The sequence below is a fragment of the Lytechinus pictus genome, chromosome 17 (genome assembly GCF_037042905.1).
Source record: "Lytechinus pictus isolate F3 Inbred chromosome 17, Lp3.0, whole genome shotgun sequence".
Classification (NCBI taxonomy): domain Eukaryota; kingdom Metazoa; phylum Echinodermata; class Echinoidea; order Temnopleuroida; family Toxopneustidae; genus Lytechinus; species Lytechinus pictus.
The window spans coordinates 26,230,148-26,302,236 of NC_087261.1; the positions used below are offsets into that span (position 1 = coordinate 26,230,148).

Sequence of the window (72,089 nt, forward strand, 5' to 3'; positions counted from 1 at the left end):
TTTTCTTTTTTAGATGCTGCGTCTCCAACATAATTATCAGGGATCACAATAAAATTAATCGATACATTTTATTTCATGTTAACCATTGCTTCATTGTAATTTCAGAGAGACATCTCGAAGAATTCCTTGAAAAAATTATTGAAAATATATAATTTCTCATACAACATTGTTTTTTTTTAATAATGCAGTCAGTATTTTGATTAATTTTATTTGACGTTGGATAAAGGAACGATGTATATCAGATGAAATTCAAGGGCAGAAACGCAGTACCGTGTATATATCGAACCCCATGCATGCAGACTTCCTGTTCTCTTGCGCAGTCAGGCGCCTCATACCACACGACCGCGGTACCTCCGTAAGTGCAAATTATACCTTAATCGATTTGATTAAAACAATTTCACTCCTCAGATTTACCCATAGGGGAGGAGGCATGGATTCTACCAAATCAGGCATACCCCCCGGGGGAGGGGGGGGGTCAGTCAAATATATTGCTGTACACACGCGTGACCAAGAAAAAAAAAACGCGTTTAAAGGGGCGGGTTTTTTTTCAGTTTTGGACGCGGGCCGCGCGTGCACTCGTTAAGGGTATCAAAAACGATTTTCAAAAAAGGGGTAGTTTTGAAAGACTGGTTAATGGCCAATCGCAGGGTCAAACGTATTTAGGGTATGGTTTTTTTCCAAAGCTTTTTTTAAGACTAGCCAAACGTGTTTAGGGTATGTTCCCCCCCCCCCCCCCCAGCATTTTCCCCGGGGTCATCTTCTGGCGACAACTTGTTAAGAGGCCAAAATGTGTAAATAAAGCCCGCGAAAAACTTGTTTAGGGGGTTATTTTGCACACAGAGAAAAACTCGTTTAGGGGGTGTTTGGAAATAATTTGGCCACGCGTGTGTACAGCAATACATTTGAATGCCCCCCCCCCCCCCCGGGGCATTCCCCTCCCATCACGCCTTACACTCTTGCTCTTTCATTACACATTGAATGTGTACATTATTCTAGCAAAGTGCGTTCCTTTGTTACTAAGGCATTTTCATGTTCAAGGGATCACATGAATGTCGTTGCGTAGCACCAAGGAGCTTCTGAGGCGTATGTAGAAATGCGAAACATTTCCTTTTGTGGCAATTCAATGGTGGAAATATTCACCGTATGTCAATGTTGGTAGTTTGAACACAATAAATGAAAGGATTTAAATGGGTGAGGCGGGGGATGCAATAAAAGACAAAAATTAAGAATTACCATGGCAAATAAATCCATATTGTAGAAAACAAGAGGTGGGGGGCATGAGAAGTTCTACAAAAAATAATGTAAAATGTTAGTCGATCTGATTTGGAGAATTCTGCACATGCAAATGAACAAAAAATGCAAAAAGTAATATTAATGGGGATTCGCCTCCCATTCCCAAACACATATACTCTACCACCGAAAAAGGAGAAAGAAATGGGGGGGGGGGCTTTCGAAATGGGAGAAGAAAAAGATAGAAAGCCTTATAATTGTGCAAAGGAAAATGTCTGTTACTACCATGGAAAATAACATAACTTGACATCATCGACAACGCTTCCTTCCTCTTCGTTCAAAATGTAAACAATAAGAAGCTCAGACTACAGTACAGATAACATGATATCAAAAGGCTTACATACGTTGTCGTGGTTACATGTATATAAACGATACAAAAGAAACATTTGGATAAAAAGAAACGTTTTGATAAATGGCATAAGAAAGCGGAGACGCTGAAATCCATTTTGCAATACGTCGCTGTCATGGAAAACCAAGGCCTTTTGCGCTTGGCGTGATATCATTACCCAACATAAAATTTTAAAGCGATACAAATTGAAGCCGTGTAAAAATGTCTTATTCATGAAGCTATCCATTATTATCCTTTTCAAAGAACCATTCACCAAACATGAATAATAACAGTGTTCCAATGAAATATGGATAGTGCCTTTAAGAAACGCGTGGGGGTATTACATACGCTTCCATAGCCACGATGGCCAATTTATATTGCCAAAACAAAGATGTTTTGTAATTCATTACCAGTGACGCAACAATAGCTCGTTAGTAATTAATTAGAGAAGGATGCGCGCGCTGTTACGCTACAGCCCGCACCCAGCAAAAGAGACCCAGTCCGAAAGCAACGATTACGTTGTTTTCAATGGTATACGATCGGTCGGTTTGGAGTCAGTCTCGTAGGTGTGACTGACCATTATACCGATACAGATACATATCGAACGTGGTCCTGTTGCAACAACGATCGATACAGTATCGTGGCCTCTGACCTACTTCTTGATAAGATGTAGCCTTATAAGACATTATGATATCTGTGTACATGCAAATGCCATTAGGAAGAAGGGCGTTGTATGTTTATATCGAAACCAAAATGGATCTATATGTTTTACATTTTATAAACAAAATACATAACGTCTACTGTGACAGCTAATAGTAACTAAAATACACCATTATACATTGAGTCTTAAGGAAGCATTGTTCGAGTATTAATAGGAGTCATGATGGCAGTAGTTGTAGCGGTAGTATTTCAGGTTTTAGTAGTAGTAGAAGTAGTAGTAGTAGTAGTAGTAGTAGAGTAGAAGTAGTAGTAGTAGTAATAGTAGTAGTAGTAGTAGTAATAGTAGTAGTAGTAGTAGTAGTAGTAGTAGTAGTAGTAGTGGTGGTAGTAGTAGTGGTAGTGGTAGTACCGTAGTACCGTAGTAGCAGTAGCAGCAGCAGTAGTAGTAGTAGTAGTAGTAGTAGTAGTAGTAGTAGTAGTAGTAGTAGTAGTAGTAGTAGTAGTAGTAGTGGTAGTAGCAGCAGCAGTATAGTAGTAGCAGCAGCAGCAGCAGCAGCAGCAGTAGTAGTAGTAGTAGTAGTAGTAGTAGTAGTAGTAGTGGTAGTAGTAGTAGTAGTAGTAGTGGTGGTAGTAGTAGTGGTAGTAGTAGTGGTGGTAGTAGTAGTAGTGGTAGTAGTGGTGGTAGTAGTAGTAGTAATAGTAGTAGTAGTAGTAGTAGTGGTAGCAGTGGTAGCAGTGGTGGTAGTGGAGGTTGTAGTAGTAGTAGTAGTAGTAGTAGTAGTGGTGGTAGTAGTAGTAATAGTAGTAGTAGTAGTAGTAGTAGTAGTAGTAGTAGTAGTAGTAGTAGTAGTAGTATTAGTAGGAGTAGTGATAGCAGTAGTGATAGTAGTAGTAGTAGTAGTAGTGGTGGTAGTAGTAGTGGTGGTAGTGGTGGTAGCAGTAGTAGTAGTAATAGGAGTAGTAGTAGTAGTAGTGGTAGCAGTGGTAGCAGTGGTGGTAGTGGTGGTTGTAGTAGTAGTAGTAGTAGTAGTAGTAGTAGTAGTAGTAGTAGTAGTAGTAGTATTAGTAGGAGTAGTGATAGCAGTAGTGATAGTAGTAGTAGTAGTAGTAGTAGTAGTAGTGGTGGTAGAAGTAGTGGTAGAAGTGGTGGTAGTAGTAGTAATAGTAGTAGTAGTAGTAGTAGTGGTAGCAGTGGTAGCAGTGGTGGTAGTGGTGGTTGTAGTAGTAGTAGTAGTAGTAGTAGTAGTAGTGGTGGTAGTAGTAGTAATAGTAGTAGTAGTAGTAGTAGTAGTAGTAGTAGTAGTAGTAGTAGTAGTAGTAGTAGTAGTAGTAGTAGTAGTAGTGGTAGTAGTAGTGGTAGTATTAGTAGTAGTAGTATTATTAGTAGGAGTAGTGATAGCAGTAGTGATAGTAGTAGTGGTAGTAGTAGTAGTAGTAGTAGTAGTAGTAGTAGTAGTAGTAGTAGTAGTAGTAGTAGTAGTAGTAGTAGTAGTAGTGGTAGTAGTAGTAGTAGTGGTGGTGGTGGTGGTGGTGGTGGTGGTGGTGATGGTAATGGTGATGATGGTGGTGAGAGTGGCGTAGTGAGTCAGAAATTTTGAAGGGCACAACGTGGCGTGTTTGGGGTAGAAATCATCTTGTTAGGGGTGGCGGTGGTAATTGTAATGGTTTAGTAGTAGTAATGGCGGTTGGCCATAAAGGAAGAAGTAGAAGAAGTTTATTTCTTCGGTCGTCATCTACCTGTTCTAACTACCAATTTTTCTTAACCTGTTTTCATTGTTATCCGTCACAGGCTAATAATAATTTCACCATTATTAAAAATATACTAAATAATGGTAACGTTCAGCACTAGAAGATTAATGGCAGAAAAGAGGCGATTTAGACGAATCTGTGACGTAGTATCACTTTCGCCACAACGTAACGATATATCGTAGTAATGATTAATACATTGATTACAACTACATGATTAATGATTTATATATTTCATTAAATTTACACAAATCGAAACCAATTTCATACTACAAAGGCGAGGCATAGAAATTAAATAAAAATGAAACTCATCAGGCATGATGCTACTTTCATTTTGGCATATTACCGAGATTCAGTTTTGTACTGTAAGCGTCAGTAATATACTAGACGTGAAAATAGTACTTACACCTAATACATATTTTGATGGGATTGCCGTGTTTATATATTACTTATGAAGTAGGCCTATGCATTATAGTGATGAGGTTTTGGTTTTCTACAGAGTGTACATTATTAATTAATCTTATTCGTGCGATCTTTAAAAGGTTCAATCTTTGTGATCTCTTTTATGCAGTCATATTTTTTAAACCGATTCCAAACCGAAGGTAGGCAATCCATAGAAATAACGTAATACTAATCAGGAGCAGCGGAAGCGGGGGGGGGGGGGGGCGTGTATTAAAACGTAACAATGGCCATAATTATGATTGTGATTTTTTGCATGGTCGGCCCCCCACTTTGAAACCGTTCCGCGGCCCCTGCTAATAGCTTTGATCGGTCCTGCATTCGTTTTTGACTGCGTGACTGTCGCGTTGGAAGTACACCTATAACATAATATCATACGTGTGTGTGTATTTGAGTTTTGTCAGACGTGTATCAATCAGATATGATTATTTACGTCTGGACCGACCTTGAACGTCACCATCCGAAAGACGTGACCAGGGCTCGAACCTCGAACCTTTGCATCAATTTGTAACTTCCCCCACACACCTTGGATTACAGGCGCACGCCACAACGCCCATACAACCCGAGCCATACGTTATACTTGGAATTATACATTGATTAAACTGAGAAATTTCATATAATGTATGAAAGTGATGAAAAGTCGTGGTTTACGTCATGAAAATATCATCCGTCAGTTTTATTTATATTTTATGACAATCATGCTAAGATGTTTCCTTTTCAGCGTCAGATTTCGAAAGCGCATCTTGCTTTACTTCAATAAAATAAATGTTCTCCATTGCAGCAAATGAAATCACCCTTCGAATCGGCGCTGTGACGAAATCGATAGATTTGCCACAGAAGCCAGACGGATTAGACGCTGATTTTTCAATAAAGTCTCGGTACTCAAGGGTTTCTTGTATACAAGAGGGAGGGAGGAAAAAAAAAATCACCTCTCTAATGTTATGTTGTGATGGTGTAGAAGGTTGTAGAATTTGGGGGGGGGGGGTTGTCTTTCCGCAGAACTCATTTGCATACAGGTGATGGATGTCCCCAGTACGCGTGGCCGGAACTATTTTCGCGTGTCGGTCGCGTGGGTGACTTACGGTGTGACGTCACGTCGACGATGCCTGGAGGGGGGAGGAGTCCTGTTTCAAAAGGGGCGGGGATGATGCATTATAATTTTGATATGAGATGGATGATGCCATTGGATATGAATGGATGTATTTGCCGACGAACTCTAGGACACGCGCCGAGCCGAGATTAAGTGCGAGATTACGGGTGTGAATTTATGAATGAAATCAACGCCGATATCAGATACTCTGTTTCCATGGAAACGTAGATTGGATTTTTTTTTTTTTTTGGGGGGGTGAAAAGATTGCTACTATGGTCATTTTATAGATGTAATCTATGAAAAATTCATACTATAGAGGGATTAGCTTTAGAATAAGTAAACATGCCCCTGAATTTATCTACTAGTGTTTTTTTTTTTATAATGTTGACTTCTTTTCTTACATTGATGTTACCCCCCCCCCCTTGTTAATTCACAAAATATGAATAGGGGGGGGTGGGTAGGGGAAGGAAGAGTATAAAACAGGTAGAACTCTAGATACTATTCTGACGTCACCTATACAATTAATAGTTAATGCCATGCTGGTGCCTTTCCCTTTGGAATAAGTCTTCTCCAATCTTAATGAGATTATACCGTGTTTGTTTATTTTTTTTGTTAATGGATGAAATTCGTTAAAATTATAGGGGCCTTTATGATAATAATTTATTATATTTGTCTAATTATTGTGGTAGGTCAAGAGTACTGACCCAAACAATTTCCATAATCATCTGACATAGCAACAGATACCGGCACAATCTATATGATTTACAGTTTGTCATAATACTGTAGAAATTATTATTCTATAAAATTTCTATTTCATCAAGAGAAATGCGATGTAGAATAGGACTGGTCAATAATAATAATAATAATAATAATAGCCAATTTTTATATAGCGCTTTTCCCAGAATGGCTCAAAGCGCGTTACAGCTTATTATTACCCCGGTCATTGGATTCATTTCAATCCCGCACGAAAAGTGCACAATTTCCACTCCCTGGGGAGCATTCCTTGCATTCATCGCAGCCTCAATGCGATTTTCAAGTATTAACCTTGGTTTGTAGTCGCGTTTGGAAATCGGAAAATCATATTGTGATCGCTGTATTTATTTTACGATATCTTCCTTTATCCACGTGTACATTTACCACCCCCCCCCCCGCCCATGGCCCTGGTAAGCGGGGTGCTCCCTTGGGGGTGCTGCGTGTATTATTTTCCATAGACAGCACCCCCAGGTGAAAAGGGTAACCAATGACTTTTGTTTTGTTGTGAAACCCCCCCCCCCCTTTTTTTGGTTTGCTTTTCAATTTTTTTCTGAATCAATTTGACCTCCATTATGTAGTGAAACCCCCCTTTTTGGATTTTCAAATTTAGTCCAAAAATCGTTCCCAGGGCCCTGCCCCCCCCCCCCCCAACAAAAAGGCCTAAAAATAATTGTGGCTTCGAAACATCTATTCATGGCAATGGCCGCTTTCCGACCAACCGCTTTTGCCTTGTCGATTTCTGAAACGAAACTGAACCACCGCGGTATGATTCTATCTCTGCAAACATTCATGGAATTCATGTTGAACCATCGAAGCATTGTTCTATTGTCAAACATTGTGTTCGTTTCACACAGTTATCGATTTAAATATACAAGCATTGACACTTTGGGAATTTGCTTTTGTGAAAGCTGAGACACGATGCGTATCCTTCGCGCCAAAATAAAAACTGGTATAATTGTTTTGTTTTCTATAAAGATTTATTGAAAATATTATAATAACATAATCTGCAAGATAATTGCAAATAAATCAAGAGAAGTACGACCCTATAATTTAAAGTGCATAAATTTTAATATTATAGACGGAAAATAATTAAGTTTTTTATAAAATCAAAACTTAATTTACGAAAAATATGCAAATGGTATTAATGTTTTATTGGCTTTGAATGGGTTTATTTTCATTTTTGTCCAATGTCAATTCGTCTAATAACCAGTTGATCCAATAGCCATTTAGTCTATATACAATTTGGTCTAATTAGACTAAAGTGTTAATTGTGCAAAATTAATGAAAATAAAATGAATATTACACCGACTGGTTATATGAGACGAAATGGTCATAGACAAACTGGTGATTAGACGAAGTGATGATTGGACCAAATGGGTATTGGACCAAATGGTTGTTAGACGAAATGTTGATGGACGGAATGGTATTAGACTAAATGAAAGTAGACTATGTGGTGAGTGGACGGGATGGCAGTAGACGAATCGGCAATTTATCAACAGTAGCCTCTTGTTCTCTCCATCATTCAGGGGCCCATTTTTTTATAAAGAGTTGCAACTGTTGTAACTTTGCCATTATGGCAACTTCCATGGAAACCTTGATTCTGATTGGCTGCTGAGCCCTGTTGCCATGGTAGTTGCCATTATGGCAAAGTTACAACAGTTATAAATCCTTTAAGAAACGGGCCCATGAATGATACTTTCTTATCATGCCACTCTGAGAATATTATGTAGCATGTGTATAATATGTTTTAGTTTAGTGGAGAATAAATTCAGTTGTGATTGTGACTCCAAATCAAGCAGTCATGCTCGGTTATTCACCGAGTCCAAGCATAATAGCTCTATATATGGTCCAAGTGTGTATCGGAGCCAGACTACACAAAATACATGAGAACCCCGTGGCTCAAACTTAAGAGATTATTGTCCATTATCTTCAGCAGCTATCATTCATTATCAACATAATCCCTAAAATCAACCAAACGTAGGTTTTTAAGCGTATTTTTTTCCAAGAGGGGTTAACTTGATAAATTATACTATACTTTGTTATAATGTACTCCATGACTTTTATGAATTAACTCTTTCATCATGTGCTGCTGGTCATTTTTGTATGTGTATTATATACCGATATGAAAAAGAAAATCATAATAATCTAAAAGATGAGATATAAAGGGCGAGTCGACAAAAGCGGGCCCAAGGTCAGGCGAATTTTCCAACCCGCAGAACTTATAAGGGAGAGGCGCGGGGGCCTATAGCCCACCAGCAAAACTAACAAGTGCGCTACACTTGCCCCCGCTTCAAGCTAAAATGAAATTCACGCTTACATGGAATCGGGCCTTTGTTCTCTTCATATTTTCGATGATAAATTTTAAATAGCCCACCATACGCCATTATTGTGATTGTGAGGGTATATGTCTATATGATATACTTTTACCTTGGGAGTGATTTGTTGCAGGAGCACGTAACAGCTTGAAGGAGAAAAGATGCAGTATTTTTGTGCGCTATGATTATGGTTTTGCACTTTTTCGATGATATTCACACTTTTATAAATATCTCTCTCTCTCCCCCTCTCTCTCCTTCTTTCTCTCTAAGTCACCCTTTCCTCTTTCTCTCAATATGTAGGCCTCATATACAAAATAATGATAATTATTATCGAGCACTTCACACATCGGGACGACGTCTATAGTAAAAGCGCTTCATAGCTTTACAGCCCTCACCTCCACCTCTCTTTATATTTGGGGGTCATTTTCTTCTAAATAACATCACGAACTTAAATTTTCTTTCATTTTCGCGATATTGCTTGGAAATAAACGTAGGGCCTTATGAGTAAGGAAGCTTCATTCAGCAAAACTGAAACAATTTTGGAAATTCTGGTTGAACAACTATAGCTGGCGCTCAGTCAGTTCTAACTACGGTTTTCAACATAGATATTATACTGCATCTGGTTTTAATGTGACATTAAAACCAGATGAAGGATGAATGAGCATAATATCCCTCATTCCTATCCTTTCTTTCTGTTTAATGAGGTCAATACTATATTAATGTTTACAATTATTATCTCAATTACAAATTCTGGTTATTTTTTTTTCGTCAAGTTGTCGATTTTCTGCGCATGTCTGATTCAAAGTGACCGTTATAAGATTCACCAGTAGATGGCGCTCTTGTACTAATCGATTCAGTCTCTGCTCTCAGACCTCCTAATCGTATCCTTCATTATCCCTAACTACATTGTCATTATTTTTTCCTTGAAACTTAGCCTACTTTTCTTCCTTATAGTTTTGTCATAGTTTACATGTCATTATCGCTCCCTTTGTATCTTAACCTTTCATTATTCTTCGTTTTTATAGTCGTGCATGTGTCTTAATTTACTCGTCATGTCTTTCTTAATACTTATCATCGTTTCTTCTGCATCATAGTTTCTCTTTTCATAGTTAAGTTTTAAATACTTATCATAAATACTCTTTCTTAATACTTTAGGCTTAAATCAGTTATCATTTTACTATTCCTTTACACCTAAGTCTTAATTAAGGAGGAACCGTGGTATAGTGGTTCTGACTCTCGCCTTGTAAACAGATCGAGGGTCCGGTGTGTTCGAATCCCACCGCGGTCTGGCGTCCTTTGGCAAGGCGTTAATCCACACTTTGCCACTCTCGGCCCAGGTGCTAAATGGGTACCCGGTAGGATATGAAAGTCATTGTAGCTTGTCCAGTACTGTGTGCGCCTCACCGGCGACTGACTGGAATACTCCCAAGGGAGTGGAGGATGTGCACACATTGTGTGTAGGAATGACTGATTGAATCCGATGACCGGGGTAATAATATATCTGTAAAGCGCTTAGACACGTTGTTCCGATGTATTAAGTGCTATATAAAAGCTAATTATTATTATTCACATTTTTTAAAAAATCATCGTTCATTTCTGCATACTTCAGTCTTAACTAACTTATTAGTGTCACACTATTTTTTCACTTAAAACTTAACTTATTTATCATCGTTTCTTTCTATAAGCGTTTTTTTATCCATACTTCAGTCTAACTTATTTATCCTTGTCCATTTCTTCCGATACTTAGGTCGAAACTTATTGGGGTTGTACTTTAAGTCTTAAGTTATTTATAAGTGTTTCTACCTCTAATCGAGGGGGATAAAATTTAAAAAAACATGCTCATATGCAACAAACTCTATCTAGCAGTTTCCAATGTTTATTTTGTCCAAATTTAAAACGTTCAGTTTTATTACAATCATTGTTCTAGGAGAAATTTTTAACACTAATTGTTAAATATAAGCATGAGCAAAAAAAATGAAAATGAAGAAATTGCAAGAAATTCGAAAAGTAATTTGATATACTTGTCTTTATCAGCATAGGCCCTACACAATGGAATACCTGGGAATCTGTGTGCCCCTGCCTCCTCTCGTGATGTTCTTCTTCTTCTACTTCTTCTTCTTCTATCTCTCTTTCATTCTTTATAAAGAAATTCTTTTTAACGAAGTGTTCTGGGTTCAATGGCCAAATGGCTGAACTAAGTAAAATGAAAAGAATAAAACTGCTCCTTTAAAACTTACTTTCTTCCGCAAAACAAACAATTCAAAAACTTGCATGAGAGTCAATTAGTCCGCATGCCCACACCAAAGGCAAATAGTTCCAATAACTATTTAACAAAAACTAAGTTGTCCCTTAAAGCAAACTACATTCTGTAAAATGGTTAAGAAATTGTTGTTGACCGTAATTACATTCTTTTATCGTTCATAATTGTCGCTGTGCCCCCTATGTTCTCCTCTTTTTAAAGGCGTAAAAGTTGATCCTAACTTATGCGACTATTGTGTCCAAGTTAATAAGGATCCCCTATTGTGTAACACTGGCAACCGTCATTCAAAATGCGTTATAGAAGCTTAACAAAACCATTATACATCGACCACTCTCTTCAAAAGCATAAAGAGCTTCTTAAATCCACTTAAATGGCCGTAAAGGTTAGTCTTTTCTTAGCGAAATTATGCATCTAAATGGAAAAAATATATAACATCTCACCTAATTGAATAACACGATGCATTAATCATTATTAGGACACGAACACATAATAAAGTGATTATCGTGTCGTTGTTCTGCAACTTGTTTTTTCTGATTGTGCTATTGAATTTTCAAAATTAGTTTCATTTTTCAATTTGGCAAGTCTTTTGTCCATACTGCTTCGAGATGTTGTGTTCTTTCCCTTTTATCTGTTTATGTAGAAGGGTCAGATTGGGTGTTGATGAAAGAACAGTGTTACATAGCGTGTTAACAGTGTATCCAATTGAGTGGACTATACTGCTATTTTATTTCATATCATTTCATTTCATTTTTGATTTATTTGGTGATGGTGATTTTTTTTTAACTGATTGCTAAGAAAGCATGAATGCTTGTTAGCAAGCAACCAGAGGACCGACGGCTTAAGGTCCTTACCGAGGGACCTGGTAATGAGGATTAATGCCTTACCAAAGGGCACTAGCGCAACAAGTGGGAATCGAACCCGGGTCACCGGAATCCGAAACCCCCGCTCTACCAACTGAGCTATCGCGCCTCCATTTCATTTTCATTTTATTTTATTATATTTTAATCAAACAGTGTGCAGACACTTTCACCGACTGTGAAAATTTCTTCGGAGGGCAGATTGTGTATGGTCAAAGCTCAAATTTAACAGTGCGGAAATAATTTCACACAATTGACATTTTTTCGGAGGGCTAAAGTGCATGATCAAAGCTATTTTTTCTTTCAGAATTGACATATTTGTTGATTTGGGATTTTTTTGTATGATGCCAAAAGAATGTGGGTCAATTGTCCTCCAATTTGTAAAATATGGACATTTAAAAAGTAAGTAAATATTTCCTGTCTAAACTGAACAGTGTGAAGATTATTTTGCACTGTGTTCTCTATACACACTGAGAACACACTATGAACACATTGAGAACACACTATGTACACATTGAGAACACACTATGTACACATTGAGAACACACTATGTACACATTGAGAACACACTGAGAACACATTGAGAACACACTGAGAACATACTGTGAACATACTGAGAACACACTGTCAACACACTGTGAACATACTGAGAACACACTGTCAACACACTGTGAACATACTGAGAACACACTGTCAACACACCGTGAACACACTGAGAACACACTATGAACACAATGAGAACACACTATGAACACATTGAGAACATACTGAACACACTATGAACACATTGAGAACACACTATGAACACATTGAGAACACACTATGAACACATTGAGAACACGCAGAGAACAAACTGTGAACATACTGAGAACACACTGTCAACACACCGTGAACACACTGAGAACACACTATGAACACAATGAGAACACACTATGAACACATTGAGAACATACTGAACACACTATGAACACATTGAGAACACACTATGAACACATTGAGAACACGCAGAGAACATACTGTGAACACATTATGAACACACTGTGAACACACTAAAATACACTGTGAACATACTGAGAACACACTGTCAACACACTGTGAACATACTGAGAACACACTGTCAACACACTGTGAACATACTGAGAACACACTGTCAACACACCGTGAACACACTGAGAACACACTGTCAACACACCGTGAACACACTGATAACACACTGTCAACACACTGTAAACACACTGTGAACATACTGAGAACACACTGTGACCAAAATGGGAACACACTGTGAGAACACTGTGAATACACGTTTGGGGTGTTGTGTTCTTTGTAATAGAGTTCTTACACAATTCTGGTCACATAGACCATCTTACCCCCCCACCCCCCGGGGGGGGGGGGAGCTTGAAATGTAGTAATATAAGTATAATGACCCGAGAATGAACTCTGAAAACCCAGACGCTGGGATACTCTCAGTCTGTGGGCAACTTAAAAGATTTTCCTACCATCCAATTAATTCAAGAATGAAGGGTGTACAAAAGAAGAAACGCGCGAGATTTTCGATTTTTATTTGTCCTACGCAAGCCTTCAAACTCACTGCTACCAGTTTTAAAAGAGCAATTCCTCATTGATTGCGGTCGATCGATCGATCATTGCCTTTGATAGCCGATACTTTTCTCTGATTCTGAAACCGCCGAAGATAAATATAAGTAGTTATAAAACACGAGAAAAATAGTCTATTAACTAACCGTAATGAATCGGATTAACTTAGCCAACAAAATAAAACAAGAATTTCAGTCCATGAAGCAGGGAAGAATATACGAAGGAATGTTTCCTTGATAAAAATGAATTCATGAATAGAGATATATGGAAAATCTATTTTTGTAACAAATATATTACATTACAACGAGCTCTAAATATATAATCTTCACTTCATGTCCATTCAGTTATGGTTCAAATTCATTCATGTTTTCAGTCATTCATATTTTCTCTCGAATTATAATATCATTAAAGGCCCTTTCATAAATGACCCATTCATTTTTATTTCTTTATTCTCTTGCTTGATTTATCAATTGCTTGATTTATCTGTCTCCAACCTCCCCCCTCCCCCCAAAAATAGTATGCAAGTTACAAGCACATTTTTAGTGATATTCAAATCAAAGAATTTGGGGCCCTGTATATTTGAATTAAATAAGGTCTAACAAAAAATGCATGCCCATTTTCAAACAGTATAGCAGAACGATCCTGCAACAGGCCAAAGACAGATATAATAGTATGATAATCCATGTCAACCCCCCCCTTAGTTTCATTTGCTACGTACGCATACTATATAGCTTAACTAAGGCTGTATCATGGTCGGATCTAGCTTTCCCAAATAGGGGGGGGGTGTATTCTAATCCAAATATTTCCCGTTAGGTCACTCAAAGAGATTTTTTTTTTAAACCTGGGATTTCTTTAGGAGGGGGGATAACCCTATAAAATTTTAAAGTATATTTTAGGTTTATTCTGACAAAAAATTAGGTATTTCATAAAGTTTAATGTACTAATGATCGCGCAAAGCGCAAGCTAAAAAGGACTGTGTGCGGGGATTCATAAAGGGGATACATAATTCACTGTTTAAGAACTGAAATTAGAACTGAAATTTGGCGTTATTTCGTCATGAAAAAAAATTAAGTACTTCTTTTTTAATAAATAAAAGGATAGCCCCCATTCCACAAAAGGGAGACCTTCGAAAGACCAAAAGTTGGCAAGGTCTTACAGCAGTCTCCAAGATCACGGGAATTTGTCCAAAAGACTCCCTCAAAGAACTCTGAAAGACTGATTGATACTTCTTGTCTTACTGGGCTTAGACTATAGAGATCTTTCCGTCGTCTTTCAGAGATCTTTTTTTGTAACAAGTGATTTTTCAAAATTCTTTCCATGGACTTTTCCTGGTCTGTCATTAATCTTTCAATGATCGTTTAATGAACTCTCATGAGTCTTTCAACGATCTCCGCAAAAGTCTTGAGAGACTGTCAAAAGATCATGGAAAGACTAATAAGAACTTTGAAAGTTCATTGAAAGACCACTGAAAGACCGCTGAAAGACCATCAAAAGACCATTTTCCTGTAAGACCGCTGAAAGACTGTTTTGAACCGTTCCAAAAAGTTTTGGAGATCATGGAGTCCACGTAGACCACTGAAAGATCAATCAGGAATCGTAAAAGACCTCAGAGATCTGTGAAAGTTGATTGAAAGACCTTTAAAAGATCAAGCAAGTTTCATGGTCTTGCAGCGGTCTTTCAGAGATATTGCTCTCTGTGGAATGGAGGTTTAATCAATTGATGCGAGCGCGAAGCGCGAACTGATTCTCTAAAATACTGAACTGAAAAGGGAACATTTCAAAGGCCGTTTGGACGCACTCATGACGAAGTTACATATCTCATTAATTAAATAATGCGAGCGGGAGCTGAGAAAATGTTGATATTCCGACCTCAAACGGGACGTTTTAATAAAGGGCTGTTTCGGGGACTCATGAAGACGATAGAGATATCACAAATAATGCGAGCGCAAAGCTCGAGCTTAAACGTGTTTTTTTTAGACTTCAACTGGAAAAAGTGAAAGCAATTATGTAACCTGGTGTGTACAATGTGTAGAATTTTCTCTGTCGTTTCGCTCGCTCGCGTTCAATGGAAACATTCTTTTCTTTGGTAACGTCACAGCCCGCGTCACAGATATCTCATAAAGACCTCGATGTTGTTTTCGCTGTTTATCCCATTTTCTTTAACCTTAAATCTGTCTTAATAGACTATAAACCCAATCTATCCCCTTCTAATCTGACCCCTTGACCGTCTCCACCCCTCCCAACCTCAATTCACGCCGATCGTTAGGACAAATCCGAACCAAGGCGAAAACCTCCAAATCAATTTCGACCATTATAACCCTGAAACAGTGGTACACCTTTGGCCAGACATTCACTGCCCTTAGATAACCCCTGCATGTGATCTCGGCTATCGATAACCCCAATAAACCCAGCTATCGATCATCTCGCCGTGCGAACCACAATCTCCTCGGGCCGGTCAATAATTGAACTAATATTAATTCTTATCATAATCAATTATAACTATATAACTATTAAAAAATCACCAAGGTTATTGAATGATTATAATATTGAGCTCGTTAGCAGATAATTATGTTACGTGATATAGACTTAAATTTCATTAAAAACGACGGGGAGATTTTGGCAACTAACCTTTAGCTCTAAAAGGACAAGTGGAGGGATGGAGCCGCAGAACGGAGATTAAAGGTGCGGACCATGCAAGAAACCACAATAAAATGGACTTAAAAAATAATTTTTTGTACACAATTACTCTAAAAATCTTGGGGGGGGGGGGGGCGTTGAAGCGCCCTCATGTCTCGTGGTTCCGCGACCCCTGCATCAAAGTTGGGAGACTTATCATTTTTATATCTTTTCTTATCTTATTTCAGAACAGATTATTATGTATCAATTTCCCATAAAATGACAAAATAATTGATGAACCACAAAATATCAAGGAAAAAAAAGGAATCGCCAGGCTAATTATTCTAAATGAGAAGAATATTATACTCTGTGGCTTAAGCATTATTGGGGGCCTTAAGGGGCAGATGCACAGGGGGGCAACAGGGGGCCTGGGAACAATTTTTGAAGAGGGGGTGCTGGTTTGGGCCGGGGAAAATTGGCATGCAATAAAAAAATGATAAAATAGAATTAAAAAATAAATAAATAAAGTGCTTTCGCTACAAAATGAAGGTGATTTAGTCGAATTTCTACATTTCAGCATACCCACATTATTTCTAAGGGGTGTTGCCTATGGTGTACAACAGACCCCGCTTCCCAGGGCCATGTGGTGCAATGTCAGTTTCTGTTTATGGTAACTCCCGCAGGAACTCGGCAGGACAGCGTTTGGCTGGTAAACGCCAAGCTGGTATATAACCATTTAGCTCGGAAACATTTTACGTCTAGATTGATCAGTCATAGTGGCTGACCTTATTGGGCCTTTTATCAAAGTGGAGAAAATGGCAGAGTGGGGAGTTGGACTCACAACCTTGCGATTGTGAGACCAATGCTCTAACCACTGGACCACGCGACCCGTGTGGAAGATACTTGGGGTGCATCTGTCAACGGTTTTCAATACTGTGCCTAACTCTACCAATTCACTCAGTCCGGATCAGTGTCATAAGCGGTGGTAACAAAGGAACGCCCCCTTAATTTCTTAACATTACAAAATAAGACGAAAAAAAAACGAAAGAAAAATGGGGTTGAATGAAGCAGGGAGGTTAAAAACAACATGAACCCTATTTCTCAACAATTTCTCCAAACATTCCAATACATCCTGTTTATTAACAAGATAGAAAACACAAATCTGAAACTTAAATTTTGCAACAACTCTTAAGATATAACGTAATTGAAGTACGACGAATAAATACAGACGATGTATGGATTTATGAAGTGGATTATTAACCAATAAGCTGACGTAAATAATATGAAAAATCATATATCTCACAAGCAACTGTATAGGTTATAGGAACTTTATGTAAATATCTTTTTTTTTACTGTTCTTTTTTTATTATTAGACTTTGTGTTTTTAATGTTTCTCTGGTTATTAATGAATGCTCTTAAAAGTTAGGTCTTACTCTTCCGAAAACAAAATCGAGGGGGTGTCCTTCTTCTAGGGGGCGGGGTGAATAAAATTCAATTGGATCGGGATTTTAGATTAATCCTGGGAGATTAATAATGACTTTCACTTGTCTGTGAGTGAATTTCACTTTTAAAAGTGACTTGCAATGTGAAAATTCTTATGTTTACTCTAAGTTCACTCTAAATTGAGTCTTACTGTCGTCACTACCAAAGTGACTTTTTGTGAATAGCTTTGCATTTGTTCTATAATTAAGTTTACATCAGTATGATTTCGACCTTTTTTTGTTTCTTCTCTTTTTTCTTTCCTGTATATATACGCATATATGAATAAGTCGATTATAGTTTCTTCATTTCCAAGGAGGATCCACACTTTACAAGCTTTGCTTTCCATTAATGCTCAATATTTTGTTTTACGAAGAAGGCTCATCTGTATAATTGTACTTGATTTGCATTACTTTATATTAATTTGTATACTGTTTTGAATGGAAATGGAATAAAGAATTGAATTGAAAAAAAAAGGTAAAAAAAGAGCGAGTTAAACTATCGGTAAAAAAAATAGTTTTGTTTAAAGAGGGGTGGGGGGGGGGGTAAGAATACGACCTTGATCTGCTTTAAAGAAATAGGGAAGGGGCACGTCGTTAATAATGTTTGATCTCAGATGAGACAGAAACAATCCTAGACAGATTAAACTAGAAAAAAAAAACAGACTAACGGAGGATTAAACAAATTAGATTTGTGACGCACAATGAGAGCGACAGAATCAGTTTCAACCGATCGATTCCACGCTTTTTAAAACTTCCCAAAACTTTTCCAAAGCTCGAGTAGAGATCGATTGTTCCAAGGCTAAGGTGTCATAAAATTTGTTAAGTGTTGTTCTTCCCCTTTTTACCTGTCAATGACAGGGGTTCTATGCGTGTAATGGGATCAAGAGAAAGGTGGATGGATCGATGTCAATTTATTCCTTCGTTGAGTTGCCTAATATTTGTGACAACGGGCAATAGAAGTTTAGCATTGTTCCGTTTCTAACAAGAGATGGCGCTCGACCAAAATTATCACGAAGCCCCCGTATACCACGGCAATGTAATGCCGCGCAGCTACCAAGTTGGTGTTCAGACTGTTGATCATCCAAAATATTCCTGTTGAAATTTCGACCGGAGGCTTATGGTGGTTGAGGGTGGACTTGGGGATTTTGAATTTAGATACATTACATTCAATACACTTATTTTGAATATCTCAACGAAGGAATATTTTCCCTCCAGTGCAGACCTGCCAATAATATTCCCCTTTCAGGGAGAATTCACGAAGGGGGCCGGGGGATCTTTCTCTTTTACAAATAATCCAATGAAATAAATCAATGTATGAATCAGGGAGATGTTGAAAATGATAATCGGTCAATTTTCAGAAGCAGCCCTATATAGTGCTCTCATTTAAGCATCAACCAGCATTTTGCTCTGGATTTTTTGTGTTTTCTAACAACTCTTTATCATGGCCATATCTCGCAGCAGATGAAAGACAGCACTTTCATACAATTTGAAATGCAGAATATCTTTTAATTCCATTCATCTTCCATAAAATTCTCAAGAAAAAATGACAAGTTTAGAAAGCTGCATCTGATGCAATAAACCCATACAGCTGCGCAATGAACCAAAGTTGCTGCTAGAGCTGTAGAATATCGAAACAAATCAGCACGCTCATTCACCTCACAAAACAACAAATATTAAATAAGTCGGAATTGTCCTTTGTATTTATTGGAAGAACTATTTCTTTATTTCATGATTCAACAATTTTTCGACTGTAAACTCATACATGCAGGACAGTTTTATTGACAAGAAGATTCATTATTTCTAAACCCATTTTGGTGCTTCTACAGAGATTTTAGGGTTACTGATATTTTTTTAATGTTTAGCATTCTTTCAGAAAAAAAATTCATTGGTTGTTTTTGAAGATTAATAAATTTCTGAAGGTATTTCTAAAAAAAGAATTCTAAGGACTCATTTGTCCATAAACTCATAATCTGGAAAATGAAAATAGAAACCGCTATTTCCAGATTATGGAATAAAGCACTCTAGAAAGATCATTTTCACAATTTTTTATGAACAAATTTTTTCCATCTTTAAAAAGGAACATGAAATATCAAACTTTGCACATTTCATAAAAAAAACCAAACAAACAAATCTTTCAAACGACGATGTAAAAATGTTCACCATTGTTCCATTCTTTTAATACAAAAGCTCAAATAATTTGGGTTTGAATCCTAATCATAAAGAAAATAAAAGCACCCTCTTATTTTGATAATTTACTCATATCAAATAAAACAATGTACAGTGATTAAGCAGGAAATAAATTTAGGCATATTCATGTGATTAGGGGGACCCGGTCTCACAATGACATGCAACTGATCCAATCAAGCTCATCTTTGGAATGTCACTGATGCCATATTTAACATGTTCTCTGAAAGTCCCTCCACAGAATCGATTGGTCTGCAACTTGATTTTGGAATAAACCATAACATTCTATGTCAACAATGAGACATGAAACGTCTTGCAAAGTTCTAAATCCTCATCTTCAAATTGACAATTAATACTGTTGTTACCCTCAATAAAAGAATCCAAGCAAATCAGTGCCAACACCTTTGCCACACTTGGGTTGATTGGATCAATCGCAACTATTTGTGAGACCTGGAACTATGGATATCACAATCTATGGCAAGGTATAATGGGTGTTAGTTTCAAATAGGATAGATTAGTTATCAAAAATTGCATCACCAATTAGATATTGCAGTATTTCTTTAATGTATTAAACAACCACCATTACATGTATTTCAAATGTTGTATCAATCATACATTCCCCCCTCCCCCCTTTTTTTTCACCAATTAGATATTGCAGTATTTCTTTAATGTATTAAACAACCACCAATACATGTATTTCAAATGTTGTATCAATGATACATTCCCCCCTCCCCCTTTTTTTTAGGGGGGGGGGGAGGGTGGGGGGTTTCATAAGAATTTACAATCATAGCAACTTTACCATGATTATGGTAACTACTATACCATGGATATCTTGTTTTTATATCACTGCTGGGTCTTGCTTCCATGCTAGTTACCATAATTGTAAATCTTTTATGAAATAAGTCCGTTTTCTCTTTTACATTGTTGATATTGATATCAAACATGTTCATATAACCTTGGATATAGAGACTATCAAAAATCTGATATGAAAAAGGGTTATCACATGCAAATGAATAAGTACTTTCCTATCATTTCAAATCTGGGTAAAGAACGGCAAATATGGAGCGATGCCTAAACTAAACTAAGCATTATAGAATTGATAGAAGTGGTTATATTGTAGGGTGTAATATTTAAAGATTGAACTTGACTTGGAAACCACGAAAAATTATTTTTCTTTACCAAACAAGTCATGAAAAGGTGAAAATGTGTTTAACATAAATTTTGCAGTTTAAATTCAGCCTTACGTGCATAGAAAACATAATCTTTGGGATTGGTTCTTCTTAAAGACTATCTATGCTACTTGTGAAAATCATACTTTAACCAAGGTAACCTAATTATTACATATTTATCAAAAATTGCATTTCTAAAAGGCTGATATTAATGGTGATTGCTTAAAAGTAAACATATATCATGTAGGTCATAATATTCAAAATGTATAATATGATAATAGCAAAGAAAATTTCAATAATTTGGACTTGCTAAGAAACAAATAGAAACCTATATTAATGACTTGTTTTTCATTTTTAGTATTTTCCAATGAAAGCTGACTGTGAAACTTAATTCTGGGCCGAGGTCATTTTAATTCAAACCTTCCGAAAGGGCACTGCCTAACTGGGCTTTGATTAAATACGAGTATCTCAATGACTTTAATATCTGCAGAGACTATAAATCAAAGTAAACATTCTTAAAAGTTTATTCACACAGAAGCATCATCAATAGCAGTTTTTTTCTTAAGATTACCACTTGAAAATTTTGTTGGAAGTTTTTTTAAAGCGACATAAAAAAAAAAATTATTGGAAATTCTACAAGAAAGTTTGATTATTTATCAATGATATTTTGAAACGATTTGTTGAAATTTCTTAAAATGATTAACAGCAGTTGGTGATTTGCACTTTTGCTAAAAACATGATAGTACATCAAAGAATGTTGGACAATTTTGTTGAATTTTCATGAAAAAATGAATAAATAATCGACAAAGGTTTGTGATTTTGCATGTATGCTGAGCACATGGAAATAAACAAAACAATGTAGGATTTTTTTTTTTTATAAAAAACTTATTTTTGTTGATGTTTTTGTTTTTGTATAAACTCTTTGATCCACTTTAATGAACAGTCAATAAATAATCAACAGAAATTGATGAATCCGCATATATGCCGAGGACATCAACGATCACCAAACACTGATCAAAATAGTGCTGATTTTATATAAACATGACCATTCTGACAATGATTATATCATACACATCTGCAGAACATCATATGGTGCGTCTCATTTTGACATGATAATGATATTTTTTTTTCCAAAATGGACATTTCATATTTACCACACATCATGGTTACACTTCGTAATTCCGAAGGTTCATAATTCCGACGGTTCTTTATTCCGAAGGTTCGTAATTCCGAAACACGCAAATTGCCTATACCTCGATGTTCGTTAATCCGAAAACGTAAAAGGTTTCGTTAATCCGAACATTTGTGGCGTTATTCCGAAGGTTCGATAATCCGAAAACGAAATAAGCTTCGATGTTCCGAAGGTTCGTTTGTCCGAAAACGAAATAAGGTTCATTGTTCCGAAGGTTCGTTCATCCGAAAACGAAATAAGGTTCATTGTTCCGAAGGTTCGTTAGTCCGAAAACGAAATAAGGTTAGTTAACCATTTAGTTTTCGGACAAACGAACCTCGTTTCTTTTTCGGATTAACGAACCTTCGGAATTACGAACCTCACTTTGTTTTCGGACTAACGAACCTTCGAAATTACGAACCTCATTTCGTTTTCGGACTAACGAACCTTCGGAATTACGAACCTTCGGAAATACGATCCTTCGGAATAACGAACCTTCGGAATATTCGAACCTTCGGAATAACGAAGCTTTGGAATTACGAATGTATGCGCACATCATAGGCATTCTGAAGAAGTATTATTTGAAATGCACTCACAATCACCACATAAATACATACAATAAGAAGTAAAAAGATAAAACATCTTTATGGTAGTTCAATAGATCATGCAATCGGTTCAGAAAAATACATCAAATAAAGTTCATCTATAAACTAGAAAATAGAAAAATTATCTTTAACCTGCAGGTAAAGTGTATCAAGTACAAATCCACTATGGGAAAAAATGAGGCAATTTCATATTAAATAGATGATTTTTTCTCTTTCAGCTTCAAATAAAGTTCTCCTTTCTTCCTAAACAAATCTTATAATATACATATTTTATGTAGACTGAGTAACAAATATTTCCCACAATTTTTTTTTCCAGTAAAATATATTTTTATATCTATTTGCAAATACTGTACATGATATCAAATAGTAACATCGTACATCTACATAAGTGTGGTTCTATAAAGAGCTTTGCACAATATATTGCATGTGCACCTTTCCCTAGTCCTATTTGTCTTTTATTTCAATCCATTCCTATATCTTTCATCGATATTTACACATTATCCTTATAATCAGCAAGCGTGAACCTTCAGGCAGGAGCCGGTGCAATTAACTCATACCCCGTTTAGATCTACCACCAAATGCGAGGTATCCTAGGAGGTTACCGCAGGTCTGAGGTAATCGCAAGGTAAATATTACCCTAGATAGTCAAGCATGATCGCGAGGTCACACGGCGTGATCCTCCGTTAGACTGTAGATCTAAACGGTCTCGGCGTAAACTCGACATAGTAAACGGAACTCCTACATCCGAGCGATCGATGCGCAGCGCGCGCTTTCCTCCTTAATTGACATTTTACCATGACAACGCAACTCGCGAGTCCAAAGGGACGTGATGTACCTCGCGATCACCGCAGATGAATTCAACGGCCCCAATGTGCACCTCGTGTTTTGATAGGGAATTTCATACCGTGTTTGCTCCAGACGATCGTCTAGTGTGACACCAGAGAGAGATAGATCTAAACGGGGTATCAGTTATCATCTGCCCAGAGAAGAGTGAAATTTGTGACCAGCAGAGGTTATGTAATGGCTAAAGCCACTGGAAACAGCCGTATGGTAAACTCATTATCTCACTTTCCATGGTTGCCCGAAGGCTAGTTGCCGGACAGTTGCCCGAAGCTACACAGGCCTTGCCGAAGAATGTCTCACTGGGACATCGTCTCAGCTTACCCCACATGATGTCTCTGTTACAGATACAAGTATTTCTGGCAACTGCAAAGATCCACGCTGCTCTAGCTTCAAACCCGAGGCATCCCCCTTTTACGAAGACACAGAAACATCTTAAATCATCAACTATTACTTTCTTAAACGGAAACATGACATCCTTAGCCTACCACTGCATATCTGACAGCTCTATCTACGAACCATCCATCCGTACTATAATTTACTTCAACTGTACACATCAAAAAAAAAAAGAGGAGATCGAGAGAGAGAATAGAGGTATCTACAAATGTCCGTCCACAATATCAGTACGAGTCGGATCAGTATCTTACACAAAATGACATCTTAAGAGCAGTATATTCACACCAAAAAATGATGCCTTCCACTTTCAGAAAGGTAAGAATAAATAGTATTTCACAAATAATGTCAGGAATTGTATTTAAAATAGATACATCCAAATCAAGCCCACCACACTACATCATCTACCTGCAAGCTACTTAAAGGGATGGTCCAGTCTGGAGATATATATATCTTAATAAATAGAGTAAAATTCACAGAGCAAAATGCTGAAAATTTGATAAAAATTGGATAACAAATAACGAAGTTATTTAATTCTAAAGATTTGCATTATTCAGATGAAACAGTTCTAGGCATGTCTTCATGAATATTCATTAGGTGGACTGATGATGTCATATCCCCACATGTTCTTTTGTATTTTATTATTCGAAATTAGGTTTATTCAAAACATTTTTACCAAAAATTAAAACAATTACATTGACAACTGATTAAGTGTATTAGTTATTTATTGCCGCAACTTATTTCATCATAATGGAACACATCACTTACACATGTATGAAAAAATGAAACATTTATGATTTCATGTAGTAACATGAGAAAAGGGAGTGTGGGGATGTGACATCATCAGCCCACCTAATGAATATTCACGACGATGGGCATAAAACTGTTTTCACAAAATAATGCCAAACTTTACAATTCAATAACTTTGTTATTTGTTATCCGATTTTGATGAAATTTTCAGCATTATGCTCTGTGAATTTTACTCTGTTTATTTAGATGTAAATATTTTCAGCCCAAACCATCCCTTTAAGTAATTCTAGCATACTGATGCAGGTGGATTGTGTAGTGGGGTGCGGGCCTAATAACAGTAATGAAGGACAAATTTGGAAAGGAGTAACAGAAATCCGAAGAAACAAAATTTCATCACGACCCATTTAAATTCACAGGGCCAATCTGTCAAGTTTGTATCACACCACTGCAACGGCACGGTAAAAAAGAAGAACCTACGTCACACTGCATTTCCAATTTGTGCAGTAATTAAATATCTTGTAAGAAGACCTTGCATTAAGTGAGAGAGAAAAAAAAAACCTTTCCTTATCCTGCTTTGTCTTCCATTAACTAAGGCCTGTCGCAGGAAGAGTTGCATTCAAACGCAACTCCCCAAAAATCAAACGCAACTTGCTTTTCATCCAATCCCACAGGCATATTTCAGAGCTGCGATCGATTTTTGAGTTGCAGTTTAACGCAATTCTTTGTGAAACAAGGCCCTGGATGCTGATCTACCTTCGAAATTAAATTCCTGAGATGCGACTCTCTGCGACTAATTTTTCATCTTCATCTTTCAAATTTTTCCTCTCCTCTTCCACTCCAAGAAAAAAAAAGACGTATATACAGAGGATACTAAAAAGGAATGAATGGGCTTTGTACAAAATAGAGACTGTGATGTTGACGTCATCGATGACGCCGTCGAGGGCGATGACGAAGGCGACGTCGCCTACGATACGAGCAGCACTTTTCTGATTCCATTTGGTGTATCCTGGTCATTGAGGTGCTTTGAGTTGTACCTGAGAACACAGAAGACAAAATTATCATCTTTTATTAGTTAAAGGTAAATGCTAGTTTTGGTAACGATATCAAAATGAGTTCGTACAGAATCCAATGAAATGACCACCAAAGTGTCTGTTTGTATAAATAAAACGCATGTGCCAAAGGATTCTGGAAGAAATTGTGTAATTGCTGAGAAATCAGCAAATAAGCACAGGATTCGGGTAGAGCGTCGGGCCCGACGCTCAAAGCAATAATTATACACTGTCCCACGTGCGCTTATCTGTGTTGGGGAAGTTCAGTCTGAACATTTTTCAGCGTAGATTTCCAGATTTCACAAAGTTCAATTTATGTAACTGTACCAGATCTAGATCCTCGATGATATACTGACAATTAAGCCTGGTTTTACAGACTTTCTCATGAAATCAGTGTTTACTGCAACTACTGGAATTTCTCTTTAAGAGCCAGAAAACAAAAATGAATTAGAGAGCCACTTCAAATTACTACATAAGATGCAGCCAGTGTTCCTTGAACAGGTTCCCTGAATGTCTAGGTCCCGAAACGCAAACTCTTAAGCCCAAATTCACAAATGTGGTTTTGAAAAGCCACGGTTGAATCCATGGTTTATGCAGATTTCCTGTATAAATTACGCTTAATTTAGCGCGTATATAAAAAATTCCAATGCCGATGCGCGCTTTTGTCACAGTGCGCCAATTGGACGCCTGTTAACATGGTTAGACACGCTATTGTATTCATGAGTCCACTGTTTGAAGAGTGGACTCATGAATAAAATAGTGTGGATAACCACGGTAACATGCATAAATTTGGCGCACTGTGACCAAAGCGCACATCAGCATCGGGCACTTTTCAGTATACGCGGCAAATTAAGTGCAATTTATACAGAAAATCTGCATAAATCATGGGTTCAACCGGTGGTTTTCACAAACCACCTTTGTGAATTCGGGCCTTACTGATTGGTCGTATGACTAATGTGACAGTGGATTGTACATTTTGCTCAATGCGATCAATCATAATTCGTACTAAAATCAATTGCAATGTTTTGTATTACAAAGCCCCGATAAGCATTTCTTCACAAATGAATTTTTTAAAACGGAAATAGAGACCAAAGCTTGGTGGATTGAAGCATGCATGAATGACATATTTAGAATTTCTTTTTTTTCAAAAACATTTTAATTTTCCTCCTTCACAATAAATTTATGCCCCCAGCACTACCTACTATGGGCAGGGGCAAAACAATGAAATCATGATGAGGATGATCATGATTATCTATGCTTTCCCACAAAAATAAAACTAACATACCATGAAATAACGTACTCCATGCAAATGTATGATAAATTATAAATGAACAATACAGATGTCAAAACAAGATATCAATCCTCATCTTTTGCCTGGCCAAAATGTTTCAGCTGACCAATATGTGACAAACCACCCCAAATCCAACAATAAGTCACCCAAAATGAATTTTGAGATTTTTATTGAATTTAAAGGTCAATTCTACCCCAGAAAAATGTTGATTTGAATAAATAGAGAAAAATCAAACTAGCATAATGCTGAAAATTTTATCAAAATTGGATGTAAAATAAGAAAGTTATGACATTATAAAGTTTCGCTTATTTTCACAAAACAGTGATATGCACAATTTAATGACATGCAAATGAGACAGTCGATGATGTCCCTCACTCAATATTTCTTTTTTTTTATTGTTTGAATTATACAATATTTCATTTTTTACAGATTTGACAATAAGGACCAACTTGTCTGAACCATAGTATTAAACAATGCTAATTCCACATGTTCAAGGAGGAATTACATGTAATCGTTGTTTCACTTGACAATGAAGAGAAAATTAATATATATTTCATATTTCATATAATAAAATACCAAAGAAACAGTGAGTGGATGATGTCATCAGTCTCTTCATTTGCATACCGATTAGGATGTGCATATAACTGTTTTGTGAAATTAAGCGAAACTTTAAAATTTAAGGAGGCGCGATAGCTCAGTCGGTAGAGCGGGGGACTCGTATTCCGGTGACCCGGGTTCGATTCCCACTTGGTGCGCTAGTGCCCTTTGGTAAGGCATTAATCCTCAGTACCAGGTCCTTCGGAGAGGACCTTAAGCCGTCGGTCCTCTGGTTGCTTGCTTACAAGCATTCATGCTTTCTTAGCAATCAGGTAAAAAATCACCAATAATTGAATTGAATAATTGAATTGAAAAAATGTCATAACTTTCTTATTTTACATCCGATTTTCAGTGTTGTGCTTGTTCGACTTTTCTCTTTTTATACAAATCAATTTTTTTGTTGGGGTGGACTTGTCCTTCAAACAAGCATATCCTTTTAAACTGATATATGATTTGTCAAACTTGATCAACAATAACCTCACTCAAATTTTTAATTGAATGCAGAGAAAAACAAAGCGAAAGCTTCAGAAAATAAGGAGAAAACAATTTTGAAGGTTTTTCTTCACTCAAGCATAAGATGTGCAATTTCAATGAAACTGCCAAGCAGTCTGCAAAAACTTGAGTCAAAGAAACTCTTGTATCTTGTTTTCTATTCAAACTTTATACAATATTTACAGTACATAAAGAAATACCTCTACAGACAAGCTCAGTTTTGAATTTTGGCTTTTTGAAGACCAATTAAATATTTTGGCTATTAACAGAGAACCTTCCCTGGCGACTTATTGGTGGTTTTGGGGTGGTCGGTCACATATGCCGTCACATCAACATTTTTAGCTCTAGATGGGAAGGGGTGATGAGTTGTGATGAAATCAAAAGCACTCACCTCAGTGCATTGAGTAAGTGCTCAACCTCTGTTGGTTCCTGTTCTTTCAGTACTTTTACACAACTTTTAACCTGTGAAACAAAAAGAAACAATCAAACAACAATGAATTGCATGGACTAAGATGACCATTCCAAGGTGTTTAATTATTGTTTTAGTGGCCGAAAAGAAAAGGCGCTATATCAAATGACCTTTGGATTGGATTAGAAAACACAAAATATGAATAAATTATCTCTTTCTCAACCTGTAACATCATTGTAATGTTTGAGAACCTACTCAGCTTTTGTTGGTTCAGTACTTTTACACAACTTTTAACCTGTGAAAGAAAAAGAAAACACAAAATATGAATAAATTATCTCTTTCTCAACCTGTAACATTATTGTCAAGTTTGAGAACCTGCTCAACTTTTTGTTGGATCAGTACTTCAAAAAAAAAATTTACTACAAAATAAAAATAATAAATATTTTAATAAGTGGAACAAAATAAAAATCATAACATATTTTAATCACCTCTTTTCTCTTCCCATAAAACCAGTGTTGTTTGTAAAAAAAAAAAAAAAAACAGAAGTGGTGAAATTGCGTCCCCAACATGTGACATCAAGGATCAGCATTACATTCACGCCCCTTCTAACTTTTTACACTAGTAGCTTCTTTGGTTGTTTGAGAGAAACTCAATTTTTTTTTTCTTCCCCCCATTTCCTTTTTGCCTATTTTGGCACATGGGGCATGTTCCCTGAGCCCCCACCCCCTACACACTACCATCTTATGAATAATAATAATAGTCAGTTCTAGTATAGTATAGCGCATAACACATTATGAATCACGTCTCTATGCGCTTCCAAAGGACTTGAATATTATTACCCCGGCTGTAGCTCAAGCAGCTTTCACGTGCTCGGCATTTCAAGGAATAAATTCCTGCCAGGTACCCGTTCACCTCACCTGGGTTGAGTGCAGCACAATGTGGATAAATTTCTTGCTGAAGGAAACTACGCCATGGCTGGGATTTGAACCCACGGCCCTCTGTTTCAAAGTCTGGAGACTAATCCAATGGGCCACAACGCTCCACCGCTCCACCATGAATATCCATGCTTTTCAATAATGAAAAACAATTCTGTGGACTCACAATATGGTGCGCCGTCTATCGGTTGCAATGAACATGCAAAATTTCCAACTTCAGGGTCGACATTGTGCTCACGTGCAGGCAGCTCACAGTGCTTATGTACTGTGCGCATAATTGCACGCATGCACTAGCACGAAACAGATGTCGACTTTTTCCCACGAGGCACTGAGAATGTCGGCCTGTCCGCTGCAACCAATAGATGGCGCACCGTATTGTGAGTCTACCAAACTATTCAACTTTGAAATATCTATACCTTTCTTTAGTTTACATTGAAGGGCTTAAATTGATTACAATATTCATCATGTGCACTCTACCACAGATATAAAAGCATGACCAGGATCCTGTAACACAAAGGTTAGCAATCAATCGTACGCTTGATTTTCACGAAGGTTGTACATTGTAGTCAATGCAATCAATCGTTAAAAAAAAGTTCTACGATGATTGCTAAGTTTTGTGATACGGGCCCCACAAAAGGAAATATCAATATTTCCTTTATTGTTGGTTAGAATGAAAAATATTATTGAACAAAAAAACTTACGTTGATGGGGGCGCTCTTGTCAAAGGCTCCGACGGGATGAACATGATCATAGAGGATGATGAGGGCAACCATGACACGCAGGCAAAAGAGAACGGTGTTCCTTTCTTGGAAGCGAGCTACAAAGTCACTGTAGAGGAAAACAGCAAAAACAGAATAGAAAATAAGTATCAGTCTCTTTTTATGATACTTTTTATCCTAGTGTTTCTTCCTTGGAACTGAGCTACAAAGTCAATGTAAAGGACGACAGCAAAACAGAGATTGGAAATTAGGTACCTCTCTCTTTTTATGATACTTTTATCCTAGAGCTGCTTTCTTAGGAGCCAGCTACAAATTACTGAATAGGACAATGGCAAAACTGAAGTTAGCAATTAGGTGTCACTTTCATTTTATGCTTATTATCCAAATGTCAAATCAATAAATAAAATTTAATTTCTTCCTTTCTCCTATAGCACGCTACAAAGGCACCAAATAGGAAGGACAGCAGCAAAAGAAAATTTGGGACCACTTTCTTGTACAATAATGATTATACTTGTTTTCAGTGCTAATCACTTAGGAAAAAAAAAGGAAGAAAAAGCTTTGTTTGTTGTAGCCCGACTGACCCTAATAACTCTCCTTACTTTTAAATTTTGTATCGAATTTAACAAAAACTATTAGCTGACCAATCCTAAGTTTTATATAATTTAAACACCTTTTCAAATAAAGTTAATGAGAACAGGCAAAAGGTATCATCTATAACATAATCTAAGGGCACTTGTTCCAGAACAATCCTTGATCTCCATAAAAAATAGGTCTAAGTCTAAGAGCTCTTTCATATATCTTTAAAAAAAATTAGCCTAACTCACCCAAATTACTTTCCTTTGCTACGGCAAAAAAATGAAATAAATCTAGACCTTATTTTATCAGAAGTCTCCTCACAGTAATGCAAGGTAATTGCACTAACTTGGAATGATGCTTTGTCTTCGAGTGTCAAATATTTCATAAATGGGATTTATAGGTGTTGCTTAATTGGCTTTCAAAACTTGAAATTACGGTGATTTAAGAACTAATTATGATTTATGAATGGTTCAAGATCATGACTCAGTAACTGAATACAAATCACCTGCTGGGAGTATTGGAAATAAAACTGAAATTGATATATTGCCTAAATCTTAAGTGACAATGGATAGGAAACTGCAAGTAGAATCTGTAATGTCGATACAGACCTGGGGATCCCATTCAAGCCTGCCTGAAATTTTGGTAAAGGGTTAATAATCTGAACTATACTCAACTTTCATTGAAAATTACAATATTACAAAAGCATAATGGTGATGCATACATGCTGGTGAAAATTTAGCGATACTTAAAGGACAAGTCCACCCAAACAAAAATTTGATTTGAATAAAAATAGAAAAATCCAATAAGCATAACACTGAAAATTTCATCAAAATCGGATGTAAAATAAGAAAGTTATGACATTTTAAAGTTTCGCTTAATTTCACAAAACAGTTATATGCACATCCTGGTCGGTATGCAAATGAGGAAACTGATGACGTCATCCACTCACTATTTCTTTTGTATTTTATTTTATGAAATATGAAATATTCTAATTTTATCCTCATTGTCAAATGAAACAACGATTAATTCCTCCCTGAACAGGTGGAATTAGCATTGTTTAATACTATATGGTTCAGTCAAGTTGGCCCCAGTATTGTCAAATCTGAAAAAATTGAAATATTGTATAATTCAAACAATAGAAAACAAAAGAAAAAGTGAGTGATGGACATCATCGACTGACTCATTTGCATGGCACTGAGTCGTGCATATCACTGTTTTGTGAAAAATAAGCAAAACTTTAAAATGCCATAACTTTCTTATTTCACATCCGATTTTGATGAAATTTTCAGCGTTATGCTTGTTTGATTTTTCACTAAAAATTCAAATCAATATTTTTTTCTGGGGTGGACTTGACCTTTAAAGGTAAAAGACAGTAGTTGCAGCAAACAATTATTTCATGAGAAAGTCTTTTAAATCACGGTTAGTTGTCAAAATATTATCATACATCTAAATCTGTTACATTAATGTCAATTATATTAGATGAAATGGTGAGTGGATGAAGTGGCAATGAGACTGTGTGGATAGTAGACCAACCGATGGTGGACCGAATGATAGTAGACAAGTTGGTAATTGGATGAATTGGCATTAGACCAATAGGAAATAAACAGTCGTAACCACTAGACAACCGCAAATGCGATAAAAATGTTATTGACTGAATTGAAAAAAAAAAAAAAACTCACGGGTTGTCTATCATGACCCTACAGATCTGTGCCATCGTACTGAGAACATCTGTAGTCTTCTCGCACCAGACCTCCTTATTCTGAAACATTTAAAAAAAACAATGCAAACAAACAGGTCCAAAGAAACAATTGGTGGTTGCACAGGCTATATATCAAACGAAAAACAAGAACTTTGTAGCCACTACTCTTCCTGCACTTTTCAGGCAAATAATTATTCATTTATTTTCGGGGGCCTAGATCTGCAAAATTGCAACAATTAAGAAGGATTTTCCAGGGCTCCCTTTTTGAGCTTCCAGTGGCCTGTAACACAAAGATTAGAAATCATTGTATGATTTTTATATAGAATTGATTGCAAAGACTACAACGTACAATTAATCGTGAAAATCAGACGTACGATTTATCACTAACGTTTGTGTCACGGGACCCAGGTATCTTTTGAGCATTTTGGGGGTGAACTCGCCCTGAGCCCCAATGTAAATTTTCCCCTGGTGCTTACAATGCATTAATTCACTGGATATATATAATCTTAAAACTACAACAAAGATTTTTAATGCTTTTCTGAAAATTACGAGTGATGGAGACTGTGTCATTGCAAGTGGCAAATGGGATGCCAGGATATGTTGACATGTACTACATTCATTAACCCCCTTGGTCCTCTTTCATTGCATGGCCCCCCTCCCCCCCCCCCCCCCGACATAAAATTGAACCCCTACATGACATCACATCCAGCACATGACTTCGATTGAAAAATAAAGCACAAAAAGGGTGACTCTCTTCTATATGAAACCGTTACAAAACATTCTACTACCCATAACAAGGCCCATAATCATCAAAGCATTAGTATAATTATAAGGTCAGTGTTAACGAAAGAGATATGATTGGTATAAGTACAATCCCTTGTAACTTTGTGTACCTTTGTCCCGTCTTACAAAGAGTTGCGTTTGATCCAATCAACCTCAACTAAACTGAAATCCATCATTGTCATAACTTTTCCGACCAGAAATTTGCATAACGTCCTTTGTAAACAAAGACAAGCACACCAAATTGTCAAGACAACTATGAATGTACGAGTATACATTCATGTCTGGAAGACATTCGGAACAAACAAGCATTTTAGATGTTGGCGGTGCTGGCTTCCATAGTTGTGGTTGATTGGATCAATCGCAACCCTTTGTAGGACGGGGCCCTAGTGTGCTAGTCAATAATACGTACCGATGATACAAACTTGATTGTTGAATCTACAATGGTCTTGAGCATCGGTGTGGAATGGGCGTAAAATAATGACATCTTATTGGCCATCTCATTGTTCACTGCTACCCTATTAGGATCAGGCTGAAAAATCAGAATAAATACAGATTTGTAAAATATCAACAAATACATCATGGAAAGCTGGAGAACTTGATATAACTAACAGTAGATTTATAATAATAATATAGGGTATTTATATTGCGCACATATCCACCTTGTTAGGTGCTCAAGGCGCTCCTATATTACCCAGCTACAGTAAGCTAGGCGTTCATAGCGCACACAGCTTTTTAAGGAATTACTTCCTACTGGTACCCATTCACCTCACCTGGGTCGAGTGCAGCACACTGTGGATCAGTTTCTTGCCGAAGGAAATTACGCCATGGCTGGGATTCGAACCCACGACCCTCTGTTTCAAAGTCCGAAGACTAATCCACTGGGCCACAACGCTCCACATAAATACAGATTTGTAAAATATTAACAAAATATACAACACGCAAAACTGGAGAATTTGTTTTAACAGGAGATTCATCTATATACATGTCAATCAATAAAGAATCCCAAAATGTGAACTTGCTTTACCATCCAAGAAAGGGAAACAGATCATTCATAAATTTGGGTGTAGTTCGTGAAACATGGTCCCCATTAGCAACCGAGTCACGGTAATAACATAACATGACTCGAGTGTAGTGGTTTCACGGTACACCGTGTATTCTTTCTTGGGCATATGTTGATCCTGAAAAGGACCACCCAAACTCAACGTTTTGACAAGTGTGTTCTGGTCGTCGTCTTCTTCGTCATGGATATAGAAACGTTTTAAATCATGCTTCATTCAAATCTTGAATGACAAGGATGTAGTCAAAGGATTCAGACGAAGCGAGCCGGCCTCGAGGCCACATTTTGCCGGCCTCTGCATTGGCCCGAGGCACATGTGCATAGTCTCTGGGTGAAGCTTTTCTGTAGCGGCCTCGTGACTCGGAAGTATCGGCCTCGACTACATCCCTGTAATGAATAATGATTCCCAACCTTTTTATATCTAGTTCCCTCTCTCACTATTTGTGCCACAACTGAAACAGTGGTCTTCATCGTGGTTTATTTCCAATTCGTCTAATGCCAATTCGTCCAATTGGCAACTCGTCTACCATCATTTGGTCTACCATAAGTTTGTCCACTCACCACATGGTCTACTTTCATTTAGACTAATGTCATTCCGTCTAATAACCAGTTGGTCCAATAGCCATTTAATCCATATACCATTTGGTCTAATTATACTAAAGTGTTAATTGTGCAAAATGAAGGAAAAGAAAATGGGTATTAGATCAACTGGTTATTAGACGAAATGGTAATAGACGAACTGGTGATTAGACGAAGTGAAGTGATGATTGGACCAAATGGTTGTTAGACGAAATGTTGGACGAAATGGCATTAGACTAAATGAAGGTAGACCATGTGGTGAGTGGACGAATTGGCAATTTTCCTTCATTGTAGAGTAGTTATAGCGATTGAATCCCATCGTGTCACATCATATCAGATCAGCAGTGGCAATCATGTTGATAGCATGAATTTATTGATAAGTTCAAAAATTTCATGATCAGTTTATACGAAAGGCCGAATTGTGGCATTCCTAAAAGATCACATGACAGTGGGAACCAGATACAATTGGACAGGGTAGAAGGTAGATAATACCGACCTGGTTTGCCAACTTTGTTCTGCTTAACGTCCGTCTGTAGTAACTGAAGTCGTTCTGTATTGATGGATTCGTCATCTAGATAAAAAAAAAATATATATATAAGGATAATGACAGACTGGTAACACAATTTCAAAAGATTACAGGCATATATCATACGACCAATACAAGAAAGATTGGCATGTTTCAACATGCCAACAAAAAAGAATTTTGGTGAAAGACAAACTATACAAACCACCTACAGATGTAGTGATCTTGACCCATCTTACAAAGAGTTACGATTGATCCGATCAATCACAAGTTCTATGGACGGCCGGTAACGTCAACATCTAAAATGTATGTTTTGTTCAAAATATTTTCTAGATATGCTATATATTCATACATTCATTGTTTTCTTGACATTTTAGGGTGCTTCTCTTTGTTTACAAAAGACATTTTGCAAACTTCCTTTTTCAAAATTGTGACATTGTTGGATTTCCATACAGTTGAGATTGGTAACTCTTTGTAAGACGGGGCCCTGGTGGATGTTTCAAAAAGCTGTTCGTAAGTTAAGAGCGACTTTAAGAATGACTGGTGATCCTTTCTCGTGTTAAATGGTATATTCATTGGCAATGGTATATTCATTGGCAATGGTTTAGCGCGTAAGAAAGGATCAACAGTCGTTCTTAAAGTCGCCCTTAACTTACGAACAGCTTTATGAAACGGCCCTCTGGTCTGGTGCTCTTCTTTTCTGCACAGTGTACTCTCAAAGATATAAGGAAGTGCCCGACCTAGCAAGTGGGAAATAAACAAAAATCACCCCCCCCCCTCTAGTCTGCTGTGCAAACCCTTAAGGGTCTGAATGTGCAGCCTACTCATGCCTTGTGTACTGAAGGCCCTGAATTGAAACAGCAAGTTTTGTATGTGTTAGTCTTTGCGTGGAGACACACTTGCCGATCAAAGTTTCAATCAGGGTCTGTGCCTGCAGACTACCCCCCTCCCTGAAAAAAATGTTCATGAAGAAGAAAAAAATCATTGGTATTATCAGTGAATCCATTCAAATGCAAGCTTGAGTCATCGTCCATGATTAGGGGCTGTAGCAATTTTGAATCTAGATCAACAGTAATTAGCCCATAATGTAAACAAGGATTAAAAACAAACTAGAAGTCTGACCTCGATACGACCCTGGCTTCAATGGTCAGGTATTTACCCATGAATACCTACATGTAGATATATTTGTCCATGTTTTGTTTACATATTGTCAATTCCACGTACATATGTATTCTGACTAATCTATCGGTAAACAGAGTTTTTATACAATCATATACACATGGAACATTGACACAATGAACTTTGTCTATTGTGACATCAGCTGTGGTCCGGATCTGAATGATTGATGGTAATGGTGACGATGATGGTGGTGAGGAGGATGATGAAGGGGAATATGATGGTGGTGGTCTTGGGGATGATGGGCGGTGGTGACGATGATGATGATAATGAGGAGGAGGGGGATGAGGAGGAGGAAGATGATGATGCCAATGGTGGTGGTGGTGCTATGTATAAATGGTGATAATGATATGATGATGATGGTGATGATGTTGGTGGTGATGATGATGGTGATGATGATAATGATGATGATGATGATGGTGATAGTGATGGCGGTGGTGGTGGTGAGGAGGATGATGAAGGGGAAAATGATGGTGGTGGTCATGGGGATGATGGGCGGTGGTGACGATGATGATGAGGAGGAGGAGGGGGATGAGGAGGAGGAAGATGATGATGCCAATGGTGGTGGTGGTGCTATGTATAAATAGTGATAATGATGATGGTGATAATGATGATGATGATGGTGATGATGATGGTGGTGATAATGATGATGATGGTGGTGGTGATGATGATGATGATGATGGTGGTGGTGATGATGATGATGATGATGGTGATGATGGTGATTATGATGATGATGGTGATGATCATGATCATGATGCTGATGATGATGATCATGATGATGGGATAATGATGATGATGATGATGATGATAATGATGATGATGGTGATAGTGATGGCGGTGGTGATGATGATGATGATGATGGTGATGATGATAATGGTGATGGTGGTGGTGATGATGATGATGAACATGACGATAGTGATTATGATGATGAAGAGAAGGATGTTGATGACAAAGAGAGTGAAGATGATATGCAAAGCTAATAAGCTCATGTAAAGTGTCAATAAAATATGAGTTAAACTCCTGCATCATCTAAAATGCCAATTTCACAAAGGTGTAAATGGGTGATTTAGTCTTTCTTCAACTGTTATATTTTGTGAAAATTTTGATTTATTTAATCATTTCATTTTTCATATCCTTCATATCATAACTGTTTTTAGAGAATACACATTCAAATAATCTAATTATGAATTTTAATTAAAATTTACTTTCAGGGCCTTAATACCAAAACTAAAAATATACTCAACCACCGACTGCCAATTATGAACGAGGGTAGTAACCACAAATATTTATTAATCTATGACCATGTGATTAAGTACATGTACATTCACTTGACATACATGTACATGTAGCTGTGCAAATGTACACCTAACAGGCTGCGAAAAAAGCTATGAAACCAGTAACCGGGTAATAATAATTGTGAAGCGCTTTGAGCAGTCAAGAGATTGATAAAGCGCTATATAAAAGCCAATTATCATTATTTGATTTGAACAAATATATAAAAACCAGACTAGCATAGCACAGGAAATATAATCATTGAAGTTGGAGGTAAAAAAGAGATTTATATGTAATTTGTAAGGTTTTTTTTAAACAATTAATATTCACATCATGGTCTGTAAGCGAATGAGAGAGTCACTAAGCCCACACAGTCACTAATTCTTTCATGTTTCTATGACAATATTTAGAAAAATTGTGAAGGGAATGTAATAATTTTTCATTTTCCATCCAATTCTGATGAAACTTTCAGTGCTGGTCTTGTTTGATTTTAATCCTCCATTCAAATCAACATGTCATTAGGGTGGACTTTCTTCTTTAAGTGATATTACTCTCATATGCCAGTGATGATTTTTACAATGCTGGTGATACAAACAATGTCATGTCTGCGCAGGCCCAACACTCCAAATATACAAACAAACATAATGACAAATTATGACCAAGGTTACATACCCTATCTCAGTGGAGGTGATGTTTATTAATTATACCAAATTTGCAAATGAATTATACAATTGATATTGACAAATAAATAACAAACTTAGCCTCAATGACCTCATCAAATTTTTTGCTGATTGTTGATGTCGTCGCTGTTCATGTTGGGTAATCATTGCTACTGCTGCTACTTACAATATTGCTGTTTTAAACAATATTCTTAATGTTGTAGAGGCGGGAACTGTTGCTTTTATTGTATATTACTGTTATTGTCTATTAAAGTGATCCATATTCAGTTTTTGTGTTACTTTCAGAACAATGGTCTTCAGTCATGCTTAACCTGGGGAGCATTTCATTCACATTTATTTTATTGACAATTTGTCAGATCTGACAAATTTTCTTGGTTTTGATTGGCTGAGCACTCTTTCCATGGTATCTGTCAGATAAAACAGGACTTGTCGGATAAAACGTCTGACAAGTCCTTCCATGGAACGCTCCCCTGAATTAAGAAGTAGGGACATGAATTTTATTGTCACTGTCACTCATGGCATTTAATGAAAGATGAAAGGACTTGTCAGATGTTTTATCCCACAAAGTATGTTTTATTCAACAGTTACCATAGTAACAGTTCGTTTGATGCCTGTGCTTGTCTGCCAATCAAAATCAAGGATAGCTTTCAGAGCCAACAGGTTGACAGACAACAAATGTAGATGAAAGTGAAACGCTCTTCTGATTAATTCTGAGAAACATTTCATGAAAGGACTTACCAGACGTATCATCTGACAATTACCACAGGAACAGTGCTTCCCAATCAAAACCAAGGATAGTTGTCTCACAAGCGAAAAAAATGAAGCGCTCTCCTTGGCCCCGTAACACAAAGGTTAGAGATCAACCACTAATTTGAAAGAACAGCTCTGATTGGTTCCTAGTCAGTCTGCTGAGCAAAATGTAACAATGATGATGATAGGCCATTTCCTTTAGCCATTAATCGCCAACCTTTGTGATACCCGGCCCTGAGGAACGTTTCATCAAAGGACTTGTCAGACGTACTATCCAACAAGTCTGTTTTATCTGATGCTTCTCAGCCAATCAAAATCAAGGATAGTTATCAGATCTGACAACCTGTCGTACAGAAACGCTCCCCCAAATTCAGAATAGACTTGACAAGATTTGTTCATACCTTGAGGTCATCAAACTTTAACGTGAAGTGGAGGACTTGAGCGAACTGCTTCGCAAGCGCTTGCTTCTGTTCCAGCTGCTGCACGGGGGAATCTGCACCGATGCACAGTGCGTTGAGGAGCTCCTGGTTGACTTTGTCTAACTTGATCGAGAACTCGTAGTACCTTTTGAGTCTGGCCACCAGAGGGCACACTGAAGCCCAGGCGTTCTGTTGAAGGTCGTTGTCTCGCGGCGATGTGATGGCCTGGAGTGTGAGATGGAGCGCGAGAAGAGAGATAAATGGATAGTTCAACGAAAGAGGCAGGGAGAGAGAAGGAGATATATGCCATTTCATCCATGATTTACAGTATTAAAGGTAACAGAAAGCAGTTGCAGTAAACGATTATTTCATGACAAAGCCTTTTAAATCAAGATTAATGGTTGCAATATCGTCATTGATCTACATCTGGTATAACAATTGTAAACCTATCTTTGTGAAATCATGAAATCTTATTTAATAACCAATAATTCTGATGATCACTAACACAGAAAGGCATATGTGGGACAGTGTATTGATCTTGCTTGGAAAAATACCTGACATTTGATGGAATTCTGTGCTTATTTTGCTCATTTCTATTAAAGCAAATACACAATTTCTTCCACAGCCTATTGGCACATATATTTTTATTTATTCATACTTAACACTTTGGTGGTAATTCTATTGGATTTTGTTTGAACTCATTTTGAGATCGTTTCCACAACTGGTAGGGCCTATACACAACAAGCTCTTGTTTCACTTTAGGTCTCTCCATTTTGAATGTAAGGCTCTAGGCTGTTTATAGCCTTTTTATCCGCATCTATTAATTATGAAATTACTTTAAATATTTAAGAATGAGATATACGTTTTGTATTTTGATTGTGGAAAATACATGAAATGAATAAATGAATGATTAGATTTATAGTACTATGCTTTTTATTTTTCAGTGTACTTTTTGCATTCAAACAAAAGGGGAAACATACATTGATATATGCCATACTTGCCATTCAACAGTGGTGTAAGAAAAATGCATCAATTACTTCTCCCTCACCCCCCCCCCCAAAAAAAAAAAAAATAATAATAATAATTATAATAATTCACAAATGCATAATATAAAGCAACATAAAAGATAGATTGTTAAACTTTTCATTGAAGACTTAATGGCCCGAATTCATAAAGGTGGTTTTGAAAACCCACGGTTGAGTCCATGTTTATGCAGATTATCTGTAAAGATTACGCGTATTTACTGCGTATATTAAAAAAATGTCCAATGCTGATGCGCGCCTTTGTCACACTGCGCCAAATCGACGCCTGTTGCCGTGGTTATCCACGCTATTTCATTCATGAGTCCACTGTTTTGAATAATGAGTCCACTCTTCAAACACTGGACTCATGAATAAAATAGCGTATCTTACCATGGTAACAGGCCTCAATTTGGCGTACTGTGACAAAAGTGCGCATCAGCATTGGACATGTTTTATACACGCGCCCGATATGCGCTAAATTCATGAGTCCACTGTTTTGAATAATGAGTCCAACAACCTGTCGGACAGAAATGTTGATGAAACACTCCCCGAATTCAGAATAGAGTTGACAAGATCTGTTCGTACCTTGAGGTCATCAAACTTTAACGTGAAGTGGAGGACTTGAGCGAACTGCTTCGCGAGCGCTTGCTTCTGTTCCAGCTGCTGCACGGGGGAATCTGCGCCGATGCACAGTGCGTTGAGGAGCTCCTGGTTGACTTTGTCTAACTTGATCGAGAACTCGTAGTTCATGAGTCCACTGTTTTGAATAATGAGTCCACTCTTCAAACACTGGACTCATGAATAAAATAGTGTATCTTACCATGGTAACAGGCCTCAATTTTGCGCACTGTGACAAAAGTGCGCATCAGCATTGGACATGTTTTATACACGCGCCCGATATGCGCTAAATTAAGCGTAATTTATACAGAAAATCTGCATAAACCATGGATTCAACCGTGGGTTTTCAAAACCACGTTTGTCAATTCGTGCTAATGCTTCCCCAAGACATGGATACACAAATACATAGACAACCTACTTCCTGCCCAAGTATTGTATCTAACCTCCTATGACCTCACAGGAAGTAAAAAGGAAGCCTGGGAAGTTGAAATGTTGGTTCAAGGTCAGGTAAGCCATAGTTATTTCATGAAGTGATTACTGTATGTATAGAGATGGATCCAGAGATAATTACTATTCAAAGAGACTTCAAGGATTATATCAGGGTGCGAATCCCAACGTAACACTCGCATCCATATTTGTCACTCTCCACCAAAGTGCAGTAAATGGGTAAGTAGTAGAAAGAAATTCCTCGAATGCTGAAGCCGGGGTAATAGTACGCAGCGCTTAGAAATATTGTATTAAGCGCCACATTAATGTTGCATATTATTATCATAATAATAATAATTATTATTATTATTCAGATGTGCACACATTGTGTGCGGGAATGACTGATTGAATCCGATGCCCAGGGTAATAATATATCTGTAAAGCGCTTAAAAGACATGTCATTCCAATTAATTAAGCGCTTTATAAAAGCATAATATTATTATTATTATTCCTCGACCCTGTGGACCCCCGGCCTAACGGGAAGACTCAATTGTCCAACTTTTAAAAGAAAGCGCTACCTACCTGTCTGATTTCTTCTCCTGCTCCTTTGTAATCCTGTACATCCTGTAGAATGGTGTCTAGTTCTATGAGAATATCGGCCGTCCTCTCAAATATTTCTCTCTCCTGCTCTGTCGGCTGTGCATCTAATAGGAGAAAGAGAAATAGAGAGGTGACCGTGATGGGAAATAAAATCAAGACAAAAAAAATAGGAAGAACAGAAAGAGAGAAAGAAAGAACGAAAGGAAGGAATCTGTATTTATGACAATAAAAATTACTAAAACTACTGTAAATACATGTATCTCTCATGACTGAACTTCAAAAATGTATAATTTTGAATTGTATTCACAAAAATGCTTAATATCGAGAAGGGGGGGGGGGTCACTTTTAGTTATGTTTAAATGCTGAAGCTCACATGATATGTAAAGCCCCTTTCACAATTGACGTACGACCATTTGCGACCTTTTGGTCGTGCGACAGGCTGCAACAGGCATCAATCGCTAGTCATCTCATAAGATCGCACAGAGGCTTTCACAGTTGCAACAGCTGTCGTACAACAAAAACAACCAGTAAACCCCGTTGCACGAGTAAGTCGCATATGCTCTTATTGTGCTCGTGCGATCACATGCGAGTGTTGCACGAGGGATTGCGAGTGGAACGGTCGCATACATGCGAATGAAATGGTAGTGCAATGTTGTAAGCCGTTGCGATCGGTCTTGCAACAGTCTTATGGCCCATATTATTATCGCAACCAGTCGCAAGACAGGTCTCTGTACATGTAGGTCGCTTGCACATGTGCAAGTGTTGCACGACCTCCAGTCAAGTAAATGCGACTACTTAGTTGTGCCACCTCTCGCACCAAGTCGTACAACGTTGAACAACACTCGCACGATGATCGCCCGACCGATGGTACGACCCCGGGTACGGCCTGATGCGAGTGAATCGATCGTATTTGATCGCGTTCGGATTTTGAACATGTTCAAAGTTCAGATGTGACCAGCCACGACCACCTCGAGTTCGTGCGACCGTCTACAACGACTGCGAGTGCTCGCAAGACACCAAGAGATCGATCGTGCAACAACAAGAAAAAAACTGTTGCAGGCGGTCGTAAACTGGTCGGACGTCAATTGTGAAAGGGGCTGAACGGTCGCATACATGCGAATGCAACTGTAGTGGAATGTAGTAAGCCGTAATTTCGATCGGTCTTGCAACAGTCTCATATTATCGCACCCAGTCGCAAGACTGGTCTCTGTAGGTCTCCAGCACATGTGCAAGTGTTGTACGACCTCCAGTCGACTAAATGCGACTATACTTAGTTGTGCCACCTCTCGCACCAAGTCGTACAACGTTGAACAACACTCACACGATGATCGCCCGACCGATGGTACGACCTGTTGCGAGTGAATCAATCGTATTTGATCGCGTTTGGATTTTGAACATGTTCAAAGTTCAGATGCGACCAGTCACGATCACCTCCGACCACCTCGAGTTTGTGCGATCGTCTACAACGACTGCGAGTGCTCGCAAGACACCAAGGGATCGATCGTGCAACAACAAGAAAAAACTGTTGCAGGTGGTCGTAAACAGGTCGTACGTCAATTGTGAAAGGGGCTTAACATGCAATCTTATTGATTAATATGCAGTAGTGCACGTCCTCTACTAGGCCAATGTGGTGATGCCTTCTATACCGCACGTAACTCGGAATTGAAGTGCAACTCTATTGGGGCATTGCAAGAAACTTGCTATCAATTGCAAGTTTATCTTTGGTCCCTAAATCAATCATAAGTTTTGAAATAAAATGTGAATTTGCAACAGTTAAAATTGATCTATTAATTATAAAATTGCAACAGAATATTTGCTATTGATTGCAATTTTTTTCTTGCAACACCCCCTATGTCTCACATAACTCTTTGTTTAAGACCCCATAGATCTTTACTGGGTTTTTTATTCTCAAAATCATACCCTTCTCTCTTATTACACATACTAAAATGCTACATATGAATCAAAGTATATAATTTCTCCAAATAAAAAAATATATAAAAAAAGAGTGAATTCCAGGATGAAATTTTTTTTAAAGAAAAACTTGTAAGAATTATGATCGGGCAACACAGCCCAGAACACAGATTGACAAAAACAATCCTTAACCCCCCCTCACATCCCATGTAAAGGTTGTATGTGTGTAATTCATGTCAAGTTGAGATTTCCTATCATCTTTCTAATTATTGGGTTCTGCTATTTTTTTTTCCAGTTACAATTCTAGGAAAAACAAAGGCTTATTATAAAACAGACAGAAATAATGCCCTTCCTAACTCTTTGACTTTACACTAGATGCATCTTTGGTTTATTTATCATTAAAACCTTATTTTAAATATTTGCATTTTTTTTTTACTTTTGCCTTTCACATACTATGCCCCATGTGCTATATTTTCCCTAGATAGGCAACTGTTACTAATTCCCCCCTCTAAAAACTAAAAATTATTAGAAAAAAATGGGAAATTTAAAGTAGGCATCAATTACACAGATTTAAGATGATCTTTATAAAAGGTTTTTATCGTGGAGAATACTATGGAAGTTTGCGTTATCAAAAACCACCTCTGTCCTTTTCAGGACTCCTGTACATACATGGTGTTTGTACTGCAAACTTCCATGCACAGATTTATCCCTACTTTCAATGAGCAATTAAAATGCCACTCATGTTTGTGTTGGGAGTTTGTGTAAAGTATAAATCAAGAGTACCAAACACTTTCATATATGAAATATTAAAGTTTCTTTTAACAGCTTTTCTAGAGCAAAACCAGGGGGCGGGGCCCCCATTTCACAAAACTAACCATCTGCAGTATTACGATCAATGATAACTTCCATGGGAACCTTGACGGTTGATTGGCTGATAACGAAAAGCAGTGTCACCCAGGGGGAAAAACTTACACGAGGGCTTATGGCCAATTCACCCCCAAAATGCTCTACGGAGCCCTGGAAAACTTTAAGAGAGCCCCTCAAATTCCCATAGGGTGTAGTATCAATTGTAATACAATGTAGCAAAATTGGGCTAGCCCCCCCCCCCCCCCATGAAAAAAATATTTAAAAAACCCTTGTGTTACCACTGCTTTTACCACTGATGGGGCTACAACAAATGATGATACATGTATATTTATATCAATAAAATATCAAAATTTTGACACTATATTGCAAATATCCAAAATCATAGATTTCAGATATAAAAAAGGTTTTCCTTTTATAACATGCAATCTTAACTCTCTTATAGATCTAATGCCTATGACTTCATCTGGTATTATTTTCTTTCCTCTCCTTTGCAATTCATTTTTTTTCTCTCTCTCTTTCTTTCAATTCATTATAACTAACACTTGATTATGCAAACAAGTTAATAATTGAAATGGTTAGTCTGAATAAGAAGGATGCTTTAGACAGACAGAAGTGGAAGGAAGGACCGTCACCATGGCGCGAGAGTCGATTAACCATTGTATTAGAGGAAAACAGCAGACTAAAATAAATGATGATGATAATAATAATAGGCATTTATATAGTGCCATCTACAGTATCTAGAAATAATCTATTCCGAAGCGCATTGTTAATTATTTATATTATTACCCTGGCTTTAGCTCGAGCTGCCTTTCAGCGCTCAGTGCATTCAAGGAATTAATCCTGCCAGGTACCTATTCACCTCACCTGGGTTGAGTGCAGCACAGTGGGGATAGATTTCTTGCTGAAGGAAATTACGCCATGGCTGGGATTCGAACCCACGACCCTCTGTTTGAAAGTCAGAAGACTGATCCACTGGGCCACAACGCTCCACATGATGATAATAAATCAATCACTAACCTTCAAAATTTATGTATACTTGTGGGTTATCAGGGGGCTCATCTCGCGCTAACAGTCTTAGAATATTGCCCATGGCGTCTGGCTTGGGTGTCTGACGAAATTAGAAAGTTTCTGCAAAGAGAAAAAAATATACAATAAAATAAAGTTAAGTTAATGGAATGATTGTCCACGTTCAAGTAATTTTTCAGACCAGGGGCCCGTAACACAAAGGTTCGCGATTAATCGTACACCCGATTTCACGATTGACTGTACATTGTAGAAAAATGATGTATAATTAATCGTGAAAATCGAGCGTACAATCAATCGCTAACCTTTGTGTTATAAGACTCTGGTGTGCCACAAGATGACACAAGACTTAAAATCACCAATTTAACTTTTTTATGGTAAACATTTGCTCATTTAGGACACCATATCAAATATACATGGAGACCTGATTGGACAACATTTTAGCCAACATAATCAAACAATGTGAAGTCAGGGACACCCTTCTGGGGCCCTGTTTCATAAAACTTTGTTATCATAACAAATTTGCAATAACAGTTAAAAGCTACTGAAATCCTTCAACATGATTGGGTGATTGTAAACTTGCTATAGAATTTGTGAATTTGTTATAATTATAACAAGTCATTATGAAAGGGGGGCCCTGGTGTACTGCAAACATCACAGAATTTACATTGGCTTATTTGACGTTCTTCATGGATGACATTTGCTCATTAAGGACACCATATCAAGCAAACATGGAGACATGGTGGGACAACGTTTCAGCCTTATCGGCGACGGTAATCGAAAACTACTTCATGGACCAAGAACGCGACGACAGAAGAGCAAATCGATCAACCAGATCACACGAATGCGGTGCGCACAGACCAGCAGGTTACCACAGGATAACTCTGTCAGATGGCCCGTAATTAAAGAGCGATTGGCGTGACGACAAAGGCAGCAGAGACACAAGAGGTTCTCAGAGAAACAGATGCGTGTCCATCAGTCATTCAATTGGAATGTGACAGAGGGTGATACATTTATAGTGATATGAGGATAACACATCTCAGACACTCATACGAATGAAACTAATTTTCATGGATGTGTATTACCGTATTCATTCTTAAACCGTGTTTACACTTAATCGGCATTTGAATCGGCTCGTGGTTCTGAACCGCGAGCCGATTCAGCATCGGCTTTTCCATAGCGCGTAAACGCGAGCAACTTGAATCGGCTCGCGGTTCAGAACCGGCAATTTGCACCACCAAAGTAGTAGGTTCTGAACCGCGAGCCGATGCAGAATCGGCTTTTTTTACTACGTGTAAACAGAAAGCCGATTCTGCACCGGCAATTTGTGCGCATTTCAATTACTTTACCATTGTGACGTAATTGTAAGCGCACTGATCCAGCGTTGTCTTTATTATGACGTATATTGTTGGTATGCGTATCATTTCAGGTTTTTGCATCGGCTCGCGGTTCTGAACCGCGAGCTGTAACAACGTGTAAACGCAATCCAAATGCCGATTCTGCATCGGCATTTGGTTCTGAACCAAATGCCGATTGAGTGTAAACACGGTATTAGTGGAGAAATTGAGGGGGGGGGGGTGGCCGGGTGTGGGAGAGAATCAGATCCTTTGCTCAAGCATACCATAGTTGAATAGCCTTCCCGAACACATCTATTAAATCTTGCATCTGTGTTGAGTCTTTCAACAATCTATCTTCTCAAAACCTTTTTATTTACTTCATAATTGTGAAGTCATGCCTGTTCAGCATCCTACATAGTGGTTTTGGCACAATATAAAGTCTCATTATCATTATTCTTTGTCGATTCAAACACTGGGGAAACTAAAGCTGAATGAGTGGAAGAAGTACCATGGGGAAAATTACATGGGGGCTCAATGTACTGCACACTGGCATATGGTAGGCCAATTGCTTGACAAACAAGACACTGAGACAGCATGCCATGCATGGCTAGACAATGCAAATGTTTCATTTCATTAGGCGGTGCTGCACCAGCCCGAGTTTGCCCAATCTCGAGATTTTAGCCCGATCGGCCCACTTCGCGATTATTCTCGAGATTCAAGAATCCCCGTCTCCACCATCGCAGGAGCGATTAATGCTCGAGCAAGGCATCGATGCTTTAGGGTCTGATGCGGTGAATAAATAATCCTGAGTGCGTCTGCACCTGCGAATTGGCGGGATAATTCGTAAATAGCGCGCTATTTTGCAAAAAATCTCACATTGACTTGGGATTGCAATCTCGAGATTAATCTAGCGAACTAGCCCGATAATTGCGTCTCCATTACAAATAATCTCGAGATTTTTCAGATCGGGATTAATTGCCGGATCAGAAATAGCGCGCTAATTTGAAAACTCGGGCTGGTGCAGACGGCCCTATTATGACTGTTGCGAACTAGTGATGATATCAATTTCATCCCTCATGGTTGGATATTAAACAATACCATGCTGTAATTTCAGCAAAAACTGTTTCTATGCAATGCATGCTAGTCAAGAAAACTCTATCACTCATTCTTCCTCATTTATGCGATAGCATCTCATAACAATCAATATAAAATCAGCTATCAAAATATGTCTATAGTCGCACTTGTACTCTATACCGGTAATAGGCTCATATTAAAGTCAGGAAATTAAATACCGAAAGGGGGAAACCCATCAGGAAATATTCTGCAATCTGCAGTGTCCCACCAGAACATATGCCTTTTTTACACTAGAAGAAAAAAAAATCATCATTGGACGTTTCTAAAACATGCTGCACATATGTGCATGTACAAGCTGCCCGTCGAACCAAAGATCGTGGGTTCGAGTCCAACTCGGGCGGATGACTGAAGCCAATGCGTTGTGTGTAAACAGTCTCTCCCATTCTTCATAGATGTAGGCTATGTTACAATGGAAAACACTCTGTCCCTCGGATAGGACATTAAATGGAGGCCCTGTGTAGAGGAGAGTCACCACCTTTGCACGTTAAGAACCCACTGCACTATTTGTATTATAAGAGTAGGGGGAAACCCTGGTGTAGTGGTCCACCTGCACTCCCCCTATCAGTTAATATCGGGAGGAGAGACCTGCTGGTCATAGTGATTCAGTTCACTTTTCGCCTCCCAGGCACAGGTGACGCCAAACAAAACAATAATAATAATAATAACAACCAGACATATAATCCCCATCTGTTACACTCGAAGAAAATAAATAATAATAGTAAGTTTCTTGTACATATACTTCACATCCATGCGCATGCATTCTGCATTAGTGTGAATGCCCCCTCTGATTCTCATTTCTTTCACAATGTTGGTGATGAGGAGCATGCCCACTCAGGCAAGATACATGTACATGTAGTTATGATTCATACACAGTATAGCCAGGCATGCTAAAGTGATATGGTGAACTGAAAACATAAATAATCTGAATGAGGCAGATAATTGAGAGAAAACATGCTCCAGTACAACCACCCAAATGTTAAACAGAAAGAGAAAATGTTTAGGAAATCTTGAGGATCGATAAGGAAGAAATTGAAGAAACCGAGAAATATCATTCCTTTGAATAAGAAACAATCAAAATAGGCCTATGTACTAGTACATATGCCGCAAGAGGAAGCAATTTCAAGTAAATATACGAGAGTCACCTCCCTTATTTACATTGATCGGAGTAACAATAGAAGAGAAGGGGTGTATAAGAATACTATTCAACCTCAAGAAGTTGTGAATTGTTCAACACACTTCCTCATACAGTGAATAATATTCCATATGCACCTGTATTCAAACTCTCCTTCCTTTATACATGTACTTACAGAATAGATTCCACAGTTCAAAGAGTCAAAAGTGTGTATATTATAACATTAACGTGCAGGCCTATATTGTATGACTGAACATATGTAGGGGGTTCATGTATGACTTTATTTCCCCTATAAACTGCCCCTACAGGTTGCCTTGTGCAGTTCACTTTCTCAATGTGTTAAATGCAGTATTAATCAGTTGTCGATCCAATATTTCTAGGTTCTTGGGAGTACAAAATTTTAATAACAAATTAAAATTTTTAGCATAAAATACAAAGGAATGTGAGGATATGAGTATGACATGCTTGTTGGATATTCATGTTTCACCAAAATAATGTATATCTTTATAAAATAAAAACATCATAAACATAACTATTCTATTCCTTGTCCGATTTTGATAAAATTTTCAGTGTTTTGTTTGTCTGATTTTTTCTCTACAACATCTGTTTGAACCATAACTTTCACCCCAGAGTACCCCCTTTAAAAGAAGGTTTGACTGTACATGTACGTTATAAAGTGCAAGCCGATCAATCTTAATAAACAATTTTAATTAACTGACAAAAAAAATCATGCAATGGGCCATAATTCTTCATATCTGGTGATTAAGGGTGAGTATATACCATTAGAATTAATTACAAATCTAAAGGATTACTTATAAACATCAAGGCAGGTTTACCAACCAAGCTAATATTAGTTCGATTCACACACAGCCCATCTCACTATCAGAAATGCCAATTTAATTGACTGGAAAAAAAAAGTTTTTTTTTATAAATCCTTTTATGGGAACTTTTGAACACACAAGGGTGCATTCTATAAAAAAAAAAAATGTGGGAATTCCTTTACCAAGTTTTATCTGGAACGTTGCACCCTTGATGATTTCATAAACATTTTCATATCATTTGAATTTACGACTTTATACCATATTTACAGTACCACAAATTTGAAGTATATACAACCTGCATTTCTTTCTACTGCATGTATCATGAGATTAAAATTTTATTTGCTCAATTTGGGTCAGAGTCTACAATGTTAATACTTATTCATTATCAGAGTACATGTATACATGTACCATGGAGCTATTAATAGCTCCATGGATGTACCGTACATAATATTATAGTCAAGTTCGCACACGAAGTGACTTAGGGGTAATATTTACGCTTATTTCGCTTATTTTTTATTGCAAGTATTGAAAGAGTACATACTACATACATCGTACTCATAGGCTATCCAATGGTGCAAAAATCATTTCAAAATTTTCAATTAAAACCCAAAATATCAGCAAATTAGAAAGGACGTAATAAACAGATTTCAGACACAATTAAACTTTATATCAAAATCTACACACATCCCGTGTGAAATTTAATTTGAATGCAGAGCTACTAAACCCCATCTCATGTAGGTATTAATAGTATAATTGCACTGCAGAGTTGATATTGAGGATTAAAGCAAACATGATAACTAATCCTCATCAAGGTTACTCCAAGGCCATTTCACACTGGCCATAAGCATCGGTGATTCATGATGAGCAATATTGCAATCTCTGCGTAATTCCTAATTTGGTTATATATATATATATTTTTTATTGGGGGGGGGAGTTGGGGCATGAAATAATTGTATGTCAGATACATGTAGAAGAATTGCCAAGAATAATGTAAATTATAGGAATACATTTATAAAAGTCAGCAGTGGATCCAGTCCCAGCTGCAAGGGGGCATGCCCCCTCTATACCGAGTCTCCTACTGAACACACACACATATTGATATGGCTAAATTTGAGGAAACGGTACTCTGCAACCCATCTATTTTCAAATTTGTTCTTACACCCTCTCAAAAAAAACAAAACTGGATCCCACTGGTAGAGTTAAGATTTAATGTGCTATATTTTTTTTCTTCTCATTTTCAAGATAAGAAATAGGGCCTTCATTAATCTAAAATCTTCTATGTGAAGTCTGTTTTCAATTACGGTATTGTAAGCCATAAATTATGAAATGGATGATTTTAAGACAATTCCACCCATTAACTTATCTCCAAAACCCTAAACAAAACAAAACATCTTATTGTGCTATAGGCCTACATGTAGGCTGCAAACTATTTTTGCTGGTTCGTATGTCTATTCCTCCGCTCCTTGAACAGAAACATATCAAAAGTTCAACAGATAGTCCATCAAGTTATTCATCAATACCTTTCCCCCAAAAGTGACAAATATCATCAATCATTAGTCTATTTAAAAGTACACCCAAGGTTGATGATTGATCACACTTTCAAGTTCCCAACAGACCTACTTCACCCCCCCCCCTCACTGTCTCTAGACTGTCCATCTCTCAATATCACCCCCCCCCCATCTCTCTCTTGCTCCCTTTCGAGATCACTGTTTCAAATTCCTTGGTATTCTGATTTTTGCCCAACCTGCTTTCTACTAACTGGTTTTTTAATGGTACATAAAGTAAAGTCCATTTGCCACTGTTGCCTAATCAAAACGCTTCTGACATTTAACTCATCCCTGCCCAAATAAGTGGAGAATCTATAATCAAGAACTTGAAAATCAAAAGCAGCTATCAAGAAGTAAGATTTAATAAATACAGGTCTGAATATAATTTCACATTTTTATTTTTTTTAACGTATAAAAATGACATCAGGGTGAACTTCTCTTGCGAGAGATGGGGCTCATTGTGGTACGATCCTGCCTTCCTCATGGATGAGCAATAGGAACATCTTTGCAGTTTGCAACCCCCTCACCCCCCCCCCCCTCATAAATCACACGAGATCAGGTGGAACAATCCTTGGCATTTGCAATGCTTGTATCAGGACACCAAGGAATATTGGGCTATCAAACAGCATGTAACAGAGATGTAACTGACATTTATTACCAAGCCGGTTATCAAGTTCACACAACATCAATACAAGCTTTACCAGAGATACCAACCCTGCATGCAATATCAGAATTGTAGTATTTTGATGGATTTGGGGTGTAAAAGAGTATTTTTAAATTTCTCCAATAGACATATATGTGGATAAAAAGGATTTTGAGAAAAAAATATTTTCAAATAAATCTGCAGTATTGTTATTTTCATATTTTTTTTTAAAGCTGAGGAAAAACAGTAAAGTAAAACTTAGCAATTGACCATACATGTAGAACACATTTTGTTCTACATGTACGATCAATTGCTAATATTTTTGTTACTAAGAAGTATTAATCCAGGTAGTCTTTTGGTTTGAGATAAAGGATGGACACCAAACAAGGATGAACTTGTTTTTATTATTTTTTCAAGTCAAGGTATTCTTGTGTGAACATATCTATCTTCACCCTACATTAACAGGCTATGACACAGCATGATGAAAATATTTCTAACGACATTGACTGCCCTAATGAAACATTAATCATTGCAATGACAGTCAATCTATTACAGAGATGGACAACTTTTACTGCAAGTGAACTTGGTACGTAGTAGTACAGGTAGCCTTTGGCGATGAAAAAAAAAGGATGTCCAAAAAGATGGATCATGGACTTGATTTCCGGTGAGCACAGCACTCGACCCGGGTGAGGTGAAGGGGTACCCGGCAGGGTTAATTCCTTGAATGCAAAGAGCGAGCGCTGAAAGGCAGCTCGAGCTATATGATAATAATATGTCCATTTATATAGCGCAGTTACTATATACTCAACTGCACTTTGATACATGGTATCCAGCTGTAGCTGAGCCGCAATATTAATAGGCGCTAAAGCATTCAAGGAATAAACCCTACCGGGTACCCATTCACCTCACCTGGGTCGAGTGCAGCACAATGTGGATTTATAAATTTCGTGATGAAGGAAATTACGCCATGGCTGGGATTCAAACCCACGACCCTCTGTTTCAAAGTCCGGAGACTAATCCACTGTGCCACAACGCTCCAATGCTAAAGCCGAAGTAATAATAATAATAATAACAATGCGCCTCGGAATAGATTGTTTCTAGATAGATGGCGCTATGCAAATGCCTTTTGCCGGGTATTGTAGAAAACAATCAGTTCAGAATTCGATAAGACTTTTTTGCAATGGACAATGCAGGTTGGCAAACACGTGGTACATGTACAGTACAGTATGTATTCATGGAATAATTGAAGGAAAATCATATTTTGATGCTGAACATCTTGCTTTTGCAGTATTATACATATCATGCAATATGCTAATTCTGTATTTTAGTCTGCATGTTCCACCCAAGAGCATGTTCTTAGAGGTCCTATCGTAGCATAAAGAGGTTGCATGGCTCAGTGGATTTGTGCCCAGACTTTGAACCACAAGGTCCCAGGTTCAAATCCCACCACAGCACTTGCATCCTCTGACAAAATGCTCATCTACCTTGTCTACTCTCCACCCAGGTGTGATAAATGGGTACCCAGTAGGAAAACATTCCTTGAATACTTTAGCACCTGATCAAGGTAGCCTCGCTATACCGGTAAATGCCAGTGGCGGCCCGCCCACACAGAAATGTTGTTTAGCGCCTGATCAAGGTAGCCTTGCTATAAATGCCAGTGGCGGCCGGCCACAGAGAAAGGTTGTTAGCCTAACAGAGCGCGAACAGTAAGCATAGTCACATCTTTTGGATTGTAAAGCCAAAACATTTATTTCAATGTGTATTGCAGCATCACTGCCACATTACCAGTTGTAACAGGGCCTCTGTTACTGCATGGTTAGCGCTAACGTTCCTGTGCTGTCATTACTGGAGAATAGTATGCAGCGCTTTTGATAGAAACACTTTATTACATGTACCGCTGCATAAATGTTGCAGATCATCATTCCTATCTGTAATAGTTTGATCTCATTTCTACTATAATACCAGGAGGTTCTGGGAACATTGAAAGTTTTAATTGAACAAACTCTACCAGCAAAAAGTGTCACTTTATGTACGTGGAGTATCCACTTTCACCAAACAATTATACACCGTTCTTATTACGCTTTCTAAAACTAGTTTACTGGAAACCGGTTAAGAAAACCAGTTTGGAAGATTGCTTTGCTAGCATTCCCATTTGATCACATGAAAGTGGTTTTCAAATTCACTTCACGTAATGCAATCTTGTTGCTATGGAACCACTCTCAGTGGGGTGACACGTTTCGCACGAAATTCAGGGACAGGCTCACAAAAGTCACATTATGTTCCACTGGGAGTGGAGAAAGTTTAAGATAAACAATATATCAAATATGCTGATTCTACACACTAGTATAAAACCAATCATGAAGGGGACCACAGGGACAGGCTCACAAAAGTCACATTATGTTCCACTGGGAGTGGAGAACGTTTATGATAAACAATATATCAAAAATGCTGATTCTACACACTAGTATAAAACCAATCATGAAGGGGACCAAGGGGACCACGGGGACAGGCTCACAAATGTCACATTATGCTCCCCTAGGAGTGGAGAAAGTTTATGATAAACAATATATCAAATATGCTGATTCTACACACTAGTATAAAACCAATCATGAAGGGGACCAAGGGGACCACGGGGACAGGCTCACAAATGTCACATTATGCTCCCCTAGGAGTGGAGAAAGTTTATGATAAACAATATATCAAATATGCTGATTCTACACACTAGTATAAAACCAATCATGAAGGGACCAAGGGGACCACAGGGACAGGCTCACAATAGTCACATTATGCTCCCCTGGGAGTGGAGAAAGTTTATGATAAACAATATATCAAATATGCTGATTCTACACACTAATATAAAACCAATCATGAAGGGGACCAAGGGGACCACGGGGACAGGTTCACAAAAGTCACATTATGTTCCCCTGGGAGTGGAAAAAGGTCATGATAAACAATATATCAAGTATGCTGATTCTATACACTAGTATAAACCAATCATGAAGGGGACCAAGGGGACCACAGGGACAGGCTCACAAAAGCCACATTATGCTCCCCTGGGAGTGGAGAATGTTTATGATAAACAATATATCAAATATGCTGATTCTACACACTAGTATAAACCAATCATGAAGGGGACCAAGGGGACCACAGGGACAGGTTCACAAAAGTCACATTATGCTCCCCTGGGAGTGGAAAAAGTTTATGATAAACAATATATCAAATATGCTGATTCTACACACTAGTATAAACCAATCATGAAGGGGACCACAGGGACAGGCTCACAAAAGCCACATTATGTTCCCCTGGGAGTGGAGAAAGTTTATGATAAACAATATATCAAATATGCTGATTCTATACACTAGTATAAACCAATCATGAAGGGGACCAAGGGGACCACAGGGACAGGCTCACAAAAGCCACATTACATGTATGCTCCCCTGGGAGTGGAGAAAGTACTTAGGCCTACAATGTGTGCAGGCATGCAAGAATCTGATGACCAGGGTAATGACAATTGCAATGTAAAACAAAAAGTTTTATACAGTGCTATATACATTAATATATTTATGTATTTATTTTCATTTATTTATTTATTCATTCATTTAGTTTATTTCCAGGCAAGATAGTAACAAAGATACAATAGAAATATGAAATTGAGCACCAGCCAGTGCCTGGGGATCACCTAAAGAATTAAAAAAATTGTGGAGTCTCCACATTGGCTGGTGCCAACATATATTAACGTAAAATAGAAATATATATAAAACATAATACATTCACCTTCATTGTAATATGAAGAGAGAAATAAAAACAAGGTTATTAAATTACAACAAGAAAGAATATAAAAATTGGATCAATCAAACCAGCAATTAATCATTGGTCAATTGGTTGAAAGTTGAGAGTTTGAAAGGAATTGGAGTGCATGGCATAAATCATGTGTGCGAGTTTTATGAAACACACACACACACAAATTATGCCATTATCCCCCCCCCCCTCCCCCATCTCCTTCATACTTACATGTAAATTACAGGGGAAGTCAACTTTATGTGCAAGGGGAGGGGCATTTCACAAAACTCTTTTAATAGACCCAAGTTCAAAGTCAATCAGCACGAAAAACACCACCAATAGGTAAGGACCTCATACAATACAATCTCTTCTATATTCATGACAAATGTCCCAGAATTTCAAATTGGTTCATGTTCTCCAATACAATGTCTGCACTTAAGGAGTGAGTTACGGGGCGATGCCCTTTGAATACTAAGAACCTCGTCAAAAATCTGGATTTTATCCACGAGGAGGGGGAGGGAAGAAGCTTTCATGTTCTTTCTTCTATTCAGGAGGAATTACATGTATGGGGTGTACTTGTATGTGATTGAAAGGGGATAAAGTCCACAGGGCAACAGAAATATGAGGGAAAAGAGGAAGGAGAGTGGAATGAATAAGTAGCAAAAGTGCAATGCTAATACCACACATAGGACATTGGAGATCTATAGAAATTGATGTACCAATCATCCAATATGCCATAGTGTACTGAGCGTTGTGGCCCAGCGGATTGGTCTCCGGACTTTGAAACACAGGGTTGTGGTTTCAACTCCCAGCCATTGCATAATTTACCTCAACAAAAACAATGATCGAAACTGTGGTGCACTCAACCCAGGTGAGCGACATGTATGGGTACCTGTAGAGGTGTTGTAGCTCAGTGGGTACAGGTGTAAGACTTTGAACCACAAGGTCTGGGGTTCAAATCCCATAGCAGTACTCGCATCCTTTGGCAAGGGGTTTATCAACATTTGACACTCTTCACCCAGGTGTAGTAAATGGGTACAAGGTAGGAAGGAATTCCTTGAATGCTCGAGCGTCCGATCAGGATAGTCATGCTAAAGCCGGAATATTAGTATGTAGCACTTAGAAACATTTGTATTAAAGCCCTATATTATGTTGCATATTATCATTATTATTGTGACCTGGCAGGAATTAATTCTTTATAATGCTTTTGCGCTATAAAAGGCAACCAGGCTAAAGCCGGGGTAGTACATATAGTTGGGGGACACAAGAAGCAATGGCCTCCCAGTTCCTACTGGGCGAGGCTGTCCTCCTCCTTCAAACTTGGTACCACTACAAATATGCCCTTCTTAATTTGGACATACATGTACATGTAGTGCCTTTTTTTCTATAAATTTGATTATACATGACCCATAAAAGTGGCCACGGTGGCCCTCTTTCTGGCCTTGGTGCCCCTCTGCCTAGTCTTGGTGGCATCTGCTCCCTACCCTATGTACATGTAGGCCTATATGAAAAAGGTGGACATCACCAAAACAGCCTTGCCCCTCCAAAATCCTATATCAAGGAGTGCACGATAAAAAAATTTAATCCTGGGTAAACAATAATTCTGAGGTTTTCAAGTTAATTCCATGATTATAGGAAGAACGTTTCAGAGGTCAACTCTACATGTAAATGATTACCCTTCAGATGCCGGAACAATCAAAATACATGTAGGCCTACATGTATATGACAAACAACAGCTGAAATAGAAATTGTACTGAACATATTGTGCTTTGCATACGGCATACTAAATAGAGAGTTAAAATGGTTCAAAAAATGTTAAATTGGTGTTGCGTGTATACAGAACACATACAGTACTTCAACATAATGAAGCTTGGGATCATTTTGGCGCACAGCACATGATACAATATTCATAATGGCCTTTCCATGCACGATCCTGGTTATCGGCAGAGAGGGAAAGCGACACTCAAATTGGCAATATCGGACGTGTCTCGATTCTCAGGCCGGGGATTTATGGGATATTGAAAGAAATGGCTCAAAAAACTGTGCTCAGGTGGAGCGTTAGAGATGGTGTATATGAGAGGATATTGGATGTAGCGCTCTACTTTAAAGTAGTAATATGCTCAGCCGATTGATTGCCATTCATTAGGGAACACTTGGGTGGGAGGGGGGGCACGGAGGTGAGGTAGGAAGGGGCGGGATGCTATTCGTGATGGGTATTTTCGAGGTACTGTACATGTATATGGACGACAATACCTCCTTGTTAATTCATATTACTAAAGTTCATACAGTGTCTGACTCTGACTTGAATGTAGCCCCTCCTCTATCAGTAAATGTACTAGTACAGTCATATAGAAAAAAAATCCTCCAAAATTGAAAAGAAGACTCTCTTTGGCATTTTTTTCCTTCATTTTTTTTTTGCCTTTTTTAAAGGTCAAGTCCACCCCAACAAAATGTTGATTTGAATCAATAGAGAAAAATCAGACAAGCACAATGCTGAAAATTTCATCAAAATCGGATGTAAAATAAGAAAGTTATGACATTTCAAAGTTTCGCTTATTTTTAACAAAATAGTTATATGAACGAGCCAGTTACATCCAAATTAGAGAGTCGATGATGTCACTCACTCACTCTTTCTTTTGTTTTTTATAGTTTGAATTATACAATATTTCAATTTTTACGAATTTGACGATTAGGACCTCCTTGCCTGAACCACAAAATGTTAAAATAATGGAATTCCACGTATTCAGGGAGGAATGAAACTTCATTTCACATGACAATGACGAGAAAATCAAAATATTTCATAATTCATATAATAAAATACAAAAGAAATAGTGAGTGAGTGATGTCATCAGTTCCCTCATTTGCATATCGACCGGGATGTGCATATAACTCTTTTGTGAAATGAAGCGAAACTTTAAAATGTCATAACTTTCTTATTTTACATCCTATTTTGATGAAATTTTCAGTGTTATGCTTGTTGAATTTTCTCATTTTATTCGAATCAAGTTTTTGTTGGGGTGAACTTGTCCTTTAAGCAGGGAAAATGTTTTCTAAATTGTCAAAATCATATTTCTTAGATCCACATTTACTCATTATGTAATTTCTTGCAAACAAGAATCTTTATTTCGCTTGTCAAAAAAATTGGCAAGCAAAAAAGAGCAATCCCCCCACTGGAAAAATAGAAGAAAAACATCATGAAATTCAAGCCAATTCAAGTCCAGTTTCCCATCACAAAATCTTATGGAGTCACTCGTTTGGGCTTGATATGATAAAGTTATAACTACACCAACTTCAAGATGTCTTTTCCATGTAGACAGAAAATGGAAATATGACTCAATTGATGGCATGCTTCTCAAATCAATGCATGCTTGTGATTAGCAAGCTGTCCTTTCAAATTTCATGGGACGTGCCATCAAAACAACCATTCATAAAGGTCAAATGACCACTCACCAATTTACCTGGTTTTAATAATGGAGCAATTATGGATTATCCAGGTCAATGTATAAGCTTTACATGGGGTTAATATAACCAAGTATGAGCACTCACAGATCCGCTGAATCACGACATGTACATGTACCTGATCTTTTGTGATCAGGAAATATTAATTTTCCCCCACCAAAAATATTAGTATGAAAGTTTTGAAAGGGTATTAGCAAAGTAAAGTCAACATATTACAAACTGAAGTGTAAAATAACACCAATAAGTTACTGCTGTACCTCAAAGACCAAATGTCTTTTAAAATTAGACCCCCAGGTTTTACCTACTCTAGTCTACGTTGTAACTCCAAAGAGTGTAAAACCAACGGTGTTGTGATACATGAACACCAATGAGAGTTGAACAATGATGACTGGTGTGGTAATATATACTGCATATGCACCCTAGTTTACACCAGAGCTTTAATACATTGTATGCTAATTGCATTTATAGAGCACTTAATATCAAGATCTCTATTAAAGCGCTTTACATTAATTAGAAGAATTATTGAATTACAATTATTTCACATTCTACATTATTATTTCAACATTAAATACATATTACATGACATATCATTACAAGGTATATACTAATAAATTAAACTCCACTACATTATCAAACTTCGTCAAATAAAACAATCAAAAACTACAACAGTGAGAATAGAAAGGTCTTGATGGATTTCTTGAAATTGGCTAAACCTGGCATACGGTACCTGTTTTAACATGTGAAATTGAAATTGGCTCTAGAGGCTCGATCCTTTCCTCCCCAAACTACTTCTCATTAGTACCATACTGTAAGTCACAATTATACAAACTTTTTAACTTCATTACATACATGTATAGTGTATGCCATGATTTTGATTCATATCAATTATCATGCCATTCCATCAAACATTCAATAATGAAAATCGACACCCATTCACGAGTAATGTCCCATGACCGATTCATCTAGACCAATTTCATAATTTGCGCACCACCAAATTCCACATGGGAATAACCTCGCCCTATAATACCAGTTGGCATGGCATACATAAATCAACAATTAAACAATAGGCATGGGGGTGCATATATTGTGTTTCCTTATCAACCCATTTTAAACAAATATTCTGTCGGAGTTCACTGTTTTTGTTGCAAAACTGATGCAGAAATATAGGCCTACTCATTCTAAAGGCCTAGTGTTAGTAGTGCCATGCAATTATGCTTTATGTACATTGAAAATGTGGTCCAACGCATCATATGAAGTATAATTATTACGCTTTGCCATAAGTTTATTCAAATCCATTGTGTGTTTAACTTTAAAAAAGCCCAAAAATGTACAATATTATACCGCACTGCAGTAAACTTAGATTCTTCTTTGGCACATAGGCCTACAAGTACCTGTTGTTCTGTGAATGCAAATGAAGAGGAAATTAGGTCAAGAGGATCATTTGCATTGCTAACGAGTTCTGTGATATCCTCTCTATCACTATGTCATATTACCATTTCCTATCCCAGACTATCAGCCGTCCAGGGCTCTATCATAATGCTTTTCACACTGCATTTCCTTACCCCCATTTTATCTCTTTTCACAGTGTCTTTCTTAACCCCGTGCTATTTTTTTAGCCGGGGATAACGCCATAACCCCGGTTTCACACTGCATCTCTTAGCATCGCAGTTAAACCGCCATATGCCAGCTAGCTAACCCTACATTTTAGCAGGGCTAGATCGAACCATACTGAGAGGCTGTCCTCACTACGTTCCTAAAACTAGTTTACTGGAAACTAGTTTAGTGGAAACTAGTTTAACGCATTGTGAGAACGGTCGAAGCGGTCTTGGACGCGATCTTCCAAACCAGTTTGGAAAACCACCTCGCGATGTAGTTTTCAAGATCGCTTTGCCTCGTTAAACTGGTTTTAGCGTAAGTGAGGACACAACCGTTCTTCGGGAAGCGATCTTCGCACATTTTGAGCGCGCTACTCCACACGACAGGTGTAGAATGCCTATGCTGCGGTTTAGAATTTCGCGCGAAACTTGTCACCCCACTGAGAGCGTTTCCATAGCAACAAGAGCGCTTTACATGAAGTGATTTTGAAAACCACTTTCGTGCGATCAAGTGGGAATGCTAGCAAAGCGATCTTCCAAAGTGGTTTCCTGAATCGGTTTCCAGTAAACTAGTTATAGAAAGCGTAATGAGAACGGCCTATATTTCACCATGCTAGTCCACTTTGCTAAAACGTAGTGTGAAACCAAAGTGCATGGGCTAAGCTTAACCCAGGGGAAATTGGTGGGGCTAAGACCTGGGTTAAGGAAAATGCCAGTTGTGGTAACGATCTCAAAATGACTTTTTACAGAATCCAATATAATGACCACCCAAGTGTCTGTTTATATGAATAAAAAATATGTGCCGAAGGATTCTGGAAGAAATTGTGTAATCGCTGAGAAATAAGCAAAATAAGTGCGGATTCGGGCACTTCCGTTGGGTCATTATTCCAGCAATATAATATACACTGTCCCACGTGTGCCTATCTGTGTTGGGGATCTTCACTGTGATTGTTTTTCAGCTTAGATTTTATGATTTCACAAAGTTCAGTTTATGTAACTGTACCAGATCTAGATCGACGATTATATAGTAATACTGTACTTAACCTTGGTTTTACAGACTTTCTCACGAAATCAGTGTTTTACTGCAACTACTGTAATTTAGCTTTAAGGAAAATTTCTTTAGTGTGATAAGCATATTAATATAAGGCTTTCCATTTTATTAGGAATATTAGAATGAAGGTGAAAGCCACCATGATAAAGCTTTATTTAGAATTAGATTGTGAAAAGTAGCCCATGAAATTTTAAAGTGGAAAAAATACCCTTGGGAAGATTTTTTGGCACGATAATTTTGCTGAAAATGAGGTAAAACAATCCTGTAGGATTCTGCGGTAAAGCAATCAAGAAAAATAGGGGAAAATCATACTGAAACAAGAGCTCAGAATAGAACTTGAAAAATTGTATCCTTTTCCTCCAAATGCAGAAAGGGTGAGCAACAATGACTTCTAAGAAACAGTTTCTCTAAAACTGCACGTATCATCGTATGGATGTGTTTTCCCTTCCTGGTGCAATTTCCTGCTTTTTTGTAGTCGCTGATGGGTAAATCTTTGAACAAAAACACTCAAACAAAAGAGAAAAAGGCTTTGAATAGCCCATTGGTACAGAGTATTATTAGGCAGGATGTAGGACAATGTAGAAAGTAAGTTTTGTTGTCCAAAGAAACTAAATTACTTTTTATTGCTGTTATTCTTTTATTTATGTGCATGTAAAACTGTAGCAGGTTATGAAATATTTGAAGGGGCTATTTTTCATTTTTCAAATTGGCGTGATTTAGGGTGTGTCCAATGTCAATTTTCAAATTTAAACAGCGACATGAATCATGATTGAAAACTCAATTACAAAACAAATTCAGCAGTGCACTGTACAGTGTAAAAAATATAAAGTTGATAATTTGTCAATCGTGTTTAACTTCGTTAGCGCAGCTTTAGTGCACAGTTTGACCCATCACAAGAAAGGGCAATTCTGGCACCTGCTTGTGTAGGCTTCCACTGCGAGAGCAAATTTAAAGACGTTTCAATCGTGTTCAATGTGGAATAAATTTGCGATGCTGAAAGTCGTAAAATCTGAGCTGATTGTGTTTACAAACGGATCTATTTCGACCTTTAAACTTTCCTCCGAATCGTGATTTGAAACATGTTTACTTTTTTTTACGACCGGGAATGGAGGACATTGAACACACCCTTTTTTCAATATAAGCGTTTTGTAATCACATTTTCAATCATGATTCATGTTGCTGCTATAAATTTGGAAACCGACATTGAACACACCCTTAGTCTGCAGGCAAATCTCCTCATTGAAACTTTGATCAACAAGTGGGTCTTCACACAAAGACTATCACATAATAGAACTTACTGTTTCATTTCATGGCGATAGGGCCTTCAGTACCCAAGTCATTGTAGACTACGCATTCAGACCCCTTTAACTGAAGAACTCAAGTGAAGGGTTTGCACAGCAGACAAGGGGGGGGGGGTTGTTAAATTGTGCTGTAGTTTGTAAAATAGAATTTCTCATTATTTTGCTACAGTATATAGAAACTTTGATTTTCTATAAAACTTTCTTGAATATCGTTTGTGGCAGTTCTTGGGGCGACATTAAAGAAGATTGATGCCAAAAGGGAATTCAAGTTTGTGAATTTCAGGGGTGATTTGGGCTGTCAAGAGGGCAAAATCGCCCGTGGCCCTCATGAATTTCCTAAGCTGACAAGTAGTCCAACGGTATATTCCTAAAAATAGCCAGCAATTGACAAACCAGGATGTGCACAAGTACAATATCTTATATGTTATACACGTAAGTAGTGGATTGATCAAGCTGATTGGATTCATACATGTAGTTATGGGAAATCGTAAATTATTCCACTTCAGCAAACCATCCTCTTTCATAGTTTCAAACTCTATTGTTAATTCGTTGTGCAAATGATATGCCTGAGCACGCTATGCCAACAGAATAACCAGTGAGTTTCACATAGTAGGTTTTCAAGTACCAAGTACACGTAATGCATACTACATGAACATATACATGTAGGCCTACAATTTTGCAGAAGCTTTAATATAAAACGTCACATTTCTTCTACCAGGGCCGAAGCTACTCGTATATATATATATGTCTGCATACACATGCTCTACATCTTGTGTCAGGCATATCATTATATACTGGTGGGTATCTACATGTAAAGTATAGGCCTATTCTGTTGTTTGTTTCAGAAAATAAAACAAGACCAATGGTCGTCATGAAAATGCACACACTTTATGATTCACTTTTACTCGAAGGTGAATGTAAAAGCAATCATAAACAGGTACAAGGAGATCATAGTCTGATGGTCTATTTTAATAAACATGCTCCTAAATTAATATTGTGGACCTATACAGTAACAGGTGAAATGTGAACATACATGTAGAGTTCATAGGCTGACATTAATAATGACAGCATTTACCCAGGGTAGCCACTTCAACTCTTATGAACTGTTCTCCCAGCATGCCCTGCATACCACCATGCTACATGTACCCTTCTCCATTTGATCTATTTCCCATTCGTCCATGCAAATTCGTCCAATTGCCAACTCGTCTATTATCATTTGGTCTACCATCAGTTCGTCCACTATCCACATGGTCTCATTGCCAATTCGTCCACTCACCATTTCGTCTAAAAACCAGTTGGCCCAATAGCCATTTAGTCCATATATACCATTTGGTCTACATGGGACTAAGTGTTAATTGTGCAAAATGAGTGATAATGAAATGGATATCAGACCAACTGGTTATGGGACGAAATGGTAATAGGCGAAATGGTGATGAGACGAAGTGATGATTGGACCAAATGGTTGCTAGATGAAATGTTGATGGACAGAATGGCATTCGACCAAATGAAAGTAGCCCATGTGGTGAGTGGACGAGTTGTCAGTAGACAAGTTGGCAATTTTCCCTCCATTCTAAAACTTTGAACGCTTGACAAGAAGGTATGCCAGGGATTGAACCCACAACCTACTATTCATGAGGCAGGCGCTCTACCACCAAGCTACCATGTCTGGTCATTTTTATTTATCTATCTAGATCAAATGTACTGTACTGTACTACATGTATCTATTTTTTAACAATACACTGTACAGAATGCAGTTTCATGATTTCAGCAGGCCTATAGTACAATTCGGAGGATTCACAATATGGTGCGCCAGCTATCAGTTGCAGCGGATAGGCCAAATTTCTAACTGCGGGATCGACATCGCACGCAGGCCCAGGCCGGCAGTGCACAGTGTGTGATGCTTCAAAAATTAAAACGATTTGGCAAAAGCAGAGGAAGAATTCACCGAAAACAGTCTAAATTTAGCAAAGAAATGTGCAGCAGATTTCTTTCCCTCCTCCTGAACCCTAGTAAACAGCATACGCAAGCTGGTCAATACGCGTTGGCCAGGGCAGCATGCATGCATGCATTAGCAACAGATGACGACTTTTTCCCATGAGGAATTGCGAATTTCGGCCTGTCCGCTGCAGCCGATAGATGCTTGGCGCACCGTATTGTGAGTCCACCAAATTATGATAGCTACCTGGTATAGCACATCCATAAAATACATAGCTACAGGGGAATCCAACCCAAATGAAAAGTTGTTTGTTTTACAACAAAATACGGGATGAACTTGAAGTTAGAACAAAATAGGACAAACATGAGAAAATCATAAATTTTCAAGCATTAAAAAAAAAAGAATCACTAAAATTATACTGTACAAGTACATGTATGGATATCAAGTTGGTAGCAATACATGTAATTTAATAAATGGGGAACTTCACCCTGAAAAAAATTAATTTTTAAACAGAACATTTTTCTTCAAATATTGACTTAAAATAAGCTATTTACATTCTATATCTATAAGTGATACACATAGGTGAGTAGGCCTTTTTTCACTTGTCACAATTATACACACCAAAAAGTTGCCTATAGTAGATTCACATATGTGTAGGGCTTTACAATGAATTATTGATCTCATTAAAAAAAAGAACAGCCATAATTTTATTAAATCTAATCAGATATCTTTCAAGTATATGTTCATTACTAATTTTTTTTTTCATTCTCATTATCTCAAAAGATTGAAGTTCCATTTTTTCCTTTAGAATTCTATGCAAAGAGCATCTATTTTTGTTTTCAAATAAAAATGTGCAATTTCATAAAGTGTATACTTCACTCTATGCTTAATAATAAAGTAAGCACTGAAAATCACTACTCACCTCGTCAGTATCAGAAGTTTTTTCAGTTTTTCACAGTGACCAAATAGTTCCCCTTGACACAATCCAAGATATTAATCCAAGTAAACTAGCACCTGTAAAATCCAACAGAAGAGAAGAATACTATATAGGTCCAACGTATACGCCTGGGTATGAATTTGTTGTCTCAAATACCAAACAAGTACCAGTACTATAGATCTATTTGAACATGAAGGCCATGTACAAGACAGTACACGATTATAGGCCTATCATTCCTCGCCAGTGAATAGTTTCTATATCTGATGGTAGTTTCCCAAGCACACAACCGATTCCTCCGACTGTCGCTCATTGGTGTGCGGCAGAGTCCACTTCCTACCACCAGCATTCACCAGCTAGTCTACACGCACAAACCACATTGTTTACTCATAGTGTGTAATGTGGAGTCTGAGGTACAAGACTAGACATGCTCCTATAATAGTGCTCTAACAATATTTATTCAACTTTAATACTAGAGGGTGTGGAGTCTAGTCTCCATCTGGTATACATGTACATGTAATTTGATTACGTGTCAAACTGGAGTCTGTGCTCGCAGACTACTCACCCCACATGGATAAGTCCAGGCTATTGCTATTAGCGGCTTTTCCTGAGAGATGCTATTAATATATCCTACCGCAATACCCCAGCGATTTCTCATGTAGGGGATCCCCTGATGCATGTGAACGCGACTGTTGAACTGTAACTTGTACTCACAGACCTACACTTATCCTAGATTGTTGTATAGGGGTTTGTTCACACATTATGGGGTGACAGGAATTATTGGCCCTCATGGTACGTTTTGTTGATATAAACATTGAGGGTGATATGATCAAACAGACCCCCAACTTGCACTTTCACAAGAAGGTAGGTGTTTCTTTCTAGGTACACAGGTACATGTAGTACACCCTATCATCAGCTAAGGGGAGGGGGTAGTCTGATTGCACAGACCCTTGGTTTTCGCAATTCACATGGTGCATAATGCAGAGTCTGAAGTAGCAAGACTACATGTAGGTTCATTATGTACTGTGGCTGACACAGACAGAGAGTAGTCTGCAGGCACAGACCCAGATTGAAACTTTGATCAACAAGTGTGTCTCCACGCAAAGACTAGCGCATACAAAACTTGCTGTTTTGGGCCTTCAGTACACAAGGCATGAGTGGGCTGCAATTCAGACCCTTTACTTGAGTGAAGGGTTTGCCCAGCAGACTAGACAGAGAGCTTGGCTTCTAGTCTTCACTCTTGACATGGTATAACATCGGTTAAAGTGTCAAATATGGGTCTGGGCTTGCAGACTGGGGATCAGCTAGGGCCTAATGATTAATGCATGGACTTCAAAGCTCATGTATTTTAACACTATTTGCTGTACCTGTTTCTTCATTTGTGCTGTAAAATAAACATGTGAAAAATATTGTCCTTCAAAAAGTTCAAGGAACATATAATAATAATATGTCCATTTATATAGTGCAGTTACTATGTGCATATACTCAACTGCGCTTTGAGACTTGGTATCATATTATTACCCCGGCTGTAGCTGAGCCGCCATATTGATAGGCGCTAAAGCGTTCGAGGAATAAATCCTATCGGGTGCCCATTCACCTCACCTGGGTCAAGTGCAGCACAATGTGGATAAATTTCTTGCCGAAGAAAATTACGCCATGGCCAATGCTAGGTGGCATCAAGGTCATTCAATGTTATACCCCTTTCATAAACCCAATAAAACCTATCCTCCAATTAGCCGCCTAAGAGTAATGCGGATAATTCAATAAAAATTGCGTTCACAAACTCCGAAAATTATCCGCATTATTTTTACGAGCGCCCGTCCTGAAAAAGGCGGATAATCGTCATGACAACTGGACAAGCCCCCTCCGATGCGGTTGTGTTGGAAAAGGGTGACCTTGTGACCGCACCATGGTAATTATCCGCATTATTTGGAAATACGTTCATAAACTCAAAATCTTGTCCCGATGCCGCTATTATGCGGATAATAGCAGCATCAGAATAATGCGGATTTTTTTTTTTTTATTTTTTTTTTACCACTTGTGGGATGGAACACCCTATCAGCAAGTGCTGTTTTTCGTAGGGGTCCATACACACAACAATAAAAAATGTACAATATACAATCAATCATGGTAATGACAAAAGCACAAGCACAAAATCATATGACATAAATCATAAGAACATACAATAATGGCGAAAGAAACAAAATACAATATGATAATAAAAGCAAAATATATATAAAAGCAAAATGGGACTAAAAGAAAAAAAAAAGTGTAAACCAATAGAAAAATAACTTAAAAAAACCTAAACTCAAGCAGGGGCAAAGGGATTAAAATGAGGAGGGAAAATGATGCAGGCGTTGCTAACAACAATAATCAGGATGAGGGGGGATGAGCATGTTTTTAAGATGTGTTTTAAAGGAATATAAAGTGATACAAGGGGGAATTTTCTTTACAATAGAGTTCCATATTTGGGCACCTCGGTAGACGAAGCATCTTTTACCATAATTCGTCTTTGGATGCATTAACCTTAATTGGGTTTTTCCAGATCTGGTATTATAGGGTGTGTTACGAATGGAAAATGTATTGCAAATATAATCAGGAGCAAGTTTGTAGACGGCACGATACATAGAAAGAGCGGATAACTCTTGTCCTCCTCTGATTTTACGACCAAATTATGCTGCTATTAGCCGCATAATACGGTTTTATTGGGTTTATGAAAGGGGTATTAAAGTCACCCATGGACATGGCCTTCAATGGCCTTGGGTTCAATAAGCCATGGTGGGTGTTTTATAAAGATGTTCGTAAATTGAGAGCAACTTTACGAACGACTGGTGAACCTTTCTTACGCACTAAACCATCACCAATGAACATTTTGGTGTATACCATTTACCACAAGAAAGGATCACCAGTAGTTCTTAAAGTCACTATGAACTTAAAGGGATGGTCCAGGCTGGAGATATTTATATCTCAATAAATAGAGTAAAATTCATAAAGCAAAATGCTGAAAATTTGATCAAAATCGGATTACAAATAACGAAGTTATTGAATTTTAAAGATTTGCATTATTCCGGTGAAACAGTTCTAGGCATGTCTTTATGAATATTCATTAGGTGGGTTGATGATGTCATATCCCCACTTGTTCTTTTGTATTTTATTATATGAAATTAGGTTTATTTAAAAATTTTCTACCAAGAACTAAAACAATTGGATTGACAACTGATTAAGTGCATTAGTTATTTATTGCCTCAACTTATTTCATCATATTGGAGACATCACTTTAATACACATATATGAAAAAGTGAAACATTTATCATTTCATGTAATAACATAAGAAAAAGGAAAGTGGAGATGTGACATCATCAGCTCACCTAATGAATATTCATGACAATGTGCATATAAATGTTTTCACAAAATAATGATAAACTTTGAAATTCAATAACTTCGTTATTTGTTATCCGATTTTGACGAAATTTTCAGCATATTGCTCTGTGAAATTTACTCTATTTATTTAGATATAAATATTTTCAGCCTGGACCATCCCTTTAATAATACGAACAGCCTTATGAAACACCCGCCTGGGCCCTGTTGCATAAAATTTACCATTATGGTACTTTGCCATGCAATGGTAACTTGCAAGGAATTCTTGATTCTGATTGGCTGCTGATCATCATGACCATGGTAGTAACCATTGGATTGCAAAGTTACCATAATGGTAACTTTTATGCAACAGGGCCCTGATGGGTGTTTCATAAAGCTGTTCGTAAGTTAAGAGCGACTTTAAGAACGACTGATGATCCTTTCTTGCGGTAAATGGTATATTCATTGGCGATGGTTAAGCGCATAAGAAATGTTCACCAGTCGTTCTTAAAGTCGCTCTTAACTTACGAACAGCTTTATGAAACGGCCCCCTGGTATATTTACATATAAGAATCGTGCAATGAACAAATCTATAATAACCAACATACTATTACATACAGATTGATTCAGGCAAACAGGACCTGCGCTTGTTCAAATGAAGGAAGTGATGTCTGGTACCATATTAAGTTCACGTGGTAATCCGATCAACATTGATAGCACTACAAACACAACATACTGTACATGTACACCTCCCAGACAACAAGACAGTGAAGCTCCCAAGTAATAGAACAAACATGGACTTGAACCTAACCTTCATGGTTAAAGGGGAAGTTGGTCCTGAAAATACATTCGAGTGATAACAAGTAATAATAACAAATATAAACATGAAACAATGGGGAAATAATGAAGGAATAAAAGGAACAAAAGTGTGGCTTTGACCAAGGTACTGATGGGAAATTTTAAAATGGAGTCCAAGCAAAAAGCTTGACCACCGGTCTAATTTGAAATTTGAGCAAACTTAGGATTCAATTTTTCTTTAAGGACAGCACAAAATTTTGATTATTAATACTGCAGGAAAGTAAAAATTTGGAGCAAAATTCAAAGGAAAATGCTTTCCAGGTTAGAGCATACTTAGATTCAAATTTTACCTCACATAAAACAAAATTCTGATTTTAAAATTGAAAGTAAATTTTATGGTACTGAAAGCTCGAGCAATGACTTAAAAATTAAGCGAAGAGCATTGGGGAATGCAGAGAGAGAGAGAGAGAGCTCTCATGATAGGTCACACATATTAAAATCTGACAATATTCCGAGTTCGATTTTTCTGAATGCTACGGCCTGACATGAAGAGTAGTACTTTTGCCACTTTTCATCCAGGTGTCATTAGGTGGTTTCAGACCGCCTCGAAGTTCGTCAGTTCCAGGTATTCTCTGATTGGGAAATTTACCCCGATCAGAAAATACCAGGTATTTTGGTAATGTGAAAGCAAACTACGCGTAATTTCCCCGAAAGAAAATACCCGCTAAATAGTAGGTACTTGGCGAAATTACGAGAACTTTCGCGGGGATTTTTCCAAGGTCGCAGGTATTTTGGCAATGTGAAAGCAATTTACGGGAACTTTTAGCCCAGCGTGTTGTTGGGCGCGGGCGCCATGGGTGGCTGCTGGGCTAGTGATTTTGAATCTCGCGCCTTGCCTGCTTATACAGACCATACTGCGCATGCTCGTAACTTCAGGAACTTATCCCGAAGGGTGTGTTTCGGGGCGGTGTGAATGCAGGAATAATTAATGGGTATTTTTTAGCCTAAAAAAGTTCTCGTAATTTAACGGGGATTCTTATGATCGAGGCGGTTTAAAACCACCTATTGAGTTCCCAGTACAAAGAAAACACCTACATGTAACAGTCTATGACACCGTTCTCATTACCTTCCTAAAACTAGTTTACTGGAAACTAGTTTAATGTGTAATAACGGTCGAAGCAATCTTGGAAGCGATCTTCCAAACCGGCTCATAAAACCACCTCGCGATGTG

The 72,089-nt window shown here is 37.7% G+C and overlaps 1 protein-coding gene across 2 annotated transcripts; it reads right to left on the reverse strand.

The window, feature by feature from the left end:
• Positions 1–21,493: 21,493 nt before the first annotated feature.
• On the reverse strand, positions 21,494–46,140 carry LOC129280751 (CYFIP-related Rac1 interactor B-like). Of its 2 annotated transcripts, none has more exons than XM_054916758.2 (9): positions 46,028–46,140; positions 42,215–42,336; positions 39,549–39,791; positions 35,243–35,317; positions 33,520–33,639; positions 32,308–32,387; positions 30,035–30,161; positions 28,381–28,451; positions 21,494–25,594 (listed from the first exon to the last, which is right to left on the reverse strand). In XM_054916758.2, exons 1-9 carry the CDS (start codon positions 46,098–46,100, stop codon positions 25,525–25,527), a joined length of 981 nt encoding a protein of 326 aa, XP_054772733.1. In that variant the 5' UTR covers positions 46,101–46,140; the 3' UTR covers positions 21,494–25,524. The 2 variants fall into 2 exon arrangements, 1 of the variants encoding a protein (XP_054772733.1); XR_010296289.1 differs by lacking the exon at positions 21,494–25,594 and adding an exon at positions 27,879–28,093 and having other exon boundaries at positions 28,164–28,451.
• Between the last annotated feature and the right edge of the window lie 25,949 nt (positions 46,141–72,089).

Excerpts from the sequence above, each read along its gene's own strand:
- LOC129280751 (XM_054916758.2), bottom strand. The coding sequence starts at position 46,100 with ATGGGCAATATTCTAAGACTGTTAGCGCGAGATGAGCCCCCTGATAAC. Across the intron at positions 33,640-35,242 it reads GAACAAAGTTGGCAAACCAG|CCTGATCCTAATAGGGTAGC; the intron begins GTCGGTATTATC and ends CTGATTTTTCAG. Across the intron at positions 32,388-33,519 it reads CAATCAAGTTTGTATCATCG|AATAAGGAGGTCTGGTGCGA; the intron begins GTACGTATTATT and ends TAAATGTTTCAG.